This window comes from Ambystoma mexicanum, chromosome 9 (assembly GCF_040938575.1).
Source record: "Ambystoma mexicanum isolate Mex_15411 chromosome 9, UKY_AmexF1_1, whole genome shotgun sequence".
In the NCBI taxonomy this organism is placed as follows: domain Eukaryota; kingdom Metazoa; phylum Chordata; class Amphibia; order Caudata; family Ambystomatidae; genus Ambystoma; species Ambystoma mexicanum.
Window position 1 is genome coordinate 877,748,687 of NC_090931.1, and position 72,089 is coordinate 877,820,775.

General features: G+C 47.8%; 1 protein-coding gene across 3 annotated transcripts; it reads right to left on the bottom strand.

Moving 5' to 3' along the window:
- Positions 1-8,328: 8,328 nt before the first annotated feature.
- On the bottom strand, positions 8,329-48,846 carry ACKR3 (atypical chemokine receptor 3). Of its 3 annotated transcripts, none has more exons than XM_069615988.1 (2): positions 48,826-48,846; positions 8,329-10,407 (listed from the first exon to the last, which is right to left on the bottom strand). In XM_069615988.1, the coding sequence occupies exon 2, from the start codon at positions 10,378-10,380 to the stop codon at positions 9,280-9,282; it is 1,101 nt and encodes a 366-aa protein (XP_069472089.1). In that variant the 5' UTR covers positions 10,381-10,407; positions 48,826-48,846; the 3' UTR covers positions 8,329-9,279. The 3 variants fall into 3 exon arrangements, with proteins under 3 accessions (XP_069472089.1, XP_069472088.1, XP_069472087.1); XM_069615987.1 differs by lacking the exon at positions 48,826-48,846 and adding an exon at positions 48,477-48,592; XM_069615986.1 differs by lacking the exon at positions 48,826-48,846 and adding an exon at positions 48,082-48,237.
- Positions 48,847-72,089: the final 23,243 nt, after the last annotated feature.

Sequence of the window (72,089 nt, forward strand, 5' to 3'; positions counted from 1 at the left end):
GAGGAAATTTGGTTGAAGGATGATCCCAATTTAGATGAGGTTATTAGTATAGCGAAGGGAATTGAGCATACCCTGCAGTGTGTAGCGAAACTTTCTCTTAAAGAAAATAAGCCATCAATGGGTGTTGAAGTGTTGAGGGTTGGCGACAAGAAGGGTGGTTGCTCGAAGGAGAAGAAGAAATTTAAAACCAAGCCCAATAAACGTCATGAGAGTACCCAAACGAAAGGTAGAGGTGGTAAGCAACCTAACAAACGCTCTCAAAGAGATACTACCCAATTTAATGTAAAGAGAGAGGATAGATTGTGTTTTCGTTGTGGGAGCTCACGACACATATCCACATCTCCCATTTGCCCTGGAAGACGTGTGAATTGTAGTTTGTGTAAGAAATGGGGGCACTTTGAGAATTGCTGTAAAAATTATCGAAGTGGTGGTGGGAAGGGAACACTTTTAATTGAAGAATATTATGGTATGTCGTCTGAAGAAGCTGATGTTTCTGAGAACGAGATAGTTACAGTCCACATGGTAAAGTGCTCGGGGTCTGATGAATGTGAGCATCCCTCAGCGTGGATAGAAGTAAATGGTCATTCAGTTAAAATGCTTGCTGATTCATGTTCAGAAATTACATTGATATCCAAAATTGTCTTTGAAAATGTAATTGGAGGTGATATTAGGCGTTAAGTTCCCTCAGATAAAACACCAGGAGGATACAATGGTGATGAAATAGAGATTTTGCGATGTTGTGTAGCGGAATTCAAGTTCAAGGGTAGGATGACACACGGGAAAATATATGTCACAAAAAGAGGTGAAACTCTTTTGGGTTGGAAGGAACAAAGGGGTTTGGGAATCAAATTAGATCCCAATAGTGAGGAGCAAGTTCTCAACGTAAGTGATCCATTTGCGCTTAACAGCAATAGAGCCAAATGTGAGATGTAGCTAGATATCCTGACGTATTCTGTAACAAAGTGGGATGCCTCAAGGGGATGGTTCACAAGATTGAGATAAAAGGAGGGAGCAGTCCCGTTGCCTCTAAGCTTAGACCGTTGCCTCTGTCTATGCGGAAGGCTGTGCGTGATGAGTTGATAAAACTGGAGAAAGAGGGAATCATTGAGCCGGCTAGAGCGGTAGAATGGATATCCCCCATTGTAGTGGTGAAGAAGAGTAATGGGGATTTGAGAGTATGCATCGACTTGAGAGAACTTAATCGATGTGTGGTAGCGGATCGCCATCCTCTTCCCAATATGGGAGAGTTATTGAGTAGGATAGGGAGTGCAAAATACTTTGCTAAACTTGATATGGCGAGTGCGTATCATCAAATCAGTTTAGATGAAGACTCACGAAAATTGACAGCTTTTATTACTTATGAGGGAATCTATCAGGTCAAGCGCATGCCATTTGGATTGGTATCAGCGTCGTCTGTATTCCAGAAGGTTATGGACAGATTGTTGAAGGATGTTGGTGGAGTGTGGTGCTTTCAGGACGATGTTTTGATATGTGGGAAGGATGAGTCTGAGTTGAAGACAAGATTGAACCTGGTCCTTCAGATTTTCAAAATGAGAGGAATAACATTGAGGCGTGGGAAATGTGTTTTTATGACACAAACTGTGGATTATTTAGGTCATGAAATTTCCGAGAAAAGTTTAAAAACGAAAAGAAATTTGGTTGAATCAATTTTGAAAACACAAACACCTGTGAATAAGGCTGAACTGAGATCATTTCTTGGCACTATTGAGTTTTATCACCGATTTGTGGACAGATTTGCTGACTCCATAATTAATTTAAGAGCTTTGTTAAGGAAAGGTGTTGAATTTGAATGGAGTAACGAATGTCAGAAAGAATCCGAAAAAATGAAAAAAAAATTGACATGGCTAAACCTTTATCAATGTTTGATACAAGAAAGAAAACTATTCTGGCTGTTGATGCCAGTGACACAGGAATAGGAGTAGTTATGTTGCAGCCTGATGTGGATGGCACAGAAATGATTGTAATGCATGCATCCCGCATGTTGAGAGGAGCAGAATTGAACTATTCGGTACTGGAGAAGGAAGCATTGGCATGCCATTGGGGGATAGAGAAAATGAAAAATTTTGTTTGGGGTCAAGATTTTATCCTGAGAACAGATCATAGACCACTTAAGGCGATCTTTGAAAGTAAAGGTCTTGACAAGGTTTCAAGAAGAGTTGCGGGCTGGGTAACCAGACTACAATGTCATAAGTTTGAGATAGAAGTAGTCGCTGGTAAAGAGAATGTACAGGCCGATCATGCCTCGAGGGTGAAGTTGGAAGATAAAGATGATGACAGAAGAAGTAATATGTGTGGTGAGAATGAAACGGTTTTTGCAACTGTGGAAGGTACAATACAGAAACAAGAGTGGATTCAAATTCTTAAATCAAATGAAATGTGGAAGCGTATTATGGCTTTTGTGGTGGAAGGATGGCCAGAGAAAAGACTTTTAGTTGGCGAAGAAAGGGCAATGTGGGAAGTGAAAAACGAACTGTCCGTAAAAGGAGAGCTTCTATATAGATGGGATAAGTTGGTGGTTCCAGGTAGTCTGAGGAAGAAGTTAATAAATTGCACCCACCAAGGACATATTGGAGTGTGTAAGACAAAAGAGGTTTTTAAAGCTGATTACTGGTGGCCAGGGATTGATTGTGAAATTGAGAAGGTAGTTGGTGCGTGCAATGATTGTATCAAGTCAGGTAAAAATGTGATAGCTGTAACACAGCCTATGGGAAAAACAAGTATACCAGAGGGAGTGTGGCAGGATTTGTCCATGGATGTGCTAGGTCCAGTTGACATGGGTGCTGGTAGAGGAAGATTCATTTTAGTCATGGTTGATATGTTTTCAAGATGGACGGAATTTAGGATTTTGAGGGAAGTTACTTGCCGGAGTATCATTGAATTCATGGAGGATGTGTTTGAGAGGGAGGGTTTACCTAGAAGTATACTCACTGACAACGGTCCACAATTCGTGGGGAAGTTATTTATGGAGTATCTTCACAAATGTGGAATTAAACACAGAAGAACGCCTTTGTATTGTCCTCAAGTCAACGGCATGATTGAGAGAGTGAATCGATGCATTATGGATGCCATTCGTGGAGCTCATGCATGTGGTTTGGACAAAAGAGTTGCAGTGAGAGACAGGTTGTATGCATTGAGGATGGCTCCGCGAGTAGAAACAGGAATTGTCATTTGAACTTATGAGAGGCCGAAAGGCGAATACCTGTGTGGCTCCAGCTTGGTTGGGCAGGGCAAGAGCGACAGATGTGGTTGTGGATGCCGTAAAGAAAAAGATGGGTGTTCGAAAGGATAAATGGGTGGAAAAAGTGAATGAGAGACATCCTAGGAAAACCACTGTGGTCGAAGCTGGAGATTTGGTGAGGATAAGGAAGGCGGTCATCCCCAAGAAAGGGGAGCCACTTTACAGGGAACCAGTTAGAGTTACACGAGTTTTCAAGAATGCTGTGTGTGTGGAAAGTGGCCAAATATGGTGTTTGTCCAGAATTGCAAAAGTAAAGTGATAGAGCATTCGCATTTCATTTTATTCTGGACAAAAATTGTGTTTGTCGAGAATTGCAAAAGTAAAGTGATAGAGCATTTGCATTTCATTTTGTTCTGGACAAATATGGTGTTTGTCCAGAATTGCAAAAGTAAAGTGATAGAGCATTCGCATTTCATTTTATTCTGGACAAATATGGTGTTTGTCCAGAATTGCAAAAGTAAAGTGATAGAGCATTCGCATTTCATTTTATTCTGGACAAATATGGTGTTTGTCCAGAATTGCAAAAGTAAAGTGATAGAGCATTCGCATTTCATTTTATTCTTCTTGATGTTCATTTTATTGCTGTTTGCTTTTATCAATAAAGAATTTTATTTTATAGGGGAGGGGGATGTGTTATATAAAGGGACTAATGCTTTATATATTGTTGTTGTTGTTGCTAAGTGCTAATGCCTTTTCTGTGTTCTGACAGGCAGGGCATCTGTGATTCTAGATTGGATCCCTTGTGTTTATACCATTCTGGAATGATATGTCTTCAATGTTTATGCTCGGCTTTATTCAGTTGTACCCTGGATGCTGACTGCGTTGGGGGTTTTATGCTTTACTGCTGGAAACTAAGTAAATAAACTGTTTCCTACTTACTTTGGCTTGCGGCTTCTTTACAGTAAGGGCATAAGTCTTTTTATTTCAATGCAAGGATCAGCAGATCTAGCAGTAGCGGGTGCTGCCATGGTTAGGTGCATGTTTCTGTATTGACTCCACGTTAGAACATACACTGGGTAATAGGCCTGACTTCCTTTAGGGCAGTGGTATTTAAACTTTTTGTTATGCCGAGCCCCCCTTGAGTGAACATTTTGTTGCTGAGCCCCCCCTTGAGTAATGATATTGCTGCTGGGCCCCCCTAGATATCATTCCTGTTTATATTTTCTAATAAAATCAGTCACTGTACTCCCTTTTGTAAGAACCTCACTCACCCCTGACACTCTTCATGCCCCCTTGGTGGGAATCTGGGGAGGGGCAACTCCACAGTTAGAAGACCACTGCTTTTGTGTATCTTCTATAAATAGTTTCTCTTGTTTTGACTCCTATGTTTTAATTCTTCACCAATTTGTGGCCATTTCAGTAGTGCTAAATATGAACACTGGTCGTCTGTAGGTTAGCTAGATGGAGAGGGTGGGCTTCACCATTATCAAGCAAACCCAGCTACTTATTTTGAGGGTCATCCTTCCAATGCCTTCTTGTAGCTCTTCCCCTTCTGTCTCAGTGGCGTCTTATCTTATGCTATGACATCATCCGGGCGGATGAAATCTACTCTGGAAACCTTGGAGTGTGCCATTGTGTTCATTTGTCTTGTTTTCGTATTTTCCCTTTCGTATTATTGTACCTGCTACGGCTTAGGCAAAGGCTCGCTCCGGCATCTCTCTTGCTTTTGTATCCATTCCTCTTCTTCGTGCAGCTGCATGTGTTCCTTTATGCTGCTGCCACTGTGCAAGGAGCTAGAGAGAGTGCACCCTGTGCTGATGTCTAAAACAAAGGTTTTATTATTCCTGCTTATTTTAGAGTGGATTTGAAAATGGTTTAGAAGGACGAGCCCTTGGTGGCACTGACTGTAGGAATTGGTGCATGCTTAATTTCAAATTTTAATGTGTTTTCCTGGGTCTGAGGTTCGCTGCCATATTTGCCCACAGTAATTTCAGACCTCATGGGTATCCTGCCATGGGAGTTTCGAGCTACATTTAGGGTCTAATTCACAGAATGTTTTCCAATGGGGTTTTGCGCTATAAAACACTTTTTTGAATTAGGCCCTAAGTGCCGAACTGCAAAGGAATGTTCTCCATTTGGTCTGGAAATTGAATCCAGAATTTCACATCAACAGTTCGAGTCATTCTTTTTGTACAACTTGTGCCCAAATGCATTAGGTGTCGGGCGGGTGTTCCGCTCCGGCTCATCTCGATTTCGCCTTTGAGACCCAGGTGGGTTTGTCTCTACGGGCCGGGTCAATGTCTGCATTGAAAGCATCGCTGTATCAACATTAATCTGAGCGCGTTGACTCAAGTAGTATGTTATGCACATCCACAGTCTACACAAAGCATGGTGCCAGTGTGACAGCAACCCCCAGTCGACGAATATCGTTCACAGTGGAGCTGCGGCGTGTCCAGGGAGTGGCCTGGGGTGGCACGTGCTAACCCTGGAATCTGATTGGCCACCCCATTATCCTAAACTATGATCATTATGTGCATGCGCTCGTACCTCATGCCACCCCTGCCTAAGTCCGAGACCCACGTGTGCCGCCGCAATCCAAAGAGTCAGGATACGCCCCTGCAGTGGAGGTGAACATGCTGTAGTACTCCAGACAACATTGGGTCTATGTGATCACTGAGAAAATCAAATCCTGAATGTCAATTATATGTGGGGGGGGACCTCCACGGCCTCCCCATACTCCATTTACCTAATTGTGTACCCTAGCACAGTCCACATGTAATTGCGGCGAAATTTTAAAAAACCTTCGGCGTTTTTGCATTCAGTATTTTGACAGGCGCAGTAAACGCATGATACAGACGACATATACGTGTTGGAATATTTACAGCATGTGGATCTTAAGAGCTTGACGTGTCCCTGAAGTGGTGTTATCAGTGATATGACACTGGCAGCCCAGACGCCCAGGGCACACAAGCAGTGTTGCCTGGGATGGCACAATGAAGATGTTTGCAGTCATGGCACACTGGCAGAATTAACAGAGATGACAGATGGGCAGTGTTTGCGGCTGTGGCACATTGGCATTGATAACATTGATGGTTCACTGGGGATGTTCTCTTTTGAATATATGTTGTATTAAGACTGATGGAGGATTGGTAGTGTTTACATATTTGATACACAGGTAGCGGCAGAAATGATTCACCAGCGTTGTGAACTGTAACGGCGCACTGGCAATATGCACAGGCATAGTGTTGTTAAAACTGATAGCAGACCGGCAGTGGAGTAACTTTGCTAAAGAAGGGGCACCCTGCCAAATGATGGGGAACAATGGTCTGCAGCAAAGGTTGGGGGGAAACACCCTTTCCCCCAACCCTCGTAAAATTGCGCCCATGCCAGAGGTGTTCATATTGCCTTTCATATGCACACCTCTCTTGAGATGTGGCATCACTTAAACACACCTTTTGAGGTGGTTCCTAGAACACCTTGACTCAAGGGCAGAAAACGTGTTTGCACTGGCGCCCCCTGGTATTCAAAGGGTACCCAAAACAGAGAGTCAGTGGGAGACCCTGTAGGAGGCAGCTGCCATAATTCACAACAACAACAACACTGGTGTGAGATGCTTCAATTACATTTAAAATAAGGATGGCAACATGTTCTTCTTCGGGGGTTCGACATAAGTCCAGTTGTTGCTCTCCCCTTCAAGTCTAGAAATAATCTCCCTAAAATAGTTACACATTGGGCGAGGTTTTAGTATTAAAGTGATATTTGTCGGAACCTCTTTCATTATCCCAGCCTTAAGCAGTGTACAGAAAAGGGTCCTATTCTGTACATCGCACGTGCCGCCTGTGCAGGATAACTGAGGCAGCAACACAGGACATGGTCTTCAGACTAGCCATGATATGGAGGCCGTCCAATGCTCTCCTACCGCAGACATTCAAGGGACACCTGTGGCAGACACATGGGAAACAGGCCTCCTTCAGCGCTGCATAAGAAAGGCCAAGATGTGTCACTTACAGCCTTACCGTGCCATACTCTGACTGGTCACTAGGTGTCACTGCTACACAAGAACCGTTCCACTCCACTTAGGACGTTACCAAGTGCCATGCTCTGACTGGTCACTAGGTGCCACTGCTTCGCCAGCTGCACCGTCCAGAATGACAGCAAATGCCACGTGGCAGTCACTGCTGCACTGCTATTAGTGTTCTTCGCTCAGCTACTCCAATATTCCAAGTACCCGCTGCTGCAGCCATGTCTGCCTGCCACCTCAAGAACCACAGACAATGACATATAGTGACAAGTAGTTGTTCCTGTATTACTGTGGTTTCTACTCACTCCAGCCCTGAGACAATGCCATTGTCTGAAGATTACAGGTTTTCACTGCTTCAAAGGTGCCTGCCGGATCTGTGCTCTCAAGCGAGGGGTGGAGCCTGGTTAGTGGTGACCGCCTTGGAAACCTTTTAGCTTTATCCTTCTAAAAGCCAGGACTACCGAGGTGATTAAGGTGTGTGTACTTGGCACTTCCCCCAACTCTTACTCCTACAACTCACGTTTAGCTCAAATGTATCCATTGGAGGGGCAGGGGAGCATACATGCCAACATTTTGCCACAGCTGGGAGGGAGATTTTGTGTCAGAAATCGGGAGAAGGGAATGTTCACATTGGATTGAATTGAGGTTACAAATATTTTAGGAGGGAGAAAGTAAAAATGTGCAACATTTTAGATGAAAAAATCGTGAGTCTCCCGCCCAAATCGGGAGGGTTGGCATGTATGGGGGAGGGCCCGTCTGTAGTCAAAATGGCGGAAGATAGAAATATGCTATCCTGCCTCCTTGCCTCGCTGGTTCGTTTCTCGCTGTGCCCTCGGTTTTTTTATTTACTGCCAGCACCGCTTTCTCCTCCGCGTCGCACCACCTCCACCACCCACTCTCCCATTCCTCAGCCCCCCCTCCTGCCCCCACCATTCCCCACAGGGGTTTGACGTCGCCTCTGCGATAGTAAACACAGACGAAATGTTCATACTTGCACAGAACCAGCATGAGGTGTCTCTCAAAAAATGGCATTAAAACTCACATTTCCCATAACATCACAGTGTTACCAAACAGAGCGACACTTCAGAACAAGAAAAATAAGCAGTGATTCATGTTTAAAATATATACATATATATTTATAGCGATATGAGCATATTGAAACAATTTTAATGGAGAGTGAGGTTATCTTGGCAACTTGCATTTAAAAAAACAAAAACACTTTGCAATGTTTGGCTGCTCCAGCCTTTTGGATAGAGGTGATCACGATACGACAAAGACGATAAATGCACTGCTCACGTTCAAATATAAAGAACACAGAAAATGTACAACCGGAAGTAAATAAATTCTTGGATTTTAAATACAATATGGTATATAAAATATCAGAGGAATCAAAAATATATTCTAAATTACAAAAATGTTCAGGGTACCGTCGTCCTCTGACTCAACCCCGGATAGAGACATTTCATAGCTTTGTGAGTGTGGCGAGGCGGGGCTCCTAAGGGGGAGCAGGAGTCTATGGAAGGAACCCCCACGCTCTGACGTCAACACGAGAAAAGGTTCAACCACCCCACTCACACATAGGCTTTGATTTGATCATTGTTCTCACTTGTCAGCATAAGTGCCATTCAAAGTGGTCACCACTACGGCCAACTGGAAGACGCAGCTGGTGGTCATAGCGACGTGTATAACAAAAAGTGCTCAGAACTATTAATATGTGGTGACAACTACGGGTGTGCTCGCGGACACGGTGTGTGTTACTGTTCCAAGATCTCTTGTGCCCCTTTTCCTGGAACAGGGGACAGAACTGTGGCACCAATTAAGATCAGTTTATAAGTAACACCTGTGAGCTTGCCAATCCATGGGCAAGATCCTACCAAAAGGCCCAGCCAGAAGGATGTAATGGTGCATGTCTATTTTCATGTCTCCTTCCACACGTAAGAAAAAAGCATAAAGCTAGGCCCCGATAGTCTGCCATAACTTCATACCCTGCTGGTGGCAACCACAGACAGTACAGGGATAGAACGAGAGGTCCAAGTTCTGATTGGCGGGGAATTGGGCATCATTTGGCATTTTGATCCACGGCAATGTATTCGGCCTCTGAGACTCTGGAGGCGTCTATGAGTTTGGTGAGTCCAGTTTTGGCCGAGTATTTGAAGATGAACGCCTTCATGAGCTCGTACCGGTAGTTCCGGTTGATGAAGCTGTACAGGATGGGGTTCAGGCAACAGTGGAGTAGGGAGAAGCACTGCGTGATGTGGAGGGCGGCGTAGAGGAAGTTCTCCATCTGGCAAGTGAATGGAATGAACATGAGGACGGAGAAGACATCAAGGAGGACCACCACATGGTAGGGCAGCCAGCAGACTAAGAAGACAATGACATAAGAGATGATGATCTTCCCACTGCTGTTTCGCTCCTGATCATTGGAGGCAGAGATGTTTTTGGCCAAGAGACAGTAGAAGATCGCTATAATGGGGAATGGAATGATGAACCCCAGCGTAACTGAAGTAAGTTCCATGCCAACCAGCCACTCCCTGAAGGTCTCCTCCGGGTACAAAGGACGACAGTAGGTTTCATTGCTCAATGTTGAAGTGACCGTTTTGAGGAAGTAGGTGTCTGGCAGAGACACAGTAAAGGCGAGAAGCCAAATGAAGACGCAGACGAGTCGGCGGACCATCTTCCTCTTGCGGTTACTTGAAGCACTGAAGAAGACAATAGAGAAGTAACGGTCCACGCTCATGCAGGCGAGGAAGAAGATGCTGCCAAAGAGGTTTATGGAGAAGAGAAGGTGTGCGATCTTGCAGGTGAGCTCCCCCATGGTCCACTGGTTTTGCTGGACCAGAGAAACCACCCAGATCGGGATGGTGAGCACCACACACAGGTCAGCGATGGCCAGGTTGAAGACATACAGGTGAGTTTCATAGCCCGTGTGCTTGGCCTGGACATTCAGCCAGACCACCACAGAGTTGGCCACCAAGCCGATGACAAAAATGAAGATGTAAACAATGGAGAGGGCATATAACAAGGCACTCTTGTTCAGTGTGCTGGGGCAAGACACAGACTCCAGAGTGACGCATTCGCCATTGGAGCATGTTAGGTTGATCTCAGTCAAGTTGGCACCTTCCAAGTAATCAAGGATCGAGGTGAAATCGATGGCACTCATTGTTGGTCACTTCTTTGTCACGTAAACCTAAAACAGCAAAATGCAAGAATTGCCATTAGAATGAGCAGACGAGGCATCAACACAGGTAGAGAACGCACTAATATATCTACAGAAACGAGAATGCATATAATTTGAATTAAAATAACATTTTCAAAAAAAATAAACATTATAGATGAATAGCTTTCAAATACTGGGTTTATTCCGCCTCGGATTTCCGAGTAACATAATAGACAGCTCGATCTTCTTTCTTGTGGTCTAACAGATGTCACTCGGAACCCCTGGTTGGAATATATCACCAAGGTTGATAGTTACCCATCTGCTATTTATTATATATTCCATTGGTTTTGCACAGACAACTGGTGACCTGAACCTCGCACCAGCTGATCTCATCAATCACATTGTATTAATGGGACTCTGCTGTCATTGTTAATTAAATTCATTGTGGCCTGTTCCTATATCTGAGTGGACCCCAGTGTTCTCGCAGTCGCGACAAGGCATAGCTATAGGTTTCCTTCTCGCAGTTCCACCCACATCCTCTAGGCTCTCAAAAAAGCGGCTCATGAAATTCTCTCGGAAGCATTTGCAGAAAAGACGCAGGCGGCCATCGGCCTGGGCAGGGGACGAGTAAGTTTGGGCGCGAGCTCCCACCCCCCTGTCAGCGGCAGCAGCTGGCTCTTGACCGGGCTACGGACCTCTTCCTTCACCCCAGCTAGAGAGCTGGAGCTCCAGCCTCTGCACCACCACCCCACAGTCCACCCCCTCTCCCCCCGACGCCTAATGCTTAGGCAATGCCAGGCCACAGGCGCTAGAGGCAAGTCTAACCTGCATGCATATACACGTGCACAGTGCCAAGAGAGCAGATCTAAATAGAGACATGCCACCTGCCCCCCCACCCACAACCCCCCCATCCGCGCTAGTCATATTGTCCATCACCAAAAGAGAAGCGACCACAGTCATGGGAAAACACATTGGTTTACTTTGGTCAGAAAAAGGGACGACCCCCTGCAGGCACCACAAGAAAATACCCCTGCCTCGTAGGCCCGCACAATGGAAGTCCCCAGCCGTATTATCCTGCACATGAAAACCTCTACCCTCCCCAGGCCAGCACATGAAAACCTCTATCCTCCCCATGTCAGCACATAAAAACCTCTATCCTTCCCAGAGCAGCAATTGAAAACCTTTATCCTCCCCATGTCAGCACATGAAAACCTCTATCCTTTCCACATCAGCACATGAAAACCTCTATCCTCCCCATGTCAGCACATAAAAACCTCTATCCTTCCCAGAGCAGCACGTGAAAACCTTTATCCTCCCCATGTCAGCACATGAAAACCTCTATCCTTTCCACATCAGCACATGAAAACCTCTATCCTTTCCACATCAGCACATGAAAACCTCTATCCTCCCCATGTCAGCACATGAAAACCTCTATCCTCCCCAGGGCAGCACATGAAAACCTCTATCCTCCCCAGAGCAGCACGTGAAAACCTCTATCCTCCACATGTCAGCACATGAAAAGCTCTACCCTCCCAAGGCCAGCACATGAAAATCTCTATCCTCCCCATGTTAGCAAATGAAAACCTCTATCCTCCCCAGGCCAGCACATGAAAACCTCTATCCTCCCCACGTCAGCACATGAAAGCCTCTATCCTCCCCAGGCTAGCACATGAAAACCTCTATGCTCCCCATGTCAGCACATGAAAAGCGCTATCCTCCCCAGGCCAGCACATTAAAAACTCTATCCTCCCCATGTCAGCACATGAAAACCTCTATCCTCCCCAGGACAGCATATGAAAACTTCTATCCTCCACATGTCAGCAACCACTACCCTCCCAAGGCCAGTACATGAAAACCTTTATCCTCCCCATGTGAGCACATGAAAACCTCTATCCTCCCCAGGCCAGCACATGAAAACCTCTATCCTCCCCATGTCAGCACATGAAAACCTCTATCCTCCCCAGACTAGCACATGAAAACCTCTCTCCTCCCCAGGCCAGCACATGAAAACCTATATCCTCCACATGTCAGCACATGAAAACCTCTATCCTCCCAAGGCCAGCACATAAGAAGGCCATTGCTTCATGAAACAGCAGAAGAGAATCCCCTACCTCCTCAGCCAGCACAGGAACAGTCCCCTCCTCCTCAGCTACCACAAGGGAAGACCCCGGCCTCGCGGATCTGCGGCTAGCATACGAGAAGCACTGCTTCTCAGCCTCTGCTTTCTGCATGTTAGAAGCTCCCTGCCTGCTAAGCCAACACAGGGGAAGCTAGCCGCCTCATGGTCCTGCAGCAGAGAAGCCCGACTATCTGTCTTTTGGGTCCATGCAAGAGAAGAACCCTGTCTTCTAACTATACACATGAGAAGCCCCCGCCCCACCCTTCGTAGTGACCCAGCAGAGGGAATCCCTTTCCTCCCTGCCTCCTAATCGGACCAGCAAAACTCCCAATTCTTGATTCATAACCACCAAAGGCTTCCTACCTCCTCAGCCAGTACCACTGAAGATGCCTACCTCTTGGTTCAGTACCTCTGATGGGTTCCTACCACCTCAACTAGGCTTAAGGCGTCTACCTCACGGTTCAGCACCGCTGAAAAATCCAACGTCCTGAACCAGGTGGCAAGAAATTCCACCATGATCTGGTTCAATACAGCAGAAGACCCATGTCTATCAGACAGAGGTCTGCAATCTTTAGCTCTCCAGTTATTTTTAAGTCCAACCCCCATCACCCTGCTCTTAAATATGCACAATTGAGGAGGCCCTGTCTTCAAGCACCTGCACCCGCCTCCTCTGCCACCTAGTTAAGCATACACACTCAACTGGCTCCCATATCAGCACCAATCGAAGCCTTCTGTCTTCTGATTCATCACAAGTGGTTGCAGCCTTTCCCCTTAGTACAACATTGCAGAACCTCTGCCGCCTCCTAACCTAGTGTGAGACCAGTTGATTGAAGCAGAAGGAAAATCGAGTTGTCAAAGAGAAGCCCTAAGGCAGCCCTGGAATGTTTGTTCAGTTAGAGGCAGGAGATGAGGGCCATGCTGGGAAAATAACAATACCTTCAGTAACATGGCAAGGAAGTGCAGTGATGCAGACCAGCCTCTTGAAACGAGAGTCTTTGACAAGCCTCCAGTTTAAGTTTTTTTTGTGCTTAAATAGCAGCAGGAAGCGTGAGACTTTCCTCAAATACATCCTGTTCCAGGGGCGTAATGTCGTAGGAAAGCACTTTAATGACGCAAATATGTGGCCAAAAGTGTAACCAGAAGTCACCTGCTGTCCCAGCCAAGGTGAGGAGTTCATTCTGTCTGGGCTTCATCATTGGATCATGTGCTTCAGATATACATTTAGAAAAAATCAAAACTCAATGAACAAAATCCAAAGAAAAAAAACAGAGGCCTGGATTGAAGCCTTGAGACCCTCCTGTGGGGGGAGCAAGTGGGGGCCTACTGAGCATTGGGTGATGAGCAGTGGTGATTTTTGGTGTTAACGAATATCGATCAGTTGGACTAGATGTTGAACATAGTGACGAATGGCATGATTGTCAGCATAGGCAGTGTATATTGGTACACAACACCTGAATAGCTGGCTTTTCCCAATAGCAAAACCAAAAAGGGGATGTCTGGAAGGTTTAGAATAAATCTGAACCTCTGTCATTCCTCTGGGTAACCCTCCAGACCATCTTTCTTCACCTGCCAAGCCATTTCAAAAGGGGAAAGACTATATGGTATGGGAATGTTTATTTGTAAAGCGTCTGTACACAAGGCAAGTTTTTCAAAAGCGCTCAAGGAGGGAGGGGACAAGGGGAAAAAACAACAGTCATTCAGAGCCCTTGAATTTCTGAATGATACAAGTCTGCACAGGCAGAGTAAATCCATATAATACAATTAGCAGCGTAGATAACAGTAAATAGGTCTGACGACAATTCTGCAGTTTTTCCAAGTGCATTGCATTGAGGCGCCAAGGTAGAGGGAGAGAGAAGGAATAAGAATGTCTTAAAGAGTTTCCAGAATTTAAGGCGATCCGGCTCAAGACAGAGGGCGGCAGGGAGGCTATTCCAGAGGGAGGCCCCTGCTGATGATCAAGACCTCCCTCCAAATCTCTGCTTGGAGAACCGGCTGACTCTCAGAAGGTTGCAGGTAGATGAGTGGAGGGCTCCTGAGGGACAGTATTTAGGTAGGCATTGTTGCAGATAAGTAGGTCCCAGGCCCCAGAAAGTGTTGTGGACTGTGCAGAGGGTCTTCAACTTGATCCTTGTAGCCATGGGGAGCCAGTAAAGGGATTTCAGCACCGGAGAGATGCGGTGCCTGGGCTTGAGGCCAAGGAAAAGCCTTGCAGTGCTCTTCTGGATGAGTTGCAGAGGGCGCAGGGCATAGGTGGGGAGGTTGAGAAAGAGGCTGTTGCAGTCGCCCAGCCTTGAGAGAACCAGGGCTCTGGAGACAGTGAGACGGTGGGGGAAGGTGAGAAGAGGAAGAGTACCTCTGAGGAGGTGCAGCTGGCAGTTGGACTTTTTAGAAATGTCTAAAATGTGAGTGGAGAAGGAGAGAGTGGAGTCAAAGATGATCCCAAGGTTCTATGCCTCGCAGGTGGGTGCGGGTGCAGGGCCAATTGAGGCCGGCCAGAGTGAGAGTGGGAAAGCAGGAATCCCAATACGATCTCATTCTTACTGGCATTGAGGCAGAGGTCGTTGCTGCACACCATGATTGAATTGCGACCAGTCCTATATGAGCAAGGTAGAGGAGGTGGCTGAGGGTAGCCTGAAGGAGAGTTGCAGGTCATCCACATAACACTGGATGTTACCCATGTGGACAATGCAGAGGGTCTTGCAGATCAGGCTTGGGCCCATCCCTAAAGGGGCAGTCCAGCCCAAACTGCTTGGACACATAACGTCTACGAGACCACAAGCATCCCCAGGCATGTTTTGTCCTCATCGGTGAGGAGCAGCATGGGCTCCTGGGCCTTTTGGAAACTGTTGAAAAACTGGACCTGCTCCATACCATATGAAGGAATATACCAAGATGGTCCCTCTCACATGAAGCAATGGCTGACTGAAAACTCAGACGCACTGTACCCGTGGTAACATATGCATTGTCATTGAGCGTGCATCACACATAAACTGTTTGACAGAAGCCCAGACACTGCACATATATCAATAGGAGCATTAGTATCCCTTTCACCTCCAAGCAAGAAGCAACCTTATATTCCAAACAAATAAGCATTTACTCCTTTTAGGTATTGCCTATTCTATGATCAGCAAACAATATGCACAGCCATGTGCAAATTACCACACCTGTCAACTTTACACAACCACTCGACACCAATATTAAGCAGTTGTCCCGGCCATCTTTTAAAGAAGCCAGGAACCTCAGAATCCGTGAAACTAGGACAACTGATCATGAAAGATCTACTACTGCCTAACCAACCGTTAGAGCAATGAGGCAAACCGCCACACACCTATCAACCTAGGAAAACACCCTAACTTGGACATCCCACCAACAGGTCACTTGCCATTAATCAGATGCCTCAACTGGTCCCCAACTACACCAAGAACTCCAGATATCGAAAACAGGGACAGAAAACCCACAAATGCCCTGGTCGCATATTCAACTGGACCCATAACAACACTCACTTGCACATGCAGAAAGCAGATGCAAAGTGGGTGGCAACTGCGAAGATGAAAATGGAGACCCATTGAACTTCATACAGTCGCATGGAACCTACTCCCCCAGACAAGAACGCAAACACCCAGCCTTGCCCCTGCTAACCAACTCGCTGCCCCCCTTCCACCTCACCCCCCCACAGATCAATGAACCAAGACACACCCAGCAGTGACTCCTCACAAAGAGTCTGGCAACCAGCTAGCCACTGTTACCTGGCCTCTCACCGCATTATGCTGCCTCACCTCCCCACCCATGCTTGAAGGAGGAATCTCGCCACTATGCAATTGAGCACAACCCCTGGGCCCACATGGCAAGACAACCTCTGCGTGTCCAACTCACCTAGAATGTCACCAGCACACAGACAGGGGGCACTCATCAACATGTCAGCAGAGGGGTAGACAGGGTAGCACTGGGCCTTGCCCCGCTCAGGCCCTACCCTGTCTAGGCCTCTGCAGTATAATATTCAGGCAGTTGCCATAGAGCCACGTTTGCTTTCCACTTTTTACGTGCGGGAGTGGGCCGGGTTTACAATGATTTCCGCTGTAATTCAGGATGAAAATATCTAGCCCTTATCACTGAAGGGGCAGAGTCACTAAGACAGGTAATAATGGAACAGCTCAATCTCCCAATGCTTTTAAATTAAGGATCGGGGCATTGCTACGATTTGCCACCCAACTCACCAGAGTAGATTTCTGTGTTTACAAGTGATTTATATGTACCCTATCGGATCATCAATTAAGAATGCCACTCCATTTCTTTAAACTTTTTGATGCTTAGTTGCTGTTTTTCAAATACACGTTCAGCTCTAACATTATATATAATACCTGACGAGACATAATAACTGTGTATTCAGACAGTCCCCTCTGACAAAGACTAGCAGCCTAGCCTGACTGTGTCAGGTCAGTCGGTTACCTTGGTGACCTGGATCTGGGTAGCATCCTTTCTGATGCAAATTAGAGTTATAAATCAAAAAGAAGACAAAGCTAATTAGCATCACTCCGTGGAATGAGGACACTCGTGGAGGACAGGGCATTGCTTTGCTCTGTTGTTCCGATGGTCTTCGTGCCCATCACGGTTGGCATGGCGATAGCACACGGGGCTTCTTGTAATACAGACAAACAACTGCCCTAGAAGTCTCAGACTTGGGACTATCTGAGCAGGGCCTTGCCAAGGAGACGGGAAGTCTGGGGATTACGAGGCACAGCTGTTGCACAACCCTAAACGCTGCAGTCTGGGGGAAGAGGCTCACAAAGACACTGCTCTAAAAACCAACACGAGGCCCAGTTGTCTACCCAATAAGTTTTCCAGAAGGTGGTCCACTTGGTGATGGGAGTGGATTGCCGCCAGAATAGGCATGTGGAAAGACAGAGCTGTAAGGTTGTGAAAGACTGGACAATGGGGTACGGAAATCTAGGGGTGCGATGGGGAAAAGTTAGGGTTATGCAGGCATGATTAGGGGTGGTGTGTCAGGGACTGGGTGCCAAACAGGCAAATGACAGTAATACCCATGCAGTATTAGGAAAGATGCAGTGAGACTGGGCCTGGTACTGGCACACTCAGTGGCACCTCCACTCCCTGCCAGAAGGGCCCATGTCTTGAAGCTCACTCAAGAACCTTTTGGTCAATCTAAGCCAGGTCTGTATCCAAGTAGCAGCTCCTCTGTCCTGAACCATAATCTTTCTCAAGACACCCATCTCCAACCACCAGACAGACAGCCTGGCTCTGGCTACACAAAAGAGAAACTCCTGGCACCAATCTTGAATTCTGCTCATGGCATTGTCAACTTAATGTGCAAATGCCATCAATACCCTGTAACATTCCATCCACTGACCCTCACCAGGCCTACGCCCACAATTGCTGCATTGTGATTCTGATCTTTGGCACTACTGGTGTCATTTCCCTTGAATGATCTCTTGGTTGACCTAGAAACCACAACTTCCATCAGCCGCCCTCCATCAATATCTTGAAAGCCACCCTCAGGTACTGGCTCCTCCAGATGAAAGATAGCCCTCCTAACTTCAACTCTCCCCCATGCACTGGAACCAAAAAATCAGTCCGCGATTCCCGGACCTCTCGCATCGGGATGTCTCTTAGCATTAGCGTACTCTACACAGACCAGCTTTCCTTGTCCATGAAAAAGTTTGATGGTGGGAATATGCCTGTCTTCTAATCATGCCAAGAGCGAACACGCTACACTGAAACAAATGCTGGTGGCTTGCAATGTCCATTCTGGTGTGCCGGTGAGATGGGACATAGTCCAGCGACAGTCTGGAGAAGGGCGGCGGGGGAGACAAGCCACGGGTAAGAGTGTAGAATAGGAGATGGGGTGGACGGCTGGAGGGGATTGGCGTTTTGAGGGATGCGCTCGACAAAAGGAAGATACACATGCAGAAACCCTCTGGCAACACACAGACCTGCAGGCATTGGAATGGATGCCAAAGTGTACAAGTGAAAGGCAGCATGAATCAGATCGGTGGTGTGAGGCAGGCATTAAAGTGCAGCTGCGCAGTTGTATGTAGATCTGCCCGAGAGAAAGTCAAGAGACACATGAGGTGGGCGTATGACCAAGTCCTTTTAAAACAGATTGAAGGGATTTTAATGTGGCAAGCTTACATCCCGCTTCCTTGGGATTTGTTCAGGCTGTACAGTTAGGAGTGGCATGACAGGCTGACATGGTTCGGTGGACATTTTGGAATGCTTTTGGTAAGTTTAGGAGAGTTTTGGAGGAGTCTGTTAGGGTTGTTTTTGCTGTTTCTTGATCCCTATGTTGTCTTTTTATGTATGTTTATGCGTGTTCTTTACTCCCTTTCTAATCTTCCCATTTTACCCTCACCTCTATTTTTCAAAACATGCTCAAAAACAAAAAAGTTCTGCTTGTACTTTCCGATCACCTCTCTGTGTCTCCCCAAAAAGGAAAAAAAAACCTTTTAGTTGGCCAAGAGAACGAGGTATCCCAGGAGTAGCGGGGAACGGTAGCCACCGAGATGCAGGTGAATGAAGGGCAGAGGGGAGAGGATACGGAGGTGGTGGTGCTGCAGGAGACCCAAGAGCACCACGTGGAGGAAACGGAGATGATCCCGTGGAAGATTGCCAAGAAGGCAGGAACAGGGGCCACTGCACCTTTTCCTGCCTGTGTGGCGGGGGTGAGACAGGCTCAGGCTTTCCTCTCAAGTGGATAAAGTCAGGCCAGGCAAGATCAGCGCCCATCTGGTCGGAATCCATACAAATAAACGAATGCAAAAAAAACTAAGGAGAAATATCAGCATTTGCTTGACGGAAAATGGTAGGTATTTCAGTATGTGTATAGTTAATAATAGGTGGAGATGGGGTAAGGGTATACATTAGGGTAGGGGGTGAGAAGGGGTGTTTGTGTACTCCCCCTGTATTATTTCTTTTAAAAAGTTTAAAAGGTAATGTTAATTTTTCAGTCAAAATAATTCGGTAATTTCTCCAGTCTGTTCTGTGTGTGACATTTTCACGGGTATCCATCTGGTCATGGGTAGGTATAGGACAACTTCAGGTGGTTGGCGGGTTTTGCTGTCAAGGGGGGATGCAGGCAGTGTAATGTGTAATCTCTTCCAGAAGACACCTCATCAGGGTTACCCAAGTAAGAGTGCCTTGGGCACCACCTTGATGCTAAAACACTTCTGGATGTGGCACAATGATGTCTTCAAGAAGCCTAGTAGCACCAGAGACTTGAAGGCCCACTTTACCAACACTAATGGTGTCTTTTGGGGCGGAACAGGCAATACCGGGCAGTGAGGAATGCAGGCACATGCTGCATACGTTGCTGACCTCTGTCCTTCAGGGTGTGCTAGATGACAAGCTAGTCGCAAATCCCAAGGACAAGCCCATGCTCCTACTTCACCTTACTCTCTTCTAGATGCCTGCGCAAGAGGCTAGTAAAAGAACGGAAACTGCGCACAGGCAGACTGCAGGAAAAAGGCGTTATTGGCTCTGCTGGTTGGTAGAACCAAATACAATGGGTCAGAACCGCCAGTTTGTGAGCACAGTAACAGGACTCGGAGAATGACTCTTTGGGTTGCAAGAGCAAGATAAAAGGATATTGAAAGTCCCCGCCACCCTTCGCCACGCTGCTCCACTTGCAGGACGGTAGCTGGCGGACCCAAATCTTCATCACTTCAGGAATCCATTGTGTGGTGTTTTAAGAAATGGGACTGCTATTTCCTCACACCAAAGACAGTGTTCCAACAAGATCATAGGGTCTAGTGGTTAATGTTATTTGTACCGCACACTATCACCTCCGGAGTGGTCCCCTGGCCCTCAGGCGGCTCTGAAAAGGTATGGAGGGTGAGTTAGTAGGAACGAGCAGGAAAAGTGCAAGAGAGCAGTGATGTGCCATTGGCAACCTCAGGCCAGTTAACACTGTTCACTGGGCATGGGGTGCTTTCCGCTCAATAGCCATTGTGTGCTGTTGTGCGTGTCTATGTGTGGTTTGTTTTGTTGTTGCGGTGTAGTGAAGTGTGTGCAGTTTGTTGTGCTGTAGGATTGTGGTTGTGTTTGGTTAGCGTTTGAGAGGTGTATGCAGAGGGTTGAAATTATTAATCAGTTGGTTATTGTCATTGCTGTCTAGAAGTGATTTGCTGGATTTCTGCGTTCTTTCTGGATGTGGCGAGTGAAAATCTGTGCATTTCTATCCAGATCCTGTGCTCCTTTCTATATGTGACGCCCACCAATATTCAACAACTGTTTCTTAGACTGCAAGCAGAGCTGGGGCAGATTCACATAGACCCAATATGCCTTCTCTTGAACGTCCGTGCAGCACTTCAAACAGAAATGCTTCAAATGGCTGCGTATCTAGCGGATTATATCATAATAGTAGAAAAAGAAGGTCAGGTGGGTAAGATTTGTGTTTGGAGGGGAGTTGGTTCCTGGTCTCCTGAATGAAACACTTGTGCCATCACTACAATAACCAGAATCCTTTGAGACTGAAATTGAAAAAAGTAATTAGCAACACCTGAAAAGGAACACAGCTAACACAGCCTCCCTGATGAGAGTTTGAGACTTGAAAGTACTTGGAGGAGTAGAACTAACTATTGTGCTTTGGAACTGTAGCAGTTGGGATTTAACCCTGGTAATTTTTGAACATTGTTGGGACTATTTGCATCTGGGATTCAGCCCTGTTATTATTTTTTTGAACTGTGTTGGGATTCAACCCTGTTATTACTTACATCAGGATTAAATGACTTGGAACCAGAGTGCGCGCCTGACCTTCTTTTTCTACTTAATGTTACAGGAGACCCGGGCTCCAGAGGCAGCAGCACCGGGGCTATTATGCCCCCACTTTGGAGAGCCATATTCATGGTTGTCCCCCCTCCCCCATTTGTGGGTAAGATTTGTGTTTGGGGGGGAGTTGGTTCCTGGTCTCCTGAATGAAACGCTTGTGCCATCACTACAATAACCAGAATCCTTTGAGACTGAAATTGAAAAAAGTAATTAGCAACACCTGAAAAGGAACACAGCTAACACAGCCTCCCTGATGAGAGTTTGAGACTTGAAAGTACTTGGAGGAGTAGAACTAACTATTGTGCTTTGGAACTGTAGCAGTTGGGATTTAACCCTGGTAATTTTTGAACATTGTTGGGACTATTTGCATCTGGGATTCAGCCCTGTTATTATTTTTTGAACTGTGTTGGGATTCAACCCTGTTATTACTTACATCAGGATTAAATGACTTGGAACCAGAGTGCGCGCCTGACCTTCTTTTTCTACTTAATGTTACAGGAGACCCGGGCTCCAGAGGCAGCAGCACCGGGGCTATTATGCCCCCACTTTGGAGAGCCATATTCATGGTTTCCCCCCCTCCCCCAATTGTGGGTAAGATTTGTGTTTGGAGGGGAGTTGGTTCCTGGTCTCCTGAATGAAACACTTGTGCCATCACTACAATAACCAGAATCCTTTGAGACTGAAATTGAAAAAAGTAATTAGCAACACCTGAAAAGGAACACAGCTAACACAGCCTCCCTGATGAGAGTTTGAGACTTGAAAGTACTTGGAGGAGTAGAACTAACTATTGTGCTTTGGAACTGTAGCAGTTGGGATTTAACCCTGGTAATTTTTGAACATTGGTGGGACTATTTGCATCTGGAATTCAGCCCTGTTATTATTTTTTGAACTGTGTTGGGATTCAACCCTGTTATTACTTACATCAGGATTAAATGACTTGGAACCAGAGTGCGCGCCTGACCTTCTTCTTTTTCTACTTTATATCATAATAGGTCTTAAACCCAGACGTAATCAAACAAAAATTGACATTCTGGAAAACTTAATGTGGGCGATTGTTGATGAAGCAGGAATGGGTTAACAAGACCTGGAATCCTTGCTTTTAAAGGGAGACTTCTTCCTTGAAGTGAACTAAGCAAATAGCCCCGCTCAGTCACAGACAAGGGATAGTTTTGAGCACAGAATGCTGCAGTCGTCCACCCCTCCCCCCCGCTCCTCCACAGTTAACACTTGTCTGCCTGGACGAATGCCCGCTATTTCTGGGCAGGAACCTCGAGTTTAGAAGGTGTTGGGGGCACGGTCACATTAAAAGGCAGCGCCGTCTTTCCGCGTGCTGGGTCTGCAGAGCAGCCCAAGTCAGGAGGGCGGAAGTGAATAGACGACGCAAAGGGAAACATAGCGACTAAAGTAAACAACATAGTTCAAAAGCCACACCCGCGAATAGGAAAAATGCGCCCTGCCCAGGATTTACCAGAGTAAGCACGGCACGTGTCTGCGGGCCATGGGCTCCCACAGCGCCTGGAAGTTCAGGAGATGTACGCGCTAAAAAAGTACAATGACAACATTTCTAATTTCAGAACGTCCCGCATTACCCGAGAATAGAAGATTCAGCGCGTATGTGGCCTCTGCCGCCCCGCCTGGGGCACTGTGCGTGTAGTATTTGTGGCCTGAGGTGAATATCACGAAAAGTGCCTCCTTCCCGCGCAATGCCTACTGGACGGTTGACAAGTCTCTGCTCTAAAGCGCATTCCCCAAATAAGAATGGAAGGCGCACTAGGGGAGACAGCCCGGCACCCGCCCCCAACCCCGGGGGGGGGGGGGGGTAATAGGCCAAGTTAATTTGATTTAGCAAATAACATTTGTGTACTGCAAAAAAAAAGTGATTTATGAGGTAAGTGTGTGCCTGGGGCTCTCCCTCTCCCGGAGAACAAACTCCATTCACTGCTAAGTAAAAGACGTAGCAGCAGGGGAGGGGAGAGGGGAGCGTGAAGCGGTGGTTGGCGTTTGGGGATTGCCCCCTGCAGGGGCTTGCGGTCTCACGTTCTTAGCACGAGTGATGGGGGTGAAGACAGATTTGATTTGAGTGCGCTTCTGTGGGGACCTCATGCCTCCCAAAAATAAACATGCCGGAGAAAGCAAAAATAGCGTTTTGACAACTTTTCGGAAATGCTGACATTGGTCCACTGCCAGGGTCCCCAGTCCACAGCATTAACGTATCGTGGGATTAAAGATCGGTTAATGGTACTGAAAGACCCTTGGTAAAGCTGGAGACCATGCTGCGCTCCAAGCAAGGCATGGGACGATCCGGATGGGCACGTCAGTCATTAGTTGAGCAGTCGGTTTAGCGTTTGCCAGAGACCACTTTGGAGCATGAAACAGGTGTGCACTCGGCATGAAAGCACCACCAACATAAATACTTTTTGTTTGAAAAAAAAAGTCTTTGTAGAAGAAAAAGATGGTAACCATACAGGCCTGTAACTTCTTCTTGGCCAAATATGCAAATGCGACCGGGACCAGCTGTGGCATGTCGCCCTTATTCGCAGCCAGTGCCTGTGAGTCGCAGCCTAACAGGCTTGTTTGGATGCCAACTGGCCTCAGCACAGAATCACTACCAAGTTCCTCATTTTTGTGGCCTGTCTCTATTTTTTGGTCAAGTTCTGCGGATGGACCATTTATTACAAGCCACAGCTATTGCATGCGAGTACAGCTAGGAGGGAGCTGGGATGTGAGGAAGGACACACAGTCAAGGGGTGTTGTTTGACCGTTTACCCACCCATTGACTGGTCATACCCATGCTCTTCCGTATGGCCTTTCCCACAGACTACCGACCCCTTATAGCACAGAACACATCCTCATAGGATCTTTTTGCACTAACTTTTTCGAGCAGTAACATCAAACTGTGTTCTCCAAGTGCCCGCCAGTGCTATTTGAAACCAGTCTTCTGAGAGTTATTGGCTTAACGGCAGTTGTAAATAAGTGCACTAATGGTGTAATAAATGGGTCTTACCCAAGTGTGCATTTAGACACTTGATTTATAAACTGTAGTCTGGTAAAAACAAGCATTGGCAAAGCCAACCGTTTCGGAGTGTGTATAGGTATCTGATAAGCATTTGGTAGGCACTGTTATCTCATGCAACGTTTTGCAGCTGTTACCATCATACATACCATCAACAGGTGGAATGGATGGGACGGATATAGCTCTGTATATCTCTGTATCTCCTATTTATGCTATGTATATGCTATGTACCTGTATCCCCATGTTATCTGTATCACATGTTTACCCTATCCATCCTGTCGCTTTATATACGTATGCCGCTATGTACGGCCACTGTCCTGCTCTCGTGCTTAGTCGCAGGCGCTTTACTGATAACCACCATATCACACTAGTACACTTACTCTCTCCTATACACCATCATTCAACTAGAACACAGCTATGCTATGACTCATTCGAACTAGCTGTTCTCATCCTAACATCACCACAGGAACACCTCATCGTCCTAATAAAACACAGCTAGCTGAGCACATACTGGCTACTTTTGGCATCTCCTCAGGCCTAACGCTGGCAAAACTCAGTCTGGTGTCCACCCTCCAGACTGAACACATCCAACTGATTTCCTCAGCACCACACCTACCGTTAAGAAGCAGCTATCATGCAACAACCACACCAGCTGCACACATATCCGGTGCGCCCATGCACCATACAACACTCTCTCCCTCTAGTGACCTGAACTGTGGTTCTTGAGGGCATTCAACCTACCAAGTAACATAACATATGGACATGTAGTATAGTGGCAGAGGCTGGCAAAAGTCTAACCCATGCCTACAAAAAAAAGCCAAAACAATTGGCTTTGCCAAGGGTTTTAAAAAAAAAAAAGTATTGTGTACTTCACTTAATGCTCTCGAGGTACCCAAAATGGCTCCAATCGCCCTCGAACTTGCTTGTGAATGATAACTGCTCTTGATCAAGTGTTCACGAACTGGGTGGAGCGAGTGATAAAGAGGGCCGCTCAGAGTAAGCATGTACCCCTATGTTTGCCACGGGGCAAGTGCACGACAAAGACTCTCAAGCTCAGGGTTGGAGACTGTGGCAGACACTGATTGGCAGCCCAGTGTGGGGTACTTTGGCAGGGCATTTTGATGACTAGGCTACGTGCCTGCTGGGCCTAGAGACCCAAGCTACTCCTCACTGATGAGCCCCAACAAGTGCGAAACATGTTTGGGGATGCTTGTGGTCTCGTGCAGAAGGGATGTGACCTAGCAGTTTGGGCTGGACTGCCCCTTTTGGGGTGGGGCCAAGCCTGATTTGCATATGGTCTTTCCCCTTCTGTAATGGCTTGGCAGGCGAAGAACGATGGTCTGGAGGGTTGCCCCGAGCAATGCCAGTGGTTAAGATTCAGTCTAAACCTTCCAGCCATCACCTCTTTGTTTTTGCTTTGTCGTTTGGACCATTGTCAACGGCTGTGTCCCATCAAAAGCTCCCCATATTGTTTTGTTACCACATTGTCTCTAAAATGTTGACAAGCTATTACAGTTTCTTTTAAGAAGCCATTTATTTATTTATTTGCATTTTAATAGCGCTCACACAGCCTGGGTGCATCAAGGCGCTGTTATAGGAATATGTCTTAGTTGCGTATTTATACACGGACCCAGGAATCGAACCTGTGTTGCTTCTTGTCGTCTTGTTTCCAAGGGGAGCACGTTGCCGCTGAGCTATCATCCCGGGACGACATTAAATTATTATTTGCAATTGTTGCCCGCTTTTGGTGCCCAGACCTACTTTCTGTCCTAGCGTGATAACATTTGGTGTCCTCACATAGCGCTTCATGCCACATTCGCCCTGCTTCTAAGTGATCTAATAAAAGGCAATGCTGTCATCTTATTTATAATGATATACAATTTTTCGACCTCAGAAGGATGAAAGGATGAACCAGGTCAGTTGCAGGATTTCAACTTGCGATGGACAGGATGGTCCAGCGTGAAAGGCAAACACTAAACTTTTGAGCCATCACTTGGGTGCCGCTCTGAGCATGTTTGGACAATGATCTAACTCGAGTACAGGGACCATGGTGTTTACTTAGAAACACATATGTACAGTGACACCCCTACCACAAAGGTTCCCAATGTCCTCCCCACTGTAAGAATGCACGGTGGCAGTTCGAGCCAGCAGGAACAGAATACACAGTGGCCTACGTCCCCAATAGCAAAGAATAGGGGTATTAGGAAAGGCCGCATTCAAATGATCCTTCATCTACCGCCCTCTAGTGGAACACCGAATGCACAAAGGGAGAGCCAAGCAAGAGGAAGTGGTCAAAAGCGCGATGAAAACTAAAAGGGGGCGCCAAAACCTGGCCAGGCAAAAGGAGTGGCTTAAGGGGAACACCAACTTAAAATGACTCATGCATACTATTATTTTACAGAGAACCAAAAACAAAACGATATCTAGTCCTAAAATATCACCCGTGTGATCATCTCAAACACATCATTGAAGAGTATGAGCCATTGTGAAATGTTAGGATAGTCTTGGCTTAGCACAATAAACACGAATGTGCCCTCGACAGAAAGAAAGGTACACACTCTCCATGCCACTCTCCTCCGCCTGCCATGTACCCCAAAATAGGAGGCGGTCAGTCCAGGCTCTCCAATAGCGGGGCATCTACCATCCGAGTCGCCGCCTGAAAGTCACGGAGATACCTGCAAACAGATGCTGATATTCCGCCATTACAGAAGGGCCAAAAGTGGACGGTGCCAGGAGAAGCAAAGGCACTACTTGCAACCCCCTGGCCTCCTGCCTGCCCCCTCCCTTCCCTCTGCCAGTGTTCAGCACATGTGGCACAGAGAAACCCAATCCAGCAGCCCCAAAGCCAGGCGCTGCGTATTATATCCGGATCAGAATCACTTCCTATGCTGCTGGAAGGCGGAGCACGTGCCCCCTCCAACATCCGGCTCTGAGCTCTACGCCGTGCCACACTCTGTCTCTTACAGGCGCTGGACAGGAGTTCGACCAACACGTTTGGAATTGGCAACAGGTGGCACAAAGCAGGACACTGAACGAGCAACACACGTGGATGCACGAGGCCTAGTTCTCCAAGGCGGCTGGAAAGCCCCCTATTTGTTTTTGGGCAGGGGAGAGCCCCTTTAAGTGAATGGGCATATATGGGGCTTGGTGGGTGAGTCAGTTGATTGAAAGTCGGGTGACACACGCCGAAAGCGTGTGAGTTGGGCGCTATGCACGGGTACTCAGTTAACCTATTGACTTATTTCAGCATTCAACCATGATATGATATGGAATTTATAACGCGCCTATACACAAGTGTTTCAAGGCGCGAGGAGGGAAAGGAGGGGGAACAAAGGGATGACAGACAACGATCTTACTAGGCCAGGTGGCATTGAGATCATGCAAGTGCATGGGAAGGGGGAAGGGGAAAAGTGCCGGCGGCAAGGGGGGGGGGGTGCAGTACATGGGATCACTGTTAACGTTAGGGAAAAGCAGAGTGAAAAAGAAAGGGACTGCAGGAGACCAGTGCAGAGGAGTTCTCTAACCTCCAGCTCTCCAAATGTTTTTGACTACGAATCTTTGCCATTGACTCTGCTGGTTATGGTCGATGGGAGTTGTAGTTCACAAGACCTGGGGAGTCCCTGAACGTCTTCCATGAGGCCTCTGTTCCGTAGCACGGCACTGTAGGATGACTGAGCCCGGCTGCAGGAACCTGACCCTCTCCTTTGTCCCCTAATCCTCCCAAGGAGGAGCATCTGATGTTAAACCCGAGGGAAGCCTGCATGCACCCAGAGATCAGAGGAGCACTGCAGCTGATGGATCAACAAATCGCCTGGCAGCTCATCGCCACACACGGTGGTGCTGTATCACACGCATGCATGATGCCCCTCTAACGCCAGCAGGGGCACTGCCCTTGGGGTACCGCCCAGTTGCAACATCGAATCATCTCTCTATGGGCTATCCTTTGTAACGGGCCCAAACGCATTTCAGGAGAACGTGCTTGGGGAGCGTGCGTCCAGGAGGTCAGAGGTCAGCCCGATGTAAAACAAGGCATACTTTGTTAAACTGGAAGTTCCAGAAGCAGACAGAACTTGGGCTTCTTCAGAATTTCTTTAGCGCCTTCAGCACGTGCAAAAAAGATAGTAATAATATGCCTGCATTCGCGCTATTTAATAGAGCCCATGTACCGTATCTGGGTCCTCCTCACACATGAACCAGAAAGAAAACGGGGTGGGAGGAGTTAAGTTGGACACTGCGAGTGGCAAATGTGAGGCCTGAAGTATTGACGACTGCAAGCCGGAAGCTGAGCGCAGGTACGGATCTTGGGATATGGCCGAAACACGGCAGAGCACAACATCTCACAACTTACAGTGCCGTGAGACCAGGTCCGGGGCTTATGTGAGCATGTGTGATAGAATAGAAATAAAGACGTGCCAACCGCGCTTCGTTTTCACGGGGTGCACTCGCGAGCTGAAATGTTTTGCTCCGCATTTTAACCCGTTTGTGTTACTGTGCTGCTTATTTTCTCCTTGGCGTTGCACGTGCCCCTTCGCTCCACTTTAGCCGATTGTCCATCATTTCCTCGGGCCCCTTCCGGGTCACTCTACTCCTGGGGCTACACGCCTGTCATAGTGATGGTAAAATGGGGCCCCATGTGGCTGAGGACCCCTGGGCTCCCCTGTTTGATCTCGCTGGTGGGAGGGACGGGTCTGGGCTCCAAGACATTGCACATAAAAGCAACACCTGGGCCTCTGGGACCAGAACATCGACACTACCCAAAGGCGAGGCTGCGCTGAGTGTCACAAATGGCCTCCAGTGGATCGTAAACCTCTTAAACGAGACACTCTTTCATTCTTAGTGTCTAATTATTTTGACCCTCACGGTGTCGCTGAAAGAAAACTTTACACCTCCTCATTAAGGCACGGGGGACTGTCTCCTGCTCTCGGCCGGCTGTCGCCACTGTAAAGCCGCGGGTTGTGTGGAGATTACAAAAAAAAACCTCATTTGTATCGAAACTAAATTATTCACCCAGACCCTCATTGCAATTAGCGTGACCGACTCTGCCTCGGGTTCCCTGGCTCTTACCAACACAAAAACCTAATAAAACACATACATCGTGTACTTAGGATACACAAAATACACACTGGCCAGACCGATAGTTTGACTGCCTGTTGTGTGTATGCGCCATACAGGCGATGGCTGACGTCAGGCTGCATAAGTGAGTTGGTCTGCATGTAGTGGTCGAAGTGGCCGGGAGCAGTTGGGAGCGGTGCTCCACTACTGTGAAGTTTTACTGCTCCCATACTTTTATTTTCAAAAGACACCATTCCAGAATGGTTTAGTATTAAAAATAAAAGCGTAGGAAGAAGCTGGAACTTGCACTTCAGTGCAGTGCACTGAACATTCCCTTAAATAGCAGGTGTGTTTGTTTGGTGGTTTGTATTGTGTATGGGAAGGGGCGTCGGGATGGGCTTTGTGGGGAGCAGGGGTAGTCCAGCAGTGAACATAGTTCCAGTACTTCTTTTCCTACACTTCGACCCCTGTCTGCATGCTAACGTGAATACTCCATTTTAGGGTCTAGCAAACGGCACCGTTTTTTCTATTTTATACGGCATTGACCATATCCGAGCAAATACGGTTGGAGCTTGAACAACAGTCAAAATCTCTTTCTGATTGTGAGGAATTCGACCATCCGCACAGGAAGAGTGTGCTCGCCTGGGCATTTTGCTTTTTGTTTAATTAAAAGAATGAATGATGAGAGATCAACCTCCAGAAAATATGTGGGGCCATTCCTGCACATATTTTCGACGTGCACAGCAGAAAAATACTCATGTACTCTGGGAGGACACAGCTTCCCAGTGCCACCCTCCCCTGTTATGTGTAGCTGACACCTGGCAGCTGTGGGTACATCAAAAGCTTCTGGTAATGCGCGGCCTGATTATCATTTCAAGGCCCCATGGATTTGCATCTCCAATGGTACACCTTGCTGGTGGTGGCGAATACTGAAGAATGTTAATCAGCAGGCCTTGTGACCTCTTTGCAATGCAATGTGTCAACTTGGTACTAACACCCCTCCTTGGTCTGAAAGGGCAGTAAATGTCCTGTCTGTAACCACTAGTTTCAGAGCAGGGAAGTATGTGAATTGTAGGAGACGAAAGTCTGCTTGCAACCCCCTACTTCAAAGTAGGTCCATGTTGTGACCAAGCACCGCAAAAGGCTCAGTTAATTAGGCAGACCCTTTGATGTACAACCGACAGAAGGATGGGTGGCACTTAGATGTATATGTTGTCATCCTTCCCCTGTCTGTTGCGTAGCGCTCTGATTCTGACCTGAAGCATCACTGAAGATTGTTGGTGGGGACCCAGGATTGGTTCATTAAGGAGGATTTATCAGTCACCAATCACGGGGGCTTGTTTGGCTTTAAAAGCGGGCCAAGCCCCTCACTGATCAGATCATCCGAAGACTTTGCAAGGAGTAAGAAGAAGGACTCATTTGGACCCGAGCTGAAGGTACAGTCTCCTTACATCTTCCACCAGTGAAGGAAAGCCAGGAGTTCCAAGAGAGAAGCAAGATCCCTCCCCTAAACATCTCCCATGGAACAGAGGGAGATAACAGACTCAGGGGACCCGTCCAGCAGCTCCAGAACCGGTACTCAGTCAGCACACATCATGCCCTGCTAGGTTCTGGTAGCAAGCTTCCTAGGTGGGAAGTGCCAGAGAGTCTTTGGACAAAGGACAAGGCTGTTGCCTGCAATCACTCTCCTGAGCTTTAGGCCACCTGCCTTGAAAGGACACAGGCCCTGCGAAGAGGCTAGGAGGAGTGCCACACCAGCATCATCCAGCGTTCATCCTTTTAAGGAGAAGTTTGAGAAAGCTGAGTCCTCGAACCACATCTTGCTACACCGCTGACTGTTGTCATGCCGCAGTCGCCAGAGCCGTCTGAGAAGCCTCGACTAGAATTCCAGATCCGCCAACCAGCACAGAGACAACGATTCTTGGCCCTGAACCGCCACGCCGGACAGCCTGCAGTCGTTCGTCCAGCCTCGCTTGCCGAACTACCTACCGCCTGGTACCTGCAGCTATGTCCCACCACTAACTCTCTCTGACAGTCTGCGAAGCACCCTGGAACCACCTCGACGCGAGCACCAAGAACTTATTCAGCACCAGGTAAATTGTGGTTCTGTCACCCTGGTCCTTCGCTGAAGACCCATAGAGCCAGTTATGACCCTTTTCCCCTTTGGTGTTAAAAGCAAATAATCTTGAACTATAAGCCTGATTACTCTACCAAGTACCCTCCTGTCAGTATCCAGATTGCATCCCTTTCCTTTCTGTCCTCACTGTTCCTTTACAGTGTGGGTTGTAGTTGTAGTTTGCTAGATTTGTATACAACCTTGACTGGACAGTCCCTTTTATCATTGTGTAATAATTGTATTTTCGCTATGTTGCAACGAACCACGACCTTGGGGAGATAAGCCTGCCTTTCCGTCCACGTTACCAAAACTGGACAAGGTGGTCTTATAATGTACTTGTATTTCAATCTGTTCAGATCCCTTCTGGTGTACTAGAGGTGTGGGGTTGATTGATGGTTTAGAAAGCAATATTCATCCCTGCACCACTGGTGCCCGGAGGTTGATTCGTCACATTGATACATCGATTAATTAGAGACGAGTGGGGTGTAGAGAGGGACACAACACTGACGAAGCCTGCAGCTTTTTGTATGAACCGTAGATGCTGCCAGTCCTCTCCAACCACCAAAACACTTTCCCATAACACTGATCAACCGTTGGCACTTTGTAGCAGAAGATGGCTGCTTCCGAGGTAGAAGATCCACCATCCAATGAAAAATCACGGATAAATCCGTGAATAAGAGGAACCAATATATGACATATTTTTTTCTTCTACCCCTTCCGCTTCTCTATTCTGTTCCTGACATCCCCTTGCGCCTGCTCCCATTCGGTGCTCATGAGCTGATATTCTGTGGCTTGTTAGTGCAACATGTACAGCATTAATAAATATACGCACCTATGTCTTGGGGGCAGAGGGTCTGTGCTTGATGCCTGTAGAAATAGGCGCGGACTAGCAGCAAATGTGCGTCACACACAGCCACATCCATAACAAGGAAGTCCTTAAACGGGCCATACACCCTGCTGCCTTCTAAGAACAGTGATTCCTCTTTGTAGGCAGAGAAATGTGCACGCTTGTCTCCGAACAAAGTAGTGGTCTTTTAGTGGGTCACCAGAAAGAGAGTCCAATCCCTATTGGCCCTCTAGCAAGTCTGGCGTTTGGGAAAATGACTATCGGTCCCCATTAACCAAACTTGTGACACCAGCAGCGCGGACGATTGGGCCGGCTCTCGCAAGAACCGAGATCCGGCACCAGATGTGGAGCCGGATCTCTGTATCCGGCCAGAGTCAGCCCTCGGGAAAAAAAAAGAGAAGAAGGCGCCCGTGAGCAAACTGTAACTTCCTCTGGTGACCCTCCTCTGGTGACCCCGTGCAAGGGGTCACAACAGGAAGTTGCAGTCCTCAGCCACGACCTGGTTTATTTATTTATTTATGCAATGTTGGTCGGATACATGGACCTGGATTATTTATTTATGCAATGTTAGTCGGATACATGTATACACAAACATTGCATACATAGATAAATATTCAGGTATCCGACCAACATTGCATGAATAAATAAATACCCCTATTAACATTGAAACTATCACACACGATGCAGCCATCCAACTGCTTTCAGAGCTAGCTGCAGGAGCTGTGCCGGGTGTGGTTCAAGTAAAAGAAAACCTTGCTTATGGCGAACAGAAATCACCCTGTTTGAATAGTACCCGAGGGGGCAGTTTTAAAAAAAATAAAATGGGATGCAAATTGTGAATTTAAAAGAATATTTACTCAGCAACACTGGTCAAAACTATTATCTGCATAGTGAAGTAACTCCTCACCAGTGCCATGGAAGTGGTTTAAAGTGGAATCGATACATAGTTTGGAAAAGAAACAGAATGAAAGAAATAGGGCCATTTTAAACTATTATTTTAGACATTTCCTTTGATCGGAGGTCAAGTGCCAGCTCTGCCCACCTAATCCCCGCCTCCTCGGGCACCACCCCCCAAACTCTACCTACACCTTGTGGGATTCCCCACCAATTTGTTTCCATTTCCACCACTGGTCACCAGGGTCCTAAGGTCACCCAGAGTGTCAAACTATGAGCCAAGGAATTATAGCCCTGGCCATGTCAGGCCGTTCTCCTATCTCCCAAATGTTCATCAACACCCGCCTTTGGCCCATCTGTGCATAGGGCGCCCGGCTTTCTCGCACTCACAAACCAGTGGTGCCCAGTGGCATCCACTTGGGAGCTGTGTGGGTGCCCACCCTGGAGCACACATGACCATCATTTGCCCTCAGTAACCTGGCGAGGTACATCTCTATGGTACACTAGCTCCCCCTCCCCCCGCTCCCCTGGAGAGAGGCATGCAGAAGGTGTTAGTCAACAGCAGGTGCGCATGGCGAGGTGTTTGCGTTTAATCAAAGGGAGATTTCCCACTTTCAGAAGGGCCGGGATAAGCTCAGGGCGGATTAATCCCCAGTGATGCCATCAAGAAGGGCTTTAACGTCCAGCTTCCTGAGCCCAGAGCTTAAACCCCCTCCCTGGCAAACAGCACATTCAAAGGGTTCAAAGCCAAAAGCAGCCTGGGCCGGCCTTCATTATCCCAGCTCATGGACGGGGCATGCACAGAGCAGGAATTCCTGGCTCAGAGATAGGCCCTCTAATGTAGAACCGCACACTATCGGGCCCTTATCACACGAGGGATGCCGCGAGTCGGGGGCGTAGAAACGCATGGCTAGGGGGTGTTTATTCGAAGCAGGGATGCAAACGGGTCGCAGAGCGGAAATATCTGGCAATGTTCTATATCACATGGGGCGATACGCTCAGATCAAAGGGCGTAAATACCCCGAGATGTTCCAGTGGTGACACAGTGAGATACAGGCACATACACACCCGTTGATGTTCTTCAGTGCATGCGAGGAGGCAGTTCAAAACACGACCGTTCAATACCCGGGAATGTTCATGCGAGGAATCACCGAGACCTACATGCCAGGCAATGCTCATGCGATAACACAGTGAGATACACGCACATGTCACGCGTCCTCTTCATTGGGTGACAGGGTGAGATATAAGGACATATACCAACGTGGAACCCTGTACAGTGCAAGCAAGGATACAGTAATACAATGGTCATAGATAACGGAGTATGTTCTGTAGTGCATGCGATAATAAATGCAACACATACATACAGCAAGGCTTGAGACAAGGGGATATGCATACTGAACTCCACAGTACACATGCGATGACACAGTGTTATGACAGAAAATAACTGGGGATGTTGTCTAGTATATGAGAGGGTACAGTGGCATGAAAGGAAGTACATAAGCAGGGATGTTGTCTAGTATGTGAGATGATGCAGTGGCGTGAAATGACAGAACCTAACCAGGGATATTGTCTAGTATATGAAAGGTACAGTGGCATGAAGGGGAGTACATAACCAGCGAGGTTGTCTAGTATGTGAGATGATACAGTGGCATGAAATGACAGAACATAACCAGGGATATTGTCTAGTATATGGGATTGTACAGTGACATGAAAGGACACACATAACCAAGGATGTGGTCTAGTATATGAGAGGATACGGTGGCATGGAAGGCCATAATAACCTGGGTATTATGTAGTACACCCCATAAAACAATCAGGTAAAGCGACATAAATACACTGGATTGTTCTTTTATTTCATGCCGGAATAGAGTGAGGTAAAGGACATAAATACCCAGGATGGTCTTTACCACTTGCTGTGACACAGTAGTATGAAAGACCATAATAACAGGGGGTGTTCTATAGTACATCTGAGGAAACAGTGGCATAAAAGGACATAAATACCAAGTATGCTCGTGGGATGAGTAAAGGTGGACCGAAGGTTGCTCTATGTAACGCGCAGTCATGATACGGTGAGCTAGGACTGCAAATACACGGGCATACTGTCAAGGATGTAAGTGGGCCAGGGCTGGCCAGGGCCAAGCCCTGACAGGCTCAGAAATCTCGTTCTGAGGCAGGCCCTGCTGGGGCTCACTAGTCTCCCCTGGCAGCCCCAGCCGCTACAGAACAAGGCTTTTTGTCTTCGAAAGCCTGAAGCTCTCGCTCATGTGCCAGAGCTTAAGGCTTCAGAAAAAAAAATGCCTTTAATCCATTATGGTGGTGCCCCACATGCGAGGCATCCCTTCAAGCAAGAGATGCCCATGTGCAGGGGCCACAATTATGGAAGAAAGGTGAGGCAGCTGGAAGCAGAGGCCTTTTTTTTCTACAGCTTGATGTTACCGCTAATTCGTGGGAGTTTCATGCTTTAGAAAAAAAGCCTCGGCTTCCAGGCGAGGGCTGCGCCACCATTAAGGTGGAAAAGGCAAGGCACAGTCCCCTGCCAGGCAAGCCTTTACTAATAAATGCAGACCAGCATCCTCTCCCCCCCACTCCCCGAGGGGGAGAGGGTTCTGTTCTCTACAAAAGGCTGCCTGGCGGGGGTGCCTGTAGCCGCATTAAGCCGTGGCTCATCAAGGGTGCATGGCCTAACGATCCGGCCAGAGACACTCCCCACCCATCCACTCCTCCAGGCCACACACCCTATATGAGCACCCGCTCATTTTCCAGTGCCACTTATGGCACTGCATAATGTTCATTTTGTGAGTAATTCACGGTGGTAAACTGATGTAAATTTCAGGGGTGGTCTTTATTCAGTGAAGAGATACAGAGTGGGATAAAAGAACATACAACCCTTGTGACAAATCAACCGGGGGCACCAGTGGTACAGGGATGAAAATCGGTTTCTAAACCATCAATCAGTCACACACCTATCGTATACCATAAGGGATCCGAACAGATTGGAAACACAAGCAAATTCTAAGCCTCCTTGTCCAGTTTTGGTAACGTGGACGGAATGGCAGGCTTATCTCTGCAAGGCCGTGGATCGTTGGTTAGTTACAACACAGAGAAAATACAATTATTACCCAATGATAAAAGGGATTGTCCAGTCAAGGTTGTATACAAATATCAACTTTATTATTCTTCAACAGACAGTTCTAGCACACTACAAAATCCAACCCATCCTGTAAAGGAATGCAGAGGACAGGCAGTTTTTTAAAAAAAGGACAACAGAGTCACTCTGGATACTGACAGGAGGGTAGTCAGTAAAGGAATTAAACAAATAATTCAAGGATACTTAGTTTCAGCACAAATTGAGCAATGGGTTGTAAAATGTCACTAGGGGCCTTTCGGAGAAGGACCAGGGGGACAGAACCACAATGTACCTTGTGCTTGTAGAGGTTCTTGGTGCTCAACAGGGTCAGGTCGGTTACAGGGTGCTTCGTAGCTCCTGTGACAGAGTTCAAGATGGGAGCCAGCTACGGGTTTCAGGCGGCAGGCAGTTCGGCGAGCTAGGCTGGACAGACAGCTGCAGGCTGACCTACACAGTGGCTCAGAGTCTGGAATCTTTGTCTCAGTGCTGGTTGGCAGGTCTGAAGCACTCGTCGAGGCATCTCAGATGGCGTTAGTGACTGAGGCATGAAAACAGTCAGCGGTGCAGTTGGTTGCAGCTCAGGGGACTCCCCTGGCTTGAAAATATACTTTAAGACGGATGCTTGTCGATGCACTCCTCCTAGCTTCTTCACTGGGCTTGTGTCATCCTTTAAGGTGGACGGCCCAAAGCTGAGGAGAGTGTGGCAGGCAACTATCTTGTCCTGGGTTTGGTTCAGAGACTCTCTGGCACTTCCCACCTTGGAAGCTTTCTGAAGAGCCTAGCAGGTCATGCTGTGTGCTGGCTTGGTACTGGTTCTGGAGCTGCTGGAGGATCCTCTGGATTCAGGATCTCCCTCTGTTCCCTGGGAGATGTTTAGGGGAGGGATCTTGCTTGCATCTTTGGAAATCCTGGCCTTCCTTCACTGGCTGAAGCTGTGAGGCAGACTGTGCCTTCAGCCGGGGTCCAATGCGGAGTTCTTCTTGTTACTTCTTGCAAAGTCTTCAGCTGATCTGCCAAAAAGGGGGTTTCAGCCCTCTTTTAAAGCCAAATGGGCCACAGTGATTGCTGTAAGCTAAGCCTACCATAATTAACCAATCCTGGGTCACCCAAACAATCTCCTGTATTCACTTCGGTCATAGCCAGAGTGTTTTACACCAGAAAAGGTAAAGGGTTGAAAACATGTAAGTCCCACCCATCTTCCTGTCTGTTGTGGATCAAAGGGTCTCTCTAGTTAATGGAGCTCTCTGAGGTTCCTGATTAAAGCAGAAGGTCCCCCTTGAAACTGCAGCACAAACAGACTTTGTCTCCATCAATCACATACTAGTACCTTCTAAATGAGGTGCCACTGCAGGGGTTACCTACTGTAAACACATAGTCTCAGACATACATGGATAGAGTTGTGAACATTGGCCTGGGTCACACCCGGATAGGATTGTTGAATGTTAGCATCTGCCACACTTGGATAATATTGTAAATATTAGCCGGCGCTACACTTAGACGGAAGTATGAAGGCTAGCTCTTGACACACTAAGATGGAATTGTCAATGTTAGTATGTGCCATACCTAGATGGAATTATGAAGATTACCAAGCACAACACTTAAAGGAACTGAGAATGGTAGCGTGTCCCACACTTGGATAGAATTGTGCACGTTAGCCTGCGCCGCATCTAGATGGGATTGTGAAAGCTGGCGAGGGCCACACAGACAGAATTACGTAGGTCAGCAAGTGCTACACTTACACAGAACTGTGAATGTTAGCATGTTAAATGTCATATAGCATGTTAAATGCCATATAAGCACTAACCAATATAAACTCAAACTCTCTGCATACTTTCTCACTCAAAAAACTCACACAACCATCTCTCGCACAACAAGCTGCACGCGCTTTACCACACCTCAACAACACATAAGCCGTGCCAACAGTACACGCGGACCAACATCGACCCAATACTCGCACCAAAGCTCAGTACCCGGTGTGTACTGAGTTGAAGCTGCCAACAGTACACCACTCCTCTCACTATCCTACTCCTTTTTCACCTTACTAACCCATCCCACCTTCTCGTTTCCAGATCACCAGAGCACCTGGGGACCAATTCCGTTGGTGATGGTGCGCTATACAAGTGCCTTTACCATAACAGCATGACAGGTCAATGCCCTTGATACTGAGAGGTGGGAGCTGTCTTCAGGTTGACACAGTGCATATCAAAGGATGTTGGGGTTTCCTGTCTCCTTTGTGTTAACCTCTGCAGCCAGGCACTGTGTGGGCCTGTCTGAAGTATACTCTATTATTATGTTAATGGCCGTCACCATCTGCAGAGGGGATACAAATGGACAGGGTAGATCAATGGAGCCTTTGATACCTAATTAGGCTGGTGATGGCAGGAGTAAAGTTTTGGCCCTCCCACTTCGGAGATGCATTGTGTACTCCACCTGTCAGATCCCAACTAAATATGAAATGGAGGACTGCACCTGTAGGCTGTGTCCAGACAGAGTAGACAGTCTATGTGTAGGTTGTGCTGTGAGCCTAGGAAAATGTGTGCAGATTAGCCCCACACATGTTCCAGAGGTTGATCTGCCATCATTCAATTTAATTTAAAATGGCCAAAAAAAAAACAGGCAAGCGCACATCTACCGTGCAGATGGTTGAATTCCCCACAACCCCGGAGCAGGGTAAAAAACACAGGCACAGACGCCCGGGGTTCTTCTATGTTACAAACGAGTATACAGTGAGATGAACGTGTATTCTAATGTCTGGCAGAGGGACTCCCAGGACCACCTTGTTAATTCGTCTATTCTATGTGACATTCGACGAGGTCAAAGTCTACATGTCTGGGGTTGTCTTTATTCCCTGCAGTGGTGCAGTGAGAGCCGGAAAGGATGCATCGTTTCTAGATGCACTTCCAGTGAGAACAGCGCCCAGGAAAGTATTTACTGCCCAGTGCCCGTTGCGCCGTCTCTCTGACGTATCTGACCGAATCCGCGGACTGCCGTCTCCTTCTGCCATAAACTATATCCCCGTGCACGACCCACCGAGAGCAGCTGCGCGTGTCTGCAGAGCCCACGGTGATAGCCAAGGGCCTTACGTGGGTCACGCCGGACCACCCACTGCCACAAAGTGATGCACCCCCTAGGAACGTGTCTCCAGCACCGAGGACCCCAGCCAGGTGCTACCGAACAGCGCCAAGGGCCGGGCAGACGAGACCCAGGCGCTATTTCTAGCAAGCCCCTTCCGGCACGGAACCACAACATCCTCCCCGAACAGGGAGGCCGACTGGCCTACTGGGAAGTTCTCCGAATTTCAGTACCTTCCTAAAGATCAGCAGGGCTGGGGTAGAGTAAGTAACATAGCAGGTGCAGCTTGACACCGACTCTCCCCCAGCCCTAATACCCCATCCGGATGTCCCCACCCCACCCCCAGCCCCTCCTGCCTTCAGAATCTCGAGAATCGTGTGGGCGACCACACGTGGGATTCTGTCGTCCAGGGCAAGGGAGTGGGCATTCAAAGACGTTATAGATTCAATAAGTGGGAGGTACAACACCAGGCAGACATGCGTACCCCCATAATCCGCCGCAAATCCACCGGTGGCCCCGCACCCTTCTGGAAGTGGTATGCATGGGAAGGTTCACAAAGGGCGTCCCATTACAGGGCCACGGGACATCCTAGCCACAGCCTTCACGGGGCCCAGTTCTGCCCGTCCTCTGGTTGCAGCCTTCTCCCCTCATGAACCTGCTGTAGTGGGGCATAGCCCCTCACTGCTGCGCAGGCCCTGTCCATGGGGTTGGAATGACACTCTGAGGGGGTGTAAACTGTGATCAGTAAAATATGTCACCCCAAAGCCATATCAGGGGCACACGAAGAGTGAACTTCAACCTATGAAGCCAATCCCACTGAGTTAGACACTTACGGCACACTGTGGGGGCTAAAACCCAGCCCCACCATTAGTACAGGGAACGAAGCTCTGCATGGGAAGTGTGCGGGTCGGGGCCACACAGGCTGCAGAGCACCAGCCGCTTGCCCCCATTAGTACAGGGAAAGAAGCTCTGCATGGGAAGTGTGCGGGTCGGGGCCACACAGGCTGCATAGCACCAGCCCCTTGCCCCCATTAGTACAGGGAAAGAAGCTCTGCATGGGAAGTGTGCGAGTCGGGGCCACACAGGCTGCAGAGCCCCAGCCCCTCCCCCCATTAGTACAGGGAAAGAGCTCTGCATGGGAAGTGTGAGGGTCGGGCCACACAGGCTGCAGAGCCCCAGCACCTCCCCCCCATTAGTACAGGGAAAGAAGCTCTGCATGGGAAGTGTGCGGGTCGGGCCACACAGGCTGCAGAGCCCCAGCCCCTCCCCCCATTAGTACAGGGAAAGAAGCTCTGCATGGGAAGTGTGATGGTCGGGGCCACACAGGCTGCAGAGCACCAGCCCCTTCCCCCCATTAGTACAGGGAAAGAAGCTCTGCATGGGAAGTGTGCGGGTCGGGGCCACACAGGCTGCAGAGCAGCAGCCCTTCCCCCCCATTAGTACAGGGAAAGACGCTCTGCATGGGAAGTGTGCGGGTCGGGGCCACACAGGCTGCAGACCACCAGCCCCCCCCCCCCCCCATTAGTACAGGGAAAGAAGCTCTGCATGGGAAGTGTGCGGGTCGGGGCCACACAGGCTGCAGAGCCCCAGCACCTCCCCCCCATTAGTACAGGGAAAGAAGCTCTGCATGGGAAGTGTGCGGGACGGGGCCACACAGGCTGCAGAGCCCCAGCCCCTTGCCCCCATTAGTACAGGGAACGAAGCTCTGCATGGGAAGTGTGCGGGTCGGGGCCACACAGGCTGCAGAGCACCAGCCCCTCCCCCCATTAGTACAGGGAAAGAAGCTCTTCATGGGAAGTGTGATGGTCGGGGCCACACAGGCTGCAGAGCACCAGCCCCTTGCCCCCATTAGTACAGGGAAATAAGCTCTGCATGGGAAGTGTGCGGGTCGGGGCCACACAGGCTGCAGAGCACTAGCCTCTTGCCCCCATTAGTACAGGGAAAGAAGCTCTGCATGGGAAGTGTGCGGGTCGGGGCCACACAGGCTGCAGAGCACCAGCCCCTTGCCCCCATTAGTACAGGGAAAGAAACTCTGCATGGGAAGTGTGCGAGTCGGGGCCACACAGGCTGCAGAGCCCCAGCCCCTCCCCCCATTAGTACAGGGAAAGAAGCTCTGCATGGGAAGTGTGAGGGTCGGGCCACACAGGCTGCAGAGCCCCAGCACCTCCCCCCCATTAGTACAGGGAAAGAAGCTCTGCATGGGAAGTGTGCGGGTCGGGGCCACACAGGCTGCAGACCACCAGCCCCCCCCCATTAGTACAGGGAAAGAAGCTCTGCATGGGAAGTGTGCGGGTCGGGACACACAGCCTGCAGACCACCAGCCCCTTCCCCCCCATTAGTACAGGGAAAGAAGCTCTGCATGGGAAGTGTGAGGGTCGGGCCACACAGCCTGCAGAGCAGCAGCCCCTTCCCCCCATTAGTACAGGGAAAGAAGCTCTGCATGGGAAGTGTGCGGGTCGGGGCCACACAGCCTGCTGTATACAAGCCCACCATTAGTACAGGGAAAGAAGTTCTGCATGGGAAGTGTGAGGGTCGGGCCACACAGCCTGCAGAGCAGCAGCCCCTTCCCCCCATTAGTACAGGGAAAGAAGCTCTGCATGGGAAGTGTGCGGATCGGGGCCACACAGCCTGCTGTATACAAGCCCACCATTAGTACAGGGAAAGAAGCTCTGCATGGGAAGTGTGAGGGTCGGGCCACACAGCCTGCAGAGCAGCAGCCCCTTCCCCCCATTAGTACAGGGAAAGAAACTCTGCATGGGAAGTGTGCGAGTCGGGGCCACACAGGCTGCAGAGCCCCAGCCCCTCCCCCCATTAGTACAGGGAAAGAAGCTCTGCATGGGAAGTGTGAGGGTCGGGCCACACAGGCTGCAGAGCCCCAGCACCTCCCCCCCATTAGTACAGGGAAAGAAGCTCTGCATGGGAAGTGTGCGGGTCGGGGCCACACAGGCTGCAGACCACCAGCCCCCCCCCCCCCCCATTAGTACAGGGAAAGAAGCTCTGCATGGGAAGTGTGCGGGTCGGGACACACAGCCTGCAGACCACCAGCCCCTCCCCCCCCATTAGTACAGGGAAAGAAGCTCTGCATGGGAAGTGTGCGGGTCGGGGCCACACAGCCTGCTGTATACAAGCCCACCATTAGTACAGGGAAAGAAGCTCTGCATGGGAAGTGTGCGGGTCGGGGCCACACAGCCTGCTGTATACAAGCCCACCATTAGTACAGGGAAAGAAGCTCTGCATGGGAAGTGTGCGGGTCGGGGCCACACAGCATGCTGTATACAAGCCCTTTGCCCACCATTAGTACCGGGAACACGCTCTGCACGTGAACGATGCAGTTCAGAGGTCGGGCAAGCTACAGAGAGAGAGCTGGAAACGCGACTGTTTAAACAAGCTTTTGAATCGCCTACATACAAAAGTCCCCCGTGAACCCAGAGACAATGCGCAGCGCCGCCGCTCCGCGTGCAATCGTGTCATCTCGTTATGGGATAACCACTATCCAGCTGCCGGCTGACTCTGGGGTCGGCGTTAGCCCCCTGAAGCCGTTGTCACGGCGTGTGCTGCTACAGAAAGAAAAGCAAGAATAGACGACTCCGGTCACAACGTGTGCAACTCCGTTAGCGGCTAAAATAGTCCAAGGTCCCACCTATCACTCCAGAAAGCCTCCATGAAATGGTATATAGCGCCGGCATTGCGACAGGCAGCAGGTGAGCGCTTTACTGAGAGCCCTTGTAGCACAGCACTACGAGCGTGTGAGCCATGAGTCCTTGAAACACAGTATGTGGGGCCCGGGTTACAGAATGCAGGATGTGAAGGGGAGACGGCTCCCAGCATGTAATTGAGGCAATAGTGGACATAGCAATGTACGTACGCGTGTGCGCATACGTACGTACAATACACATCCTTACAAATGCAGGCACCGCTCACGTCTAACACCCGGTATTCCATTACAAACACTGCTGAGTTTCAACATAAGTAATCAGGCTTCTAAAGCAGCGTTTAATAGCTTTGTCAAACCGCCTCAAGGCACTAAGGGGTTGAGGTAAACGATGGAACAGGGAACAAAGGTCGAAAGGAAGGAGGGGAGGGATGATTGAAAATAAATGACATAATTTCTTTCTCCCTTTACCGTCAGCATCACCCAAAACTGCGCTAAGAAACGTGAATGAAAGCCCGGCTCTTGCGGAATTATACTCCGCTACTGCTGTCTGCCGCGCTGCGGAGAGCCGGCCTCTGCCACAGCGCTGCGAAGAGCCGGCCTCTGCCACAGCGCTGCGAAGAGCCGGCCTGCTGCCACAGCGCTGCGGAGAGCCGGCCGCGCGGCAGCCTATGGAGAGCCAGCCTGCTGCCACATCACGGTGGAGAGCCAGCCTGCTGCCACAGCGCAGTGGAGAGCCGGCCTACTGCCACAGCGCAGTGGAGAGCCAGCCTGCTGCCACATCACGGTGGAGAGCCAGCCTGCTGCCACATCACGGTGGAGAGCCAGCCTGCTGCCACAGCGCAGTGGAGAGCCGGCCGCGCGACAGCCTTTGGGCCACAGAAATAAAGGCAGAATGAATGACGCAGCAGAGGCGCTGCACTGAAGCACCAGGTCTAACGAGCGCCTGGAAGAGCAAGATAACAGAGCGGAGGTGCGTGCGATATAAGTGAACACCTCCTGCCCAGCTGTCTCTCCTCTTGGCGCTGCGCCCCATAGAATAAATCCCACGGAAAAGTCGATACAATTGTACACCTAGCTCCTCTACCTTTTCCCTCTCGTGCCTTCCTGTGCAGCTCATCTGTCCCTCCCTCTCTTCCCAACTATCTCTATCCGACTTTCCTTCTCCCTCCTTCTCCCTCCCGCTACTGAACGGTCTTTCATATTCCCCCTTTGCCTAGGCGCCTCGACGCCACAAACTACTAAACACATGGTGAATAACATAACTTGCCCTTCCCACTAGAAGAATGGCAGAAGCGTACATGTACGGCGCTGGATGGCACGCTGGAAACGGCAGGGTGAATTCCAACCCCCTGCGGCGATAGGGCAGGCAGGATAGCTCAGTGAGTGCGGCGCTCGAGTGAGCCACAGGATCATCCCCCGGGGATCAGTGCAGTGATACGGGAGAGAAACATGCGGTTTTTATGTGTTGCGTGACACAGTGACACCGTCAGATCACACAGGACTAATGCCAGCCAATGCTTCTTCCATGAGCGCCCCAGAGATGCGCAGGGCATCACTGCCTGCGCGTGTCCCATCTCCTAAACAGTGATACAGCGAGAGACGCTGCAATCACGTTGTTGGTGGTGTTTTACGCATGCTATCACACTCGCTGCATATGTGTGCCTGCTGGCTCCCGAGACCAAACAGGGAGCTCCAACAGTGGCGCCTGGAACTCACTGCGGGTGCTTATTCCAGGCAGTGACAGGCTCACATAGTGGGGTGGAAGTCTCTGCAGTTTTCATTTCCTAATAGTATTGCTCTGCACCCCTCCACGCACGCCCCATGCTGTGACACTGCACACCTCGCTTGCCCTGACCCCCCAAACCCCCCAGCTAACATGTGACGCCAGCGTGCTGCAGTCTCCCATTGAAGGAGTTTAGCACCCAGATGTGACTGGCAGAGAATTCAAAGGGCCGTCTGCGGCTCCTCAGCCAAGTGCAAAGCAAGCCCCCCACTAAGCCAGTCTCATTAAGATAACAGCAGATATAAGCACCCCGGAATCTCTGGAGCCTGCAGTCAGCGGAGGCGCTAAGCGGGGTGAAGTAAGGGAGGGTGCACATACACCCCAAACAAAGCACCCGCAAATACACAGATGCAAAGTACACACACAAACAACGGGCAGTCATAACATGCTTTAAATCCGCGAACAGCAAACAAACTGCACACGACGCAGAGTTCGCGCCTAGAAACACGTGTGTACAGGCGCGTTATACATGACTTATCATATCAAGTACAGCATAGGTGCTGCTTTACAAAGCGTCGCCCAATAGGATTGCGCTATCGCAAAGCGCGTTTACATATAAGGCGCATAGTGTTTTGGTTTGTGTAACACATACCACTCTTGTTAGCTGTCCCTTTTTTTCTGTCCCTTTTTTTGAGGTTGTGTACTCTGCCAGCACACTATTCCTGCATAATGTACTCAACATTCCCAGAATTCTCTTAATAAACTGTGCAACAAGCAGAAAGCCCACACAACCAGCTCTGCCCTCTGAATTAGAATTACACACATCAAATGGCCGTACAATAGACATAATAGGAATGCTCAGACACACTGCACACAACACACTTCACTGTACACAAGACCGGCATACAGACACACAGTTCCACACACATGAAGCCCCGCACGCGGGTACATCACATGTTATTGTGCAAAGGAGGCGCGGATACACAGTGTACTGCACACTTACTTAGGACACGCAAACCCAACGGCCTGCCACACACCGCATAGCGTGCCTACGATACACGTGTGCTTGATTACTTATAGCGGCTGCTACCTAAAGCACGAGCCTCGGGGCGCTTTGCAAGCGAAGTGCCGCACGGGGTCGTGTCAGGATGCTCAAAAGGGAAGGGTCGCACGGGGTCGTGTCAGGATGCTCAAGACAATGCTCCCGTGTAGATACGCAGAGGATCACGGTACACAGCGAACGTGCATGCACACCACAATGTGCAAAACGTGTGCACACAAATAATTGGGCACCCAGAACTTGCAGACAAAAACTGGACAGAAAGAGTGCTTGCTCACGATGCGGTGCAAAGCAGTATGCATGCACAATACGCTACATTCCAATGTCTTGCAAACGCAGGACACTGCATACGCCATACCGGACACACACCAACCTGAATACGTGGCGTGCACGCAGAATAAACGACACGCAAACAAAATATGCACTAGCAGCATACACACAAAATCTTTTCCAACATTCTATAAGTACAATACACTTTACACGCATGGCAGCGTTGCACAGGAACATGATGTGTATGTGTGTGTGTGCACGTAACATGCACAGAGATAACGACCACACAATATGCTGCTAACGCAGCATGAACCGCCAAGATAGACTGCACACCCATAACGACCAGGCGTGATGGCAGTCACGCTGAATGCACTTCATATACACACGCAGCATGGACGGTCATGGGCCGTGCAGGGTGATAGCCAGACTGTCGCCCGCCAGGTCACAGCTTCTAGGCGCTGTGCGTGCCTGCCACGCAGCGAATAAAGCACACAGCTGCATCGTACACCCCAACAACTAAAACAAATACAGCGAGGCATGCACCCGAGAAGCCCCAACACCCTACTGAGAAATCGGGATGCAAAGGTTGTGTGCGTGAGGCCTCTAATCAGGTCCGGCCCCTCTTAGCCAGGCTTGTTGGGGCGAGCAGAATAGGCGACGCATAAGTGAGTGGCAGGCAACCCCCCAGCACAATGACGCTGCCCCCAGACTCTGGCACATGACACACATCTGAAACCTCGTATACTCTCCCCTGCCCCCCCTGCCCCCCTCCCTCAGCCACGAATGCCCTTTGCCCTTCGCGTGCCCCTGCGGACAATATCGGTTCTGTTAGCAGGCCCTACAGGGGCTCCAGTGGGAATGGCCACCCCCAACTCTGTCCCACCGTCTGACAGCTCTTACTGCCCACTGCCAGGCGCAGGCAGGAATGTGCAGACTTTGGGGAGCAGGACTCCAAGAGCTGGAGAGCAGCGGGCTTGGACTGGCCTATGGGGCAATGCCCGAACCCAAAAACGCAAAGGGCCAGTGTGGGCCTGCTTATTTGGTCACAGTGGGCCAGTTTATTGCTCCATGTGGGCAGTTTGATAAGTTACTTCATGCGGCTAGCAGTTCTGACAAGTGTTACTAAATACATATTCTTTAAAATAAACAATTAGCATCACAATTTAATCAAAAACGTCCCCGTGGGCACTACTCAGTCTGTCACAAATTGAATAAATAGCCATTTGCAACTGTGCGCCCGTCTTTCATTGGTGCGCGAGACAGTTTTATACCCAGCACGACCCTGGGAGCAGGCGCAGCGTCACGCGTGAAAAGCTTGAACCGGTGCCAGTATGGGGGCATGGCTCGGGGGCGCAGCATGTGGGCACTTGGAACTAGAGGAGAGTGCAAGGGTCTGAAAGTGCCGAAGGAGAGGTGAGTTGCGAGTTTGTGGGCGCAGTGGTCGGGGCAGGGAATGGTCAACGGCGAGCAGCAAGGGACGCCGACACTGATGGGCAGAGCGCAACGCTGCCAGGGTAGATGCGCTGGCACGGCTGAGCAGTGAGACGAGACACCATATAGTGACGGGCAGCGTGGGTCCATTCCCAGCACCGGGTGTGGGCCGTGCACGAAACTTACACTCGTATGGAGCAGGGCGTGAATGTGGCCCTGCGGCGGCGGAGCTCGGATTCATGGCAATGGGCCGTGGATGGAGCTGGCGGTGCCATTGAGGAATTCAAGCTCCTGTGCGCCGAGTCCTGACCCGAACAACATCCGCGCACCTGAGGTGACAGGGATCGCAGTGTTCCCTACACAAGGAAGCCTGCAGACCACAACAACATTATCTCGGAGAGAAACGAGCCTGCCGGATCGTTGTCGCTGCGTATAGCGCCTACAGTCGCAGGCTCTTCGCCACGGGAGTTAAGGGGCATTAAGCGGGGAATCCTTGCACATTACGGGCGGCTCCATTCCCAGCGGAGACTCCCGGGCTCCTTACCTCTTTGGCTGTGGCTGGCAGCGCTGCTTTCGTCTCCTGTGCTGCGGTGGAGGGTCCCCTCTCTGAGCGCACCAGTCACTGGTCTGACTCTCCCAGTTCCGCCCTCTTCATATATATTTATCTTTCCCCTCTAGAGGGCAGCGGTGCGCGCCTGCCAAAAAAACTCAAGTCAGGAAAGAAGAGAAAAGCGGACTGGTGCTGAGCGGACCTTGGCCCCGCCCCCTGGGGCTCAAGCACGGGACGGCCGGGACAGTGCCCCTTAACCCCCACACCTCCCACCACCAACACGCAGGCAGTCTGCCTCGCTGGTAAACCGCAGAGACCCAATGACTGCTAAATCTTCGCTGTAATAACCCAGGGAGTGGGTCTCCCCGCCGGCCGCGGACCCTTCGTACCTTGCGCAAGTCGTCATGGCATTAGCGCGTGCATTGCCACTGTCCCTGGCATCTGGGAGTGCCCCACGGAAGGCAGACAGTGACCATTGTCCCTGAAGTGGGCAATACTGAGAGTCTGGATTTGGGGGGTGGGGTGCCTTGAGTACGTCTGACACCCCCCCTTCCCCCCGCTCTTGCCCCTCCCGCGGGCTCGCCTGACGCATAGCTGAATTTGCCACGGACCTCGCCTGTCCCTTTACAATCCCTGGATGTGTGGTTATGAGACACAGCCCCGTCCCCTCCCCCAGCGCCGCTGGACTTTCCAGGGAACACGTCTACATCTAATTGACCCTGTCACACATGTACTGACCTTTCAGAGAACGACTGGCCTGATACAGTATCTCACTGCCACAACCACGACGAAAAAGCTCCCTGTCCTGTCGCCTATGGGTAGGGCTCTTCATGAAGGCACCTCGCGCCCCCTCCGCCCCCATGCTTTGAGACGTGTGTGGGAGGGGTGCTGTTAACAAAAGTGAAGGGGCACCCGAGGTTGGCAACTCCATCCACACGGTAGGATAAAAAAGGACGTGTGCCCGATTAAACATAGAGTTTAAGCGCACACACAATATGAAGATTTGCCTCTTTTGTCTGTAGATCACCCCCCCCCCACAATCTCCGGTTTTAAACCCTCTTCCCTTTGCCCCCCACTGAGGCAGCCCTCCCCAGGTGCACACCACCGAGCATTTGTATTCAATTGACTGGGGCGTGAACGGGGAGCAGGCACGGGCGGGGGGGGGGGGGGGCGGGTTTCGGGGAGCCCCCCTACGGTGCCACCGCCTTCAGTTGTTTTCATCATCAATCAATGTCGGAGAACATGCCTGGAGACCAACACGCGGTGGGCGGGGGCAGAGCCATGCCCGCCCCATGCAGGGTGAGTGCCATGTTGTTCCCTCTCCGGCCAACACGTGCCCAGCAGTTTGGGTTTGAAAGGTGTGTGTGGCGGCGCGGAGCTGGATACACTGCCTGGTTTATGTGCATGTGCATGTGTATTGGGTGGGGCTGTTCTTTGTCACGTGACGGAGAAGATACGCCCTTGCACACTTTCCAAACGATACATTAAGTTGTACACTTTGCAGGCCACGCTGGGGTTCTCACACCTGTTATCATGTATAAAGTAGAATAATTACTGCAGCGATGGTTGACAGTGAAATGTGTGGAATGGGGAGAGATAGCTGTCTGGGTGAGATGTGTAACCGACTGCAAAAGTGAGCACATTTTCCCCCGTGTGGGGGCTTATTCAGCCGCAGGGATTGGAATGTCATGAGACGACGCCACTGCAGAAACAATCACACGAGTCCAGTTTGAACCACTTGAAACATACAATGGCGCTTCACGGGCCGGGATGTGCCCCAATGGTGAACTGTGCAAAAATGTGAGAAGTGCGTGCGAAATGCCTCGGAAGTCAGCTAGTGGCGGATGCCCTGCGCGGCGGGAGGGCTTAGGGGAGTGCTTCCAGGTTGGGCAGCTAAGTAGCTGTTCATTTTCTTGGCACGGAGGGGAGGCTCCAGCAAGGACAAAGGTCTTCTTTTGTTTTTGTTTTACTGCTGACCTCGATTCATTAAAGGGCAGGTGTGGTGCTCTTTTGTTCATGTTAAGGGATCTGTGCAAAATAATACTGTAACTATTGAAATGAGATGCAAAACTGGAGGTCGAGAGGCAGATGAATACGTCATTCATGATGTTGGCTCCTCCCCTGCCTCCATACCGCAAGAGTGGTGTGATTAATACGTTATTGATCGTCTGCCCCTCCCCCATACCTCAAATTTTAGAAACGCTATTCACTATGGCAACCATACCAACGATATCCTGGAACAATAGAAGAATAAATAAACCTGCAAACTCAAGAAGAAAACTAACATGCTGTCACTAAAGATGACGCAAACAAGTGACTTCACTGCCATACCGATGACACACAAGAGTACAATGGACATGAAGCAGATATGTACTCACCATGAAGAAACACCAACACTAGGTCGAACATGCATTTAAAATAGTACCTGCACCATGTAGACGTGAAGAACATAACATAACCAATGTATACGATGAAACACAACCGATATACATATATAGCTTGCTAAACGTAGAAATTCAAAGATAACGAGAGGCCATCTTGAATAAAATAGACGACAAAGCCACGTTAGAGTGAATGGAAAGCCTCGAAGCCTCGAAGCTGCAGGGAGATTAGACTTGCTGAATTAGGTGAAATACAAATCAGTGCAGGCCAGATTGAGGCTGCACGCACCCCTTCCAAGGTTATTGTAGAAAAGGGAGTTCTGCATGGGCTCCGAAAAGAACAGAAGTTAATAATTCCCAAGTGTAAAACATACTTCTCTCAGATTAAATAAAAAACAAACAGCCTTTGAATGCCGGAGCCTATTAATTAGAAGCTTAATACTGTATGAAGAACAGATGTCTCCAGAGAGCCTAACAGCACCGTATTAATAGGAGCTAAAATCATGGTAATAGCAGGGCAAAATAAGTCAAAACATATTCTCCTCACATGTGACCTATAATTGGAAGACAGTGTCTATTCATTAACTCCAGCCTCAGACAGGCACCTGCTCGACTCCCCACAGATTCTCAGAACAAGAGGCACCCGACAAGGCCAAGTTCAAAGGTAGATGCCCTGGATTATGGCCTAGGAAATAAGGGACAATATCTTATTTAATTGGAATAGGAAGTTCCTGGGTGTCACTCCTACCACTATTGTTGCTCATGTGATGATGACCTGCCAAGTGTCCAAGGTTGGTAAGACCATTGCCAACTAATCACAACTCCCAATATGGTTCCTCCCTGTAAGTGCTGCATTCGCCAATTACCTGTTACTAAAATGATGTCTTTCTTACCTCTATCAATGTACTTACCCATATACAAACTATATGTAGACAATTCCCCTAACCAATCACTCACCCTCGTAGGTGTTTTGGCACGGTTTATTACGTGTTCACACAACTCAGGTAGTTCCTTTCCCCCCAATAAATGTGGCGCACAATAAATCACTATAATTTTGATTCGGTTCAGTTTGGTAAGGCCTCCAACCCATCTCGCACCCAACCCCAACAAGTACCCAGTGCCACAATTGACTAGGAACCAAACTGGCGTGTAGGAAGAATATATTTATTAATTTATTGAAACCAAATTTGACAAAACGACTAACATCAGCCACCAGTGCTGTGGCAACACGAGAACAAAAATGACTTCCGTAAAGGGACGAACACCAATCACCCACCAATACAGAAAAAGAACAATTCAAAACACACAGCGATTGCTGATTTGGTTATAATACTTTTCTCCCAACAACTTCACCCTCCAAACATAAATTAGATGTGACCCCTCGACTTAAAGGCCAGTGACAGAGAGTGGGAACACAATGGGAAACTCATTGTGAGATTCTGATAAAATGCACTCTGTTGAAAAAAAGGGATTCAGAGGGCAAAATCCCTTTTCTTTGACTTCTTACCACAGACGCAATATGTGGGACAGAAAAGCCATGGGAATGTTGTTTTGCCATACCTAAACAGAACAGACAGGTCATTGTGGTTTTGGTCAGAGCACAATGGGAACAAGGGGGCAATTTCGTTTTGCACCCTGCACATCTAAAGAAATACCAGGCTTCCCACTTCTGATTTAAAATGAAGGGGATCAATGGGGAATTTCGTTTTGCACCCTGCACCACGTGGAAACAGGGTTTTGGGATTAATTCTTTTAGCAAATCTTTGTCTATTTTGGCTCAAACCACACTGGGCAGCCCTTGTTGGATTTGAATTCCAACAAAACACATTCCGTGATTTCTAAAGGGGAATTAATTGATTTACTTTAATTAAATATGCTAAGGATCTACACAGACAAACAGGATATTTTGCTATGGGGAAATAACTAGCACAATACTTGAAAAATATGCAGGGCCTACACAATCTGTGGCTTTGGGGATAATTTTACCTACAGGAGAGGCCTTGAAATGGACATCGGGGAACAGCAGGGTACCGCTGACACAGCAAGGGTGTCAGTGAAGCATCTTCTCTGAATCCTCCAAGGGGTCCCAATCAGCTTCTATGTCCCCTAGTTCCTGTCTCCAATACAAGATTTGGGCCTCTCTGCTTGGATTTTTCTCGCAAGAGTTCAGCAGCAGGTTGCCTCCTGGAATAAGTGAAAAAAAAATGCAAACTGGTTTACTCATAGGGGCAATGCCATCACAAACTTGTCATGATTCCCGTGAAAGGGATTGGTTGGTTTTCTCTACCCACCTCTCACCTATGTGTTAATAGGATAAGGAGTTGAGGGATGTGAATTAGGACAGCTGTGGGAAGAGAAAGCTTTGTCATCCCAAATTGACAGTGGGCTCGGCATGTTCAAAACTTAAAAAATCTATCAACATGGTAAGTACCCTAATTTTTCTAATCTTTACATGTATGAATATATTGTTAAGAACTACATTTAAAGGCACATCAGATGCTGCTAATCGGAAGTCGGCACGCCCTTCCTATGCAGAGATACAGGTTTTCTTAATTTACTCAGGAGCCATATCAGTGAAAAATATGCCACTTTGTAGTTCACATGCTAATTATTTCCTTCACCCTCACATCAACTTTCAAATCTCTCGGAATCAAGGGAAGGCCCAAATAAAATGTTCATAACTTTTATTGTGTTTATCACAAAAAAAACATTTTAGCATAGTGCGAAGGGGGTTACTGTCACCTTTTAAAAAAAGTCTGAAATGAGGGTTGTGGCATATATACTGCCCTTTTTATGCAATAATATGTATTTTTCCATTAATTCAACTGCAGCCTTTTTCCTTTGTTCTCTTAAGTTGCAGTTACCCTTACGCATGTGACCAGCCAGAGCTGGCTTATGTTTATGTTCACCTCCCCCTTCAAGGACTGTGATGGCCCTGATAGCAACTCTAAGGGACATTATATGGGAATTGTGACCTTAAGGTCACTTCTGCTGAAATAACAGGAATGGCCTTATCTGTCCCCACTGTGGTTTAAATCTAAGCAGTGTATTTCTTTCTATATTTTTAAGTAATGGCCCTGATTGATGGTTTATATAAGGAGAGAACATAGAAGGAAGTTACCCCATTCTCAAACACGACTTCTTATCAGTTAGTGCACCATCAAAGACTTATACTCTCCAGTAGATAAGATATAGGAGAAAATTGGGTATTGAAAATGGAATTCCACAAAGCATAAACATAATTCACATTGTATTACAGAATTATTACAAAAAATTATTAAAAAACATCATGAAAATACTAAATTCTAGATTATAAAGAAGTGGGGTTTGTAGGTGGGTGTATAATTCTCACAGAAACGGCAACAACTGTGTTCAGATGTACAGATAGATGTTGCATAGTCACAGAATGGGTAGTTGCAGAGGTACACTTTTTAAAAACTATCAAAATAAGCTTGAATGTCTATAGCTTGTCAGATGGTCGACATATGTTTTGGCTTAATGAATATAATAAGACACTGTCTCTAGAGTTTTTCTCTGCAGTTGTAGCCATCTTCAGGACAGTGATTCTTCGATGTTATATTCAACAACAATACCCTTTCTTTCTTGTGTTGTTGTTATTGAAACCCACTAAAACAAGAAAAGACAGAAGCCTTTCAGATTTGTCATAGAGGACAGTTAAAAGATTTGTTGATATAGAGTCACGTTGGTGTATTGACAATGGTGGGCACTAACCTTTGAGGATTTTACAAGTCGAGTCAGAATAAGAATTCTTGATCAATTCAAGATTATCCCAATCTTCTTTTGTTTTTGTAGGTTGGAGGCATTCAATTTAGCCTGTAATATTACATAAATCCCAAGTTTTTTCATGGCAGAGTATATATTCTAAAACCATCTTTGTGGTGTTAATTATTTTAATATAAAGGTTATCATACTAACATATCTTATTGAATGAGTAGGTTTTTTTTCTCCTTAATTTGGGGTTTCACAAATAATGATTCCTACATGGGAGCGGGAACAATCGTCATCAACTCTGGACTATATTTTTGTTGCAGAAAGTATCGATCCAAGTATTACTACCTTTGAAGTAATCAGAATGGAAAAAAGTGATCATAACCTGCTACATCTTATATGTAGAACGAAGAGAGGTGTCCAGCAATTTTTCACCACAAAACTTGAATCAAACGTCCAACGCTCTCGCTTGCGTATGACGGCAAACGACGTCAAATATCTGAGCAAGGAATATGAATCGCTCACTAGAGATACCGAAGCAAACGAAGAAACATCTATGAGCAGCTACATTCTCTTACTTTTGCAATTTAAAAAACCTGGGAAAAAAGTGAGCAACAGACCTGAAAATTTAAACCACACTTTTAACAGGGCCTTAGTGCTTAGACGGCGCAATTTAAGGAAACTAAAAAAAGAGGCATCGATGATGAACTCTATTAACATATGGGAAGCATACCAAACGGAGCTCAGATCTTATAGACAGTGTCTTAGAAGTAACAGAGCTTTACTCTATCAAGCCGATGCAGAATGTATGATGACAACTAGGGCCAACAAAAGATCAAGGGAATTTTGGAAACTGATTAATGACAGGAACCACCATTCGAACTCGCTAATGATAAACGCTGTGTCGGAAGAAAGCTGGTTCAAACATTTCTACAAACTATTTGACTACCCTCCTTCTGATATTGAGAGGGTACACCGGCCATTTAAATCTAAAGCCAACTGGGTGGACCTATCCGATATAGACGACATAAAGGCAATTATCACAAAATTGAAACCTTCAGGGGCCCCGGGACCGGACGGGCTGGCAAACAGCGATCTGAAGCAACATCCAGAAGAATGGTCAGCAGTCCTGAGCCTGATTTTCAAGCACTGTATGGAACGAAGGATAATCCCCAGCTCCTGGACGCGAGCAATTATCGTTCCGATATTTAAAAAGGGTATGAGGGAAGATCCTTCCAACTACCGACCAATTGCCTTATTGGACGTTATTGGAAAAGTCTTCGCTGCTTGTTTGTTGAAACATTTTCGGAACTGGACAACAACATCTCCGGCCATGGATATACTGCAAACAGGTTTCCAAAAAAATGCCAGTACTGCAGTTAACTTAATGATCCTTAACATCCTAAAAGAAAAAGTCCTACGTGGTTCGCTGAAAATCTACCTTGCATTCGTCGACCTGTCCCAAGCTTTTGACAGAGTAGACAGAGACAAACTGTGGGCCAAGCTGAATAAGTGGAACTGCCCTAGTCAGATTCTCGATCCCATCACGGCTTTGCATACGGATACTGAAATATTGGTCAGGCTAAACAACAGTGGCCTACTCTCCAATCCAATAACTTCAAACCGAGGAGTCAAACAAGGCTGTCCCTTGGCTCCAGCCCTTTTTATCTCTTTTCTTGGAGACTTTCAAACCACACAAAATTCTCAGATCGTTTCCTCCAAAAATAGAAACTACAACGATTGCGAGACTTCTGTACGCAGACGATCTTATTATTTTAGATCAGACGAAGGTGGGCCTCCAACGTCAACTGGATAACTTGCAAAAATATATGGAAAAAAACAACCTGGAGATAAATAACTATAAAACGAAAATTCTGATCCTCCAAAAGCAAGGACGCAAGAAAAAAGATTCGCCAAAGTGCGTTTTGAATCAAACACAAATTGAAGTAGTATCCTCATTTAAATATTTGGGAATATCCATTGACAGCTCAAAAAAATTCCTCAGTATGCAAAAAACTCTGTGGACCAAAACTAAAAATCTAACAGCGCAATTACGTGCTGTGGACAGAAAGTATGGTAAATTCAGTCTTCTCCCTGCAATTCAATTCTACAGGTCCAAAATAGTCCCAGCCTTGACATACGGCATGGACGCGAACCTCTCCATTCCAGCGACCCTATGGGTTAAGCTAGAAGGCTTTATTTGGAGAACAACTTTAGGTCTGCCCAAATCAACAACAATGGCGCCGATAAGACGTGAACTCGGGCTGCTCTCTTTGGAGGCGGCTGTTGCCCAGTCTACGATCCAGCTTTATAGAAAACTGCGGAACAAAGACAGTTTGGAAATATATAAAGTGATTTCTGAAGAAATATCAAAGGGAACTAACAAATTCCTCATCGATTGGGCAGAGAAACAAAAGCATACGCTACAAGAAATAGCCTGCTCAGAAGAGGAGCTAATTCAGAATCCAATGCGAATAAAATCAAAAATGGAATGGGTAGATTGGATAAGGACAAATGACTGCGCAATTGCGAATAAGTTACTAGTCCATCTGCCGCCAATCTGCAATAAATTAAAACAACCAATGGAGTATTGTCTGAAATACCCAAACAAACGTCTTATGAGAACTCTACTTAAAGCCCGCATAAATGTTCTGCCGAAACAAGAAGTTTTGGCAATGCGGTCCGTATCGAAAGAAAAATCTTGCAGACTCTGCAATGATCCTAAAACAACAGAAACCATTAAACATCTTTTGATGGCGTGTCCGTCTATTGATCTCAAAAGAGAAGCCTTCATTGGACACATAGTTAAATCATCTTCCTATGTTATGGACTACAATACATGGTGGAACCGCTTGATTACGGGTGCTAAAACAAGCTGGTTAATAACTGCATCTACATTAATAGACATTGCTTTGGAGAAAATTCGGACAAGAAACTGAAACTGTTTGATCTTCATGTCGTTGCGGTTTGAACATTTCCTTTGACATAGGAGATGGGTGATTACTCTTTGTAGTCGATGACTAAGTAAGAAAGAAAGTTTCTGTTGTTCGACTTTTGTAAAAATCTAATTTTGATTATACACACAAAAAAAAAAAAAAATTATTTTAGTGCAATCCTGTAATTTCGCCGATTTTTGCGCCTGCCTACCAAACGGTGGAAGACAAAAAAACAAGACAGGACCAACCCAAGGTTATTCACGGGCGGTATGTTTTATTTGTCGGCAACGTATAATTAGTTTATCAACAAACATTTCAAAAAGTTTAAAAGTGATGCATACTTCTTTGTTTTGATAGTAGCATCAATTGTATTCATTCCTGTATTGACATGTGTATTGGTTTACTTGCTTGCTTAATATTCACCCTCGCAGTATTCTCAGCTATTTTCCAGACGGCGTAGGGTACATTATCTTTTCATATCCACCAATGCGGCCTGAGAATAATTCTCGGTATTAGAGAAGCATTTCACTACTGATCCGTTAAAAGTGTGTCGGGTCAGGAATTTCGAGTAGATGCAATATAATACTTACAGCAGCTCATGGCGTACGTGGCGTCTATCGGAAGCCGGAGAAAACCCTGGCTTTTTGTTTCTCTGTGCTTTTACGGCATCATGTTCCGATAGGGCCAAATGCATAGTCTGTCCTGATGGTTTTCATGTCAAGATGGCAGTGACGTTCGTCGCATTAGAACCGCTATGTTGAATGAGTGAAAGTAGCACTATTTTTACTGAGGCAGTGCAAGATGCATGCTCCCCATATATAAACGCACCCGCCTATAGCAGATCAGAGACTTTAGATTGTATAAATGCACAGCCTGCAGATGTCATTTATTTCAAAGAATTGGAAAAATGCAAATGGATGCCAAATATTTTGTTTTGATTTACTGCTCTTGAAGGTTCCAGCATGAGGTATATAATAAAAAAAATAATTCTGGCCAAAGTCACAACTTGATTCAATTACTCTTGATCCTATGTGCTATCCTGGCAATGAGACAATTACTGTTAGTCTATAGGATGGAGTCCCTTAAGCATTAGTTGGTTTATATTATAGGTCACAGTGTTCTTAGAATGTATGTTGAAAGATGACATAAAAAAACCCATTCAACGGAAGCGTTCAATCTATTTTTAAGTGTTTGAAGATTAAAAATCAATTTTTGCTCACATGTTTTGAGAGCTAAATCTCTTTCCCCTCCTCATATATCACATATCAGAGGGTCAGTGTTGTTTTTTCGTATAATGGGCTACCAGAGGTTTATTCTCAACCTTGTTTTCAATGCAGGACCTATGTTCACAGATTCTTTGTTTAATCTGACCTTTTGTTTTGCCTATGTATAAACGGGTGCAAGGGCATTGGATACCATATATGGCCCACTGAGTATTGCAGTTAGTGAATGTTTTTAATTTCCACTCACAACCTTGAAGCTCGACTTTTTAAATGTTTTTACTCATGGAGCAGACCGAGCAATTACCACACTTGAAGTATCCTACTGATTGATGGTTGACAACCAGACCCCTCTCTCCAGGAAAGCAGAGGAAAGGTATTGGAGGTTAACTTTCATTTTTGGAGAAATGACCGGCTCATGTAATCCTGCAAGCAATGGCTTTTAAACTCACACACAATGCATTTTACATGACATTTTATAAGGCACTGAAGAGGGAAGGTCAGAATATGGCCCCGCCCAATGAAGACCCTCCAAACGGAATAAGCGCCAAAGACAAAATGGCCACCGATCGTACAAGCTCACACCAATCCCCACTGCTCCCACGATGGACAACCACCACGAGAAATACCCTCTTAGCCGATCCTACAACTAAGGAGCAGTGCAGACTCTACCCACAGTGGATGAAGATGCCCAAGAACCAACTGGAGACAGCTACATGGACAGAATCAACTAACGCACTGAGAAACCATGCCTCAAGTCGTTAGAGACATCATGATGACGTAGCAGCGTCAGACATGAAGCACACGTACCATTCGCATATCGGGGACACTCACACACCCAACTGTACAAAGAACACATGCGTACAGTTCTATGAGCTAGAGGACAGTGACATATACATACTGTCTGCACGTTTATTATTTTGCCATTAGCTTGCGCGGCAGCAAGGAAACACAAGAAGGAAGAAGGCCACGTGTGAATGCTTGCAGATGCTTGCATGCAAATAACTCTATGGACTGACAGGAGCACTTGAGGGACCTGACTGGACCATAACACAGTAACCTATGGACACTATGGAAAGGATCTACAGTAGAGGACAGCCCATGGCTTAGGAACTCCTAGTAGGCTGCCACCGTCTTAGAATTCCCAAAGCCACACAGATTGCTGTGCAAGCAGAACTACCACATCTGGAGTAGAGCAGCCGCCAAGGTCACAATATTGCAAGTGACATTCCTTTCCCTGAAACGAAGTAACACACACGGCAGAAGAACCTAATTCCTCATAAATAAAGAATAATTTGGACGCTCCAGAGCTCACAAACGCGGTCTCCAAACACGTAATGCGGCCGAGCTGATGAGGAGCCAAGATTTGGTGACTGGGAAGAACAACCGTCTCACAGACCAGACAATGGTTGCAACAAAATTGTTACAATCGAGCTACAGCCATGTGATGGGAAAGGGCGCACTCTCACAGCAATGATGGGCCACACACGGTTATGCCGCAGACACATATTTATTTTATTTTACGTACGTATTGCACATAGCACCGTGAACAGGTGCATCCCGAGCTGGGAATTGATTTTATCCCAGGCATTGGGGCTCTCAGCTCAGCCAATCACAAATCATGACCCTAGGGGTGGGTAGCTGGGATCACTGACCAATCACGGGGTCTGAACACTGTAACAATTAGTAAGTAGCAATTTTCGGGTATAGTCCGGGCCTGACACATGACATCGCCCCGTCCAATGAACTAACCTCTATATGGGCTCTTATAAGGGAACTACCACTCAATAGCCTATCCAAAGTGGAGTTAGGTTTATGGAAATGGGCCAGAAATGTGACGATGTTGTGACACCATCCGTCATCAAAATTGTCCTGTGAGCCAGAATTCGCTGAGATATGCCTGGACTCGCCTCTGTGCATTTGATCCCTCTGGCTTGTTGGCTGTAATAAACACAAGCTCTTTACACTATATAAGTAGTCCCGCTACTGCCCAATCCCCCTTGAACAAACAATTCTGGGACTTACCCATTTTTTCTCCTTCTCTCCTGTAATAAACCCAGTTGCTACTTGTCTGGACCCTTACATTACTTTGGGTTGGGAAGGAGTTAGGCTTTCCATGAGTTCCGCATCCGCAGACTCCTAGCACGTCACTCTGCCTGCCTGCGAGTTCCACTCTAACAAGTTAGTAGCAGAGCTGATTGTTCGGGGCGTTAGTCCAGCCAGAAGCTGCCTCTTTCACCGCCTGACCTGAAGGGCTGCAGGACCTCCGCGGAATTGCGAGACAACCGGAACAGCGGTAACTGGAGAAAGGCAGTTGGGGGCCGTTTTCTGAATTATCGGGTAACAGAGAGCCAGCGGCCGAGCAGCATCAACAAACGTGGAACGTAAGTATTGGTCCAAACAATAAGCAACGAAGTGTGAGGGAGGGTATAACATGTGCAGGAGTAGGGACACATTGATTGTAATATATAGTAGTGAATGGTACTCAGTAAATAGTGGTAACACGTGCATGGTAGTAGGGACCTGAGTGGAGGTAAAAGCCCCTTTTCTATGTCTAGGGAACTTTCAGTCTTCGAGGTAAAAAGTTCTGGTGAACAACCAGGACTATTGACTTGATAGGCTTGGACTATAGAAGTATATAAATAAGGTATTCCTATGACGGAAGGCGCATTCACAGGATTGAGGTAGTGTGCCGGAGAATGGCAGTGCTGGTGAATGAGGGGCTGTACGTGGGGTACGCTGTGTAAGGTGCAGAGCTACTGGGGCTTGGTGCAATTGAGGGTGATGACCACTGCATTAGAATTTTCTCCATTTGACAGCGGAGTATCGAAACCCTCAATTGGAGGTTAGGTAAAGAATTGATGATGTATCCGATTTACAACGGGATGATGGGGGGAGTAATGCCAATAAATTTGAGTTAACTTAGGCCTTCTCTTGCCTAGTCCTGTCTCTTTTTCTGTTGTCCAGTCTATATGTAAGCGTTCTGATGCCCGCGGGCTTTAACGCTATATAAACAAATAAATAAATAAAATAAAATAAATAAATAGCTTCCACAATTGAAGACTTTACTCTGGTATTGTCCAATCACTTGCTGTCTTTCCTCAAGCCCAAGTCTAGTTTCATATTACTGGGAGATTTTAACTACTGGTTGGGCCAGAAGTGCAATCCTTTGGCCACCGAGCTAGAGTTGGCCCTGGACAACTTAGGCTTTGAGCAGATGATCAGGTCACCAACACATATTTGTGGTCATACGTTAGAATGGACTTCCACTATTAATGTTACCATGAAAGATCTGTTGGTATCACCCTGTCCCTGGTCTGATCACACCTTTTGTACACTTCTCCATCCAAGCTGACTTCCCCAAGAAACTGAGGAACAAAGGGACCTCAGGGACATTATGAAGAAATACAAAGCTGATCACGAGGGACAAAAAACAACCCCTGCTGAGCTCTGCTATTAGCATCTTACTTTCTGACTCTGCAGCAGGGATGTCCAAAATTCTCTTATCCAGCTTGGAGAATATTACTAATACCGTAGCTCTGAAGAAATTTAGAAAGGTTAAGGATGGGGCCACTAATAAACCATGGTCAACAAATTGAAGGATAAAAAAGCAGATATATTGTAGAGGAAAGAAGACTCTCTGCTTGATTCCAGTGAGGTTAGGGAGGAGTCCTATACAAGATGTGCCTCCATTCAACAATTTAACTTCTCTCCCATTTTGATTGATGAATTGTGGATGTAGTGAAACTCCTTAAAAGTACTAGATGTAAAGGTGACCCCTGCTCGGCCATGATCATCAAAACTTGTCCACTGATGCTACTTGCATCTATCTGCAAGTTTGTGAATGCTTCACTTACTGAAGGACATGTACCGGCAGACCTAAAACAAGCATTGGGTTACTCCCATTCTCAAAATCCTGAACTGCCTATTGAGGTCCCATTTGGTTTATAGGCCGATCACTAATGCACATTTTCTACTGAAAATTCTGGATAGGGAGGCGTATGGACAGATTGCTCAACATCTTAATAATTCCCTGTCTTGAACAGTCGCCAATCAGGATTTAGAGTAGGCTATGGCACGGAGACCGCATTACCGGAATTGAAGTCCAGGCTTCTGCATCGAATGGACAGAGGTCTCGCCTCCATGTTGATGGTTTTAGACTTATTGGCCGCATTCGACCTGGTTGACCACTCAATATTGGTAGCCAGGTTGGAGGAAGTGGCCAATTTCTCTCCAGCAGCAGTATGTTGGATTGCTTCTTTCCTGAATAATAGAGAAAGTAGAGTTTTCTTTAAGGTGGCTGAGGTGCTCCCTGCCCATGTTGAATACAGCATCCCGCAGGGCGCATGTGTTGCCCCCTGCCTCTATAATATTTTCATGGCTCCTTTCTTTGCCTTGCTAGATCATGTGGGGGTCATGTTTACCAACTATGCGGACGATACGCAGTGTATCGTCCTCATGAGTGGCATTCATGCTAAGGACAAGGAGGAATTGAACAGAGTCTATGCATCCATTGAGAACTGGATGCTCTGGAATAATGTAGCCCTTAATAGGGCTAAGACAGAGTTGCTGATTATTGGTATGCAGCCCATGCTATCTAAGCTGGTTCCTGCATATGATGCTTTTCAACTGGGTGATGTTAAGCTCACCACTCACCAGAAAGTTAAAACTCTGGGTGTCATCCTTGACCAGCAGCTCAGGCAAAAGCTGGCCCCTCGACAAAGGCCGTCGACTAAGGCTCCTGTCCCAAGCCCGATCTGCTACTATACCCACGCCAGGAACCAGAGCTCTCTCACTCCCATGCACTGCAGGAGCAGTACACCTCAGCCATTACAGTATCACCTGAGGTAAGCCCATGGGCTTTGAAGTCATCGCTCTACACGACTTGTATTTTGATTTTATTTGCCGGGAGCATTTCGCTAGGCTTTATTTTTCGTGTTACTGGGATTGCGGTGCTCGTAATTGTGCCTCCTTCATTGTTCCCGAATGTTCTGCTTAAAGCTAACCATGAGGGTTAACTATATTAGGATGACTGCAGCTATATTGTTTCACCTGCAGCCTCAGTAAGCTGTGCACCGTTGTTGATTGGTGGTTCTTCACCTTATGCTCCAATAAGGAATAGCCGGCAGACAAAAGCCGGCCCCACTACAAAGGCCATCAACTAAGGCTACTGTCCCGAGCCCCATCTGCTACTACACCCACGCCAGGAGCAGGAGCTCTCTCACTCCCTCTCTCATTTCTGTGCGCTAGGACTCCAACAGGCCCATAAAGCTGGCGGTTGCCCAATAGCACTTTAAGATGAGTAGAAGCACCCGTGAGATGGGTGGGGATGCAGATTAATACTCTTGCATCGAATCACTAATGACAACTCAATAGTTTGGCAAAGGGAGTCAGTTTAATGACAAGTACAAAAACCAGGGACTTCATGAACATCAGCTGTTGCTTGCTCTTCCTTTTCACTTCAACAACTCTGACGAACTTCATAAAAACACATCTTTTATACAGAAAACTCGTCATTACTGATGTCTAACGCTTAAAATGTTGCTTGCAATTCTATTGGTTATATGAAGGTAACTTTAATATAGGTACTATATCTGTATATGGTAACGAAGTAAGGGGATTGGATAAACACCGTCAGGTGGGGCATCTAAGCCCTTCCTTCAAAATGGCTGCCGTAGACGTCACTAAAAGTACGATGTCTCATTGGCTCTATTAACTATAGGACCCTAGATTACTTGGTTCACTATGACTGGGTTGGCATCAACCCCACTCATACTTTTCCACCAGCCTAGCAGCATGCAGAATAGCTGGCCAGGTGCAGGGAGTTCATTCACTCCCCCAGTTTCCCTCCAATTATTGCAACAATCAATCATCACTTCAGTGGTCATGTGTCAATTATTTCTTTGTATCTTGGCCTTGAGACTGCTCTTGGTCTGGAAAAGTGAAGGCGCCTGGGCATGGCACAATTCCATGCATAGGTGTGAAAGTTTCATCTCTTCTGCTGGCTCGGTCACGTGATTCTGACACTGAAAGTCATCTTATTCTCCATGTAATTCGTGGATTTGATTTAATTCTGTCAGCCATCTGCTTCCTGAAGCTTATCCTGACCTTTCAGAATAGGATAGTCTGTTCTTCTCTTCATTAAATGTATCTACTATTGGCCTACTTCAGCTGGTATGACCTTGGCTTCTTGGCATGACTTGTCTTCATCTGAGTTTCTGTCTGTCCTTAATTCTTGATTTTCCAGCAGCGAAACTCTCCTTGGGAGACCTTAAGTAACCTTTGGTAAGTTCTACTCTTGTGCATAGTGGAAGTATACCTCTATACAGTTCTTTTCTTGAGGTAGATATGTATAGGTGTCGCTTGCTGCACTGTATTTTACTATTAAGCTTTAGCAAGCCTCACGATTTTCTTAGCTTCTTGCGGTTCCTTGCAGATATTCGGACAGCTTACACGTGTACATATGCATCACGTTCATGGCATACGCATTTAACATTTGACATCGTTATTAAACTCAGGATGGCCCTCATTACGAGTATCCCGGTAACAGCGTGTCCATCACCGGCATGCCGGAACGTGCAAGTCCGTGCCCGTATGAACCCGCTAACAGCGGGTGATTACGAGTGCGCGAGAACGCGCGTTACCCCATGCCGGTAGTGGCAAAACCGCCATGCCGGTAACGGGCCACCAACTCCCCTATACCGGCATTGCGGGTACCGCTCATTCCGTAACCGCGTCATAACAACCACTAAACACCGGCACGGTAATACCGGCACGGAATTACCGTGGTCGCAAAAAAGGACCCGGAAATTACGTCATCGCACAGGAATGGGAAATGAGCCGACGGCCATCTTTAAAAACACAATCCATTGCCATCCTCCATAACCACCACTACACTCGTGTTGTTGTGTGCCACAACTGAAGCAGGATGTCGAAGGCCACCAGAAAATCCTCCCAAACGAAGAGGAAGCAGCGTTTTCTGATGCTGAACTCACAATGCTTGCTAACACCCACGAACAGCATGCAGACACAATCAGAAGCACAGACCTCAAGCATGCGGCCCAAACCAGAAAAAAAGAGGTCTGGCAGGAGGTCGCTCAGAGGGTGTCAGCAGTGGGAAGCACCCCAAGGAGTGTACGTGACTGCTGAAAGCGCTGGGACGACCTCCGCCTCCGGGTCAGGAAGATCCTGGCGGAGAACAGGAGGGCCGCAATGGCGACAGGCGGTGGCACACACTCCCCTGTGAAGCTCACCGCATGGGAGGAGACGGCAAGTGCATTCATTGACCCGGAATCCATAGAGGGAATAGGAGACCAGGAGGTCGGCGCTGCAACTACCACAGAGGAAGGTGAGTGAACCATCATATCCACGTATACCAAAACATGATGTGGCACAAGTGATGTGGAAGTTAGAGTAGGCAAGGCAATGCATGTTCCAAGGCTACATCAACACATCCATAGAATAATGAGTGCCACACCCTGCACCCCACGCATGCTGAGTGAAAATCCCAATCCCAACAGAGGTGCAACATGACCCAACCATGCCCATGGGACCCACCACACAGACATCAAACCAATGCTATGCCACCAGCCATGCATTGATTGCCAACATGTCCCCTCATTACACTAAATGCCACACACCAGAAATGAAATGATGCCTGAATGTATGAACATATCACACCGCAATACATCATAGCTGCCATTTGACAACATCACTGATGACCTGCATCTCTTCTATCTCCCAGGCACCGATGAGGAAGGTGGAACACAGGACAGGGTTGCAAGTACATCCAGTGCACGCAAGGGGACCAGGGCCACCGCCACACCCCCCCCGTCCAAGAAAATGCCTGCAGCAACACCCAGTGTGCCACGCAAGACATCAACCTTGCAGGGGGCACCTGCAGCGACAGAACAGCAGCAGGCACCCACAACAGTGGGAGCCGTTCTGCCGGCCACCACGGACGTTGTGTCCACAGAGGTGGTTGATGAGGCTGGAATCATGTCTGGAACACCCACCCCAAGGCCCATTGCCAGCCCCCCCACCTGCGGAGTCTGAGAGCCTGGACGATCCGTGTCTCCATGACTCTGACCTTGGAGAATCAGACATTGGGATCTTCGAGGAGGACAGTGCCCAGGACGAGGACCCCACGCAGGTGCCTTCCACCACCCTGCCTTCCACCACCCTGCCAGCCACCACCCTGCCAGCCACCAGTACACCTGCGGCCGACACCTCCTTCGAGGCTCGCCTGGCAAGGGTAGAGGCCCGCCAAGAGTCAATGCTGCAAATCATGCGTCAACAGGTCGACGCTGGGAATGAGGCCATGAGGGCCATAGCCACGGCCATTGCAGCCAATACAGCTGCTGTGGCGGCATCTACGTGTGCATTCAGGGAGTGCATGGGGTCACTGACACAGGCCCTTCTTACAAACATCCCGCAAATGCAGCGGCCACACCTTGGCCCAGCCATGGGACTGACAATAGACGCCTCCAGTACAACAACCCCTTCCACCTCGGGGCAATCGAGCCCTGTGCGGTTAACACGGAGGAGTGCACAGCACTTGGCCATGGCACCCCCAGACCCAAAAGTCTCAAAGAAATAACAGTATGGGCAATGACAATGTGAAGAACTACATTGGTGAAGGGAACACTGTTTGTTGCACACATGGGGTCATTCAGGATCTGTGGGGTGGGTGAGGGAGTTTGTTGGGGTATTTACTGGGGTTTGTGGGGTGGGTGAGGGAGTTTGTTGGGGTATTTACTGGGGCTTGTGGAGTGGGTGAGGGAGTTTGTTGGGGGGGTCTGGGAGGGGGGAGTGGGCACATTTCTGCTGTTTTAAAGAATACACAAGTTGTGAGAAGAAAAATCCATGGCTGGACATTGTTATTTTTCATGTGCATCCATTTAATGTGTTACGGTGTTCAGTGCCCAACTCCCAACATTCCCTGTGTGCATGTTCACATTGGCCCAGTGTCTGACTGACACAAGTCTTTCATAGTCCCTGTGTTTCAGAAGTATACTTGAATTCTTGCTTGCCGCACAGCATGGCCATCCCGTGCATCACGTACTGGCAGTGGGGCTACTTCACCTCCGTCTCCATCCTCATCATCCTCACCCGGCCCATGCATGTCAATGTCAGGTGACAATGGTACATTTCTCCGGACGCACATGTCGTGCAGCATGACTCAGGCCATGGTGATCTTTGCCACCTTCTCAGGCCTATATAGGAGTGCCCCACCAGACCTGCTGAGACAGCAGGACCGCCCCTTCGACAGGCCAAAGGTCTGCTCAATGACAACACGGGTACAGGTGTGCACACGATTGTACTCCTCCTCATGGCCGTTCTGCGGGTTAGGCACAGGGGTGTGTAGCCACGGCCTCAAGGGATATCCTCCATCACCTGCAAGCAGATTCAAATAGGTGTGTGTCACTCTGAACTCCCGTAAATCAGGGAGCACAGTCATGCCGCCAGCTATTTGGTGTGGCCATGCACATGTCCCTGTAAGCATGAAAAAATGTTATCTAGGTGCAATCTGTACTGTCATGAGGTGTGGTAGTCTGGTTGGCATTCAATAGATGATGCAGGGTGTAATCATGCATGCTGAGGCAGATATGCTGTGGTAGTGCAACAATGTTTTGACTCCAATTCATGCTGTTCATTATTTACTATGCGTGGTCACACTGCCCACATAGCCACACTTGCCGTCCTGTTCATTCATGCATTGCTTGCCATCACCATGGTGGCCTGGTTGTGCCTCTTACTTGTTCTCATTGATATGCATTATTTGTGATCTGTGGCCCAGTGAAGTGTCATGTACCGTTTTACTGGTTCAGGTCAGGAGTGTTTGGCTCTGCATGCATTCTCCAATCACTGGCTATTCCCACCCAGGTGCAGTATTGCCCCCCCTCATGCATCCCCACACATCAGTACCCCAAAGCACTGACATGGGACGGTTGTGCAACTCACCAAGCAGCCAGGCACGTGGTCCAGCATGTCGCTCCATTTGATTGGGTACCATGGATTTACCCAGTAACATGGCATCATGTGTTGATCCAGGAAATCGGGCGCAGCAATGGGTGATGATCTTCCTGGAGTCACATACCATTTGCACATTGATGGAGTGGTATTGTTTGCGATTGCGGTACACGGCCTCTATGGCATGGGGGACTATCAATTCCACATGGGTGCAGTCGATGGCACCGACACAATTGGGCATGCCTGCCAGTGCCTGGGAGCCTTCTTTGGTTTCTGCTTTCTCCTGGGCAGTCCGTGGTAGGGATATGTGGGTGCTTGGGTGCTTCAGGAGGGCATCCAGCACTTGGTTCAGCATGCGTGAAAATAGTGGTTGTGAAATGCCATGCAGCTGGCCCACTGTGTGTTGGTAGGTGCCTGTGGCCAGGAAGTGTGGCACAGACACCACCTTTAGTAGTGGGGGTATGGCAGTGCATATTTGTATGTGGCTGGCAATGTCGTTCTGTATCATGTGCACTATGGTGGTGATGGTGTCACGGTCCAACCGGCACAGGGTGTGGATCTGCTCAGGGGTAAGGTTGAATGGGCTGGGTCTGGTGCGAGGTATTGCTGGCTGCCTACGAGGCTCTGGTGGCTGTGCTGGTGGTAATGGATGGGCCTGTCTCGACCTCCTTCTCCTCATGTGTCTCCTCTGTGCTGCCTGTGTTGTTGCAGTTGTTGCTGTAGTTGTATCAGTATAGGCAGGTCCTCCTGCGCCATGTTTGCAAATGATAGTGGTGGCATTTTGGTGTAGGAAGGGGTGTGGTGTTTAGTTGTGCTCCTTTTGTACTGGGCAACTCTGCATTGCCTACACCGGGGGGGGGGGTGGTGTGTGGGTGTGCTCAGTTCATACTGGCGCAGCCTCCTTTGACTCCACCTGTGGGGATTGTGTGCACCTGTGGCAGCTGCCTTGTATCTTGCTTGCTGTTTGCGGGTGGTCCGCGATCATGCAGCCCGTTGTTACCGGGTTCGCGATGCCGGTATTTGCAAGTTTGCGTTTGTTGTAATTACCCCCTATTACCGGCATGCCAGTATTTACTACCTGAAGACGCGCATGTACGCGCCTATGCCGCTATTAGCGGCACCATTGTTTGGTATTCCGCTAATACCGGGGTTCCAGGTCAGAATGCTATGGAGCGGTGAATGATGCCGGTATTTACATACCGGCATCGATTTTCCCTTACAGGCATACCTCGTAATGAGGGCCGATGTCACTTATCCATGGTGTTTCGTCTCTTTTCATCATTCATAGGTCATCATATCTCTTATGTGTGACTCAGTCCGGGTTCTTGTGACTTCACCATTCGTCTTCTTATAGGACCTTCGTGGCTTCTTCCGGTATTGCATTTTGACAATCGTCATTCTGTCTAACTAATCGGTATGGATTTCTTAATGGGTACCTTACTGTTCAAGGTTTCTTAGGTGCAGGTATTCAATAGGAGCTGTCACTCTGATAGGTACAGGGCAAAGCCCTGCTGCTGCTCTGTGCTGGTTTATTTGCTCATCATACGTCACATATTTCAGTGTGAACATTCCTGGCACCTCAAAATGGGTGGTGGGGTTGCCAATCGTGTTTGGGACCTCCTCTTCACTCCCCCCTCTGGGAATTCATTGACCACTTTCACTTCTTCTTTTGTATCCATCTTTCCTACATCCTCTGTATTCACTTTCACTTCTTCTTCTGGATCCATCTTTAATTCGTCTTCTGGGTCCACAAATGAAGGGCTGAAGAAATGTCTCTTTGGAGTCCATATTTTTATGACTCCCTTCAGGCTCCCTGCTGTTCTCACCTGCTCGTCCTTATTCCATGTCATAAGTTGACATTGTCCATTTGGACTGCAATAGATCCATCTTCCCACATAGTTTCTGTGTTTCCTTGGATACCGAAATTTGGTTCCTTCTGGTGCATGAATGCTAGCTTTCGCAAAGTTTCTTATTTCTTTATCAGTCAGGTCTTTGGGCTTCCATCCATATAGCCTTTTTCACAGTTTTCTGGCATTGAGAGATTATTATCTTGATAACACAGAATCTGAGTAATAGAATAACTAGTAGGGCTCCTAGGAACTTGAATGCATCTGCCATCCATTGTGGAATCCAGGAGAATAGTGTTCCAATCCAGCTGTCATCGTCTACTTTGTCAGCTTCATCGATCAACTGATTCTGTAATTTTGTCAACATACCTATGGCCTCTGTTAATGTTCCATTTTCTTCATCGTGAGATGGTATAAATGTGCAACATGATTCTCCAATTTTTACACAAACTCCTCCATCCTTATCTGTGATCATGTCTAGGACATACCTATTCTGTGGAGTCATTAGTCAAATTGCCCTCAGTTCTTCTCTGATCGCATAAATCCTTTTATGCTCGTGTTGATGGTCTGCAGTAATTGCCATCTGGTTATCTGCAACCATTTAGTATTTGCTCCAACTTGAATTCTCGGCATGAAAATTGTCGTGAACACTGAAGAAGTCTGACTGAACAGCCTATGTTCATAAGGGATAGCATCAAAAGCTTCTATGGATTTGGCAGAAAAGTAATTATCTCGCTTCATTCGGCTTATTAGTTCCACAGATCTCCTTTTCCTCAGGTGAGCATCTGCTTTCGGGAAACTGTCAATATTCAGATCACTTTTTGGGATCACCAGTGCTGGAACATGGACATTTACTATTGTGCATATACCTCCCCAGTTTCTTGGCAGTCTGATATATGCTTTGGATCCACATGCCCAATAATGATCCATGATCACTGCAGTACCATGTACCATTCCTGGAGCGTCAAAGACTTGTCCACAGTTCTGATTCTCTCCCATTTTTCTTGTACCATTGTTTCTGAAGCACAGTTTTGGATTCTCCAATGGCACTATCTGTAAGAGTCCTCCTCTGTCTTCGACCCACGTCAATAGTTTTGCAAGTTTTGGCCATAATGGCTTGCATCCATTTCGCACTATGTTAATGGTGGGCTCGTAGTGACCGAAGACCGACCATGCCCTGCATATCACTACTCCTTTTTCCCATCCGTCTGGTAAAATCACTGTTCCCCAAATTTGCATTTGGCCTCTGTTTTTCCACTTCGAGTCTCTTCTGGAGTCTTCCCTTGAGCGTTTAGTTTGTGATTTGCTTCTCTTCTGATTTCTGCTCCTTGAACTGTAGGCTTCTCGTATCTGATCACAATGTGTTTTGTTTTTCCATTGTTTCTTGTCTTTATGTCCTGGACATAATCATCTTCATTTGGATCAGTTACTTCAGTTGCCCATTTCAGTGAGGCATCACTTCCCATGAACTGGCCTCTGGTTGTGCACATTGCTGCGTGTGATAGACAGTGTGCTGTCTGGACATCGATTTCCACAGCTACAAAGATCTTTGATTTCCCCATGCTGTAAGGTAGGAGTGCACAAACAAAGCATCCGCTCTCTGAATTTCATCGTCCAACTTCTTTCATGTGTTGGTACCATAAGTTATTTCACAAGTGTGCTGTGCTGTCCAGGTAATCGTTTAGTTCATTGTCATCTCCTTGTATGCTCCTCTTTATTCTCAAGGTTTTCATGTAGTTTGCTATCATCACATCCTTAATAGCATCCATGTAGCTTCTCCTCATTGGAGCATTCTCAGGTACCTCAATCCATGGTTCAGGTCTCTTCATCTGTACTCATGGAGTTGGCGGAAGACTGGCAATCCTTTCCTTCTCCTCTTGCATCCTTTTTCTCTTGGTTATAAATGTCCATATCCAC

Coding starts and splice junctions, on each gene's coding strand:
- ACKR3 (XM_069615988.1), bottom strand. CDS start 10,380: ATGAGTGCCATCGATTTCACCTCGATCCTTGATTACTTGGAAGGTGCC.